At 36.3% G+C, this 54,146-nt stretch overlaps 5 protein-coding genes across 6 annotated transcripts; all 5 read right to left on the bottom strand.

Annotated features, from left to right (window-relative positions):
• Positions 1-3,490: 3,490 nt before the first annotated feature.
• On the bottom strand, positions 3,491-11,663 carry LOC132618017 (histone-lysine N-methyltransferase ATXR2). Of its 2 annotated transcripts, none has more exons than XM_060333085.1 (15): positions 11,491-11,663; positions 11,295-11,370; positions 10,234-10,319; positions 9,769-10,118; positions 8,666-8,778; positions 8,526-8,557; positions 8,168-8,310; positions 6,914-6,998; positions 6,000-6,048; positions 5,847-5,901; positions 5,359-5,428; positions 5,206-5,275; positions 4,414-4,490; positions 3,856-3,912; positions 3,491-3,756 (listed from the first exon to the last, which is right to left on the bottom strand). In XM_060333085.1, exons 1-15 carry the CDS (start codon positions 11,566-11,568, stop codon positions 3,649-3,651), a joined length of 1,449 nt encoding a protein of 482 aa, XP_060189068.1. In that variant the 5' UTR covers positions 11,569-11,663; the 3' UTR covers positions 3,491-3,648. The 2 variants fall into 2 exon arrangements, with proteins under 2 accessions (XP_060189068.1, XP_060189067.1); XM_060333084.1 differs by having other exon boundaries at positions 11,485-11,659.
• Positions 11,664-13,550: 1,887 nt separating this feature from the next.
• On the bottom strand, positions 13,551-16,095 carry LOC132618214 (pentatricopeptide repeat-containing protein At1g71460, chloroplastic). Its single transcript, XM_060333274.1, has one exon. The coding sequence runs from the start codon at positions 15,977-15,979 to the stop codon at positions 13,955-13,957; it is 2,025 nt and encodes a 674-aa protein (XP_060189257.1). The 5' UTR covers positions 15,980-16,095; the 3' UTR covers positions 13,551-13,954.
• Positions 16,096-17,332: 1,237 nt separating this feature from the next.
• LOC132617126 (peroxisome biogenesis protein 22-like) lies at positions 17,333-27,360 on the bottom strand. Its single transcript, XM_060332047.1, has 8 exons — positions 27,051-27,360; positions 23,755-23,988; positions 23,624-23,671; positions 20,665-20,721; positions 20,488-20,589; positions 19,479-19,544; positions 19,193-19,294; positions 17,333-17,739 (listed from the first exon to the last, which is right to left on the bottom strand). The coding sequence occupies exons 1-8, from the start codon at positions 27,141-27,143 to the stop codon at positions 17,635-17,637; spliced, it is 807 nt and encodes a 268-aa protein (XP_060188030.1). The 5' UTR covers positions 27,144-27,360; the 3' UTR covers positions 17,333-17,634.
• A 6,582-nt stretch (positions 27,361-33,942) lies between these two features.
• LOC132619509 (uncharacterized) lies at positions 33,943-34,633 on the bottom strand. The gene is made up of 2 exons (XM_060334396.1): positions 34,316-34,633; positions 33,943-34,242 (listed from the first exon to the last, which is right to left on the bottom strand). Exons 1-2 carry the CDS (start codon positions 34,631-34,633, stop codon positions 33,943-33,945), a joined length of 618 nt encoding a protein of 205 aa, XP_060190379.1.
• Positions 34,634-38,913: 4,280 nt separating this feature from the next.
• Positions 38,914-40,473, bottom strand: LOC132617428 (cyclin-U1-1). Its single transcript, XM_060332429.1, has 2 exons — positions 39,962-40,473; positions 38,914-39,523 (listed from the first exon to the last, which is right to left on the bottom strand). The coding sequence occupies exons 1-2, from the start codon at positions 40,387-40,389 to the stop codon at positions 39,235-39,237; spliced, it is 717 nt and encodes a 238-aa protein (XP_060188412.1). The 5' UTR covers positions 40,390-40,473; the 3' UTR covers positions 38,914-39,234.
• Positions 40,474-54,146: the final 13,673 nt, after the last annotated feature.

Genomic DNA, 54,146 nt, shown 5'->3' with positions numbered 1-54,146 from the left:
AGTTTTCTTGTATTGAACGAAAAAAAAAAGGCAAGTGTTTATGAGTAAGTTACAGTTTGGTCCCTTATTTTCGTTGGGCTGCAATTTTATCCCAACCATTTATCCAATTTGGTCACCCAATTTTTTTTGTAACACAAAGTTTACTCAACTAAAGGTAATTATTACGTGAGTCACTCAACTTTGTTTTGTAACAGAAAACTCAATCAATTATTATCATTTCACCTATAAAGTTACTCAACTAATTCAGGGGATATTTCCTATAGATATTGCTAATGTGGATAAATTTTAAGTCAAAATTTTAAAACATAAAAGTGATTCATTCCGATAAAATAAAAAGCGGGTCAACTTAATGGTTAATTAAAAATATAGCTTTTTATTTCTTTAAAATTTTTGCTTCAAACATGTCCACCTCAGCAATATCTACTGAAAGCACTACCTGAATTGGTTGAGTGACTTCATAGGTGAAATAATAATAGTTAAATGACTTCATAGGTGAAATAACAATAGTTGAGTGACTTCGTAGGTGAAATGACAACACTTGAGTGACTTTTTTTTTATTACAAAACAAAGTTAATTGACATTCTAAAATAATTACAATTAGTTGAGTGACTTTTACGTTACAAATAAAATTGACTTTCTGAAATAAAAGTTGTTAGTTGATCGACCGTCTGAGAATTAAACTGAGATGGAGTTGTGCTTATCTATGTCACGCCCCGAATCATGGCCTGGGCGTAACACGACACTCAGTGCCTGACTGCATGTGACCGAGCGAACCACATGGCTTGCTGAATCATCACGAGGCATACATGAGCGGAAATATAACGTGAAGTGCATGATGAGCTTCTATAAAACATAGTAAGTCATAATATTAAATATAAGTACTTGATTAAGTCATGAATGCTGACAATATCACAAATGAGCCAAACCGGCTAACCAACTCTGGAAGTCTAATATGACACTTGTCTTGTCTATGAAACCTCTAACATGAATCCGAAATACGTAACGTACTTACTGGGACAAGGCCCCCAGCATACCTTTAGATGCAAAACTAAATAAAGAAAGACAATGCTAAACCCCGAATGAGATGGGGCTCACCAATAAGCTGGTACGTGCAGATCCTAATGAGCAAAGACGTCGTCCTGTAAATCCGTATCTGCATCGTGAAATGCAGGCCCCGGGGCAATAAAAGGGACGTCAGCACATTAAATGTACTGGCATGTAAAGCAACTGAAAGAAATAACATGATAAGAACTGAAACTAAAAACCTGGACATGAACATGAGCATGAGCATGGGTATATATATATATATATATATATATATATATATATATATATATATATATAACATAAGTAAAACATAATAAGTAGGGAGAGCATTTCAAAAACCGACAACATGATATCACCACGTGGATACGTGAGTCTGGTACCTCGCCGGCCCAGCAGAGCCCCCATACCTTGCCAGGGTATAAGGTGGTAGCATGCCTGATGGATCCATTCAGTGTAAATTAAGGAATCGTCCTAACTGGGCGGAGCGATCCTTGTCCTACGGTGGTTACGTAGTTTCAGGCTATCTGAGCCTTCTCGGTAATTCGTGCAACTCCAAAAAATATGAACATGATATAGAGCCTGTTTGGATGGGCTTAAAATAAGCAGCTTATAAGCTGGAAACAACTTATAAGCCAAAAAAAAAAAAAGTTGGGGTAGGCTAACTTTTTTTTTTGGCTTATAAGTTGCTTTAGACAAGCTAAGCCAAATGGGTCCAATTATTTTTTTTGGGCTTATTTTATGCACAAAATGACTTTAAGCTGACCAGCCAAACACTCAAAAAAGCTGAAAACAGCTTATAAGCAACTTATAAGCCAATCCAAACGGGCTCATAATTGGCTAAGAAGCCCATGATTTTCGTGAATTAACTTGTACTTGACTTGTAATCATGATTTCACGAAATAACTTGTAAACATGATTTCATGAAATAGCTTGTATTTAGCATGTATGTATCTTGTATCATGACATGAAAGTAATTATATAATATAGTTGCATGAAAACTTGTAGACATGTAGGATATTCATAAAATAATCATTCTTAGTTAAAAACATGCATGCAAGAACCCATGAAATACAAGATATGGGTTTTCATGGATTACGTACTGATTCTCAATAATCATATGGAGTTATTAAGAACACAATGATAGCATAATAGCAATTCATACATAATATAATCATGGACATGGACCTAGGGTTGTCATGAACATGGTGTAGAAACCCTAGTTTTAGTAGAGAATCCTAATTTATGGATCATGAGGCGTGGGGAAGAACAATGATGTTCCCACACGTAGATAGTAACTCTACATACCTGGTAATGCTCCAAACTTGAATTAAAGATTTTAACTTTGAAGAAGATTTCCAAAATTTTGAATTCTTGAACCTTGAGATGGGTTTTTTTTGAAAACCCTAGTTTAGGAACAATGATTTCTTGCTTAGATTATTAGAGTATATGTTAGAATTGAGTTGGAAGGGTTTGGATTGACTTACCTTGATGGTTTGGATTGTTGCTAGAGCTTGGAATTGTGAATAATGAAATAAAAGAACTGAAGGCTTGAATTTATACAAAAGTGAGGCGGAAGTTATATGGACATACTATACGGTCCGTATAATATGATCATATTTTATCATGGCTGAAAACAGAACGTCGATTTGAAGCTTCATGAAGTACGGACGAGTTATACGATCCGTATAAAATTATATGGGCCGTATAACAAGTTCGTATAACATGATCAGTGAACGGACTGCGCTGTAATGCTTCAGTAAAATGGTCATAACTTTTTGTACATATATCCTCTTGACCCCCATAATATACCGTTGGAAAGGTATTTCAAAGGGCTACAACTTTCATTTTTGAAAGTTTTCCCAAATTCCTAATTAATAAAGAGGTTATGATCGTTGGAAGTAAGACCTTCTACAAACTAACTTACAAACATGCCCCGTAAAATGGCTTCCAACTTTGCTTTGTCCAAAGACATTTCTTATGACTTGATTAGTTTTCAAAACACTTCCTATAACCCTCATATTGGTTCCATTATATTATCATCTTATGAATCAAACCTTCGCCCGAAGCTACGAGGTGTTACAATCTAGCTACCCACATCCAACAAAACCGCCAAACGTTTTTCCTTTTCTTATCATCAAATTCATTACCTTTGCACAACTTTATAACCAACTCATGTAATCACAACAACAAGATGATACCCAGTGAAATTTTCCTTTTCTTATCATCGAATTCATTACCTTTGCACAACTTTATAACCAACTCATGTAATCACAACAAGAAGATGATACCCAGTGAAATTTCATAAAGTGGGGTCTGGGGAGGATAGAGTAACCTTACCCCTACCTTGGAAGGTAGAGAGGTTATTTCCGGTAGACCCTCAGAACTCATGTTAATCACCCCGTTAATAATTGACGAACTCATGATGCGCATAAAAAAGAAGAAATAAAAAGAAAAATGAAGCCTGAAAGCAAGCAGCTCTATTAATTGTTCTAGTTGCAGACACACCAGAGATGAAGAGAATAAAATTATGGGCTATAAATTTCGCAGGTATATGATCCAAAAATTGTGGCCATTCTCTCAACAAAGTTGCCTCTAATCTTATTAAGCTTCCTCTAGACATTTGGAGCATCCACATCTGAAACCATAGTCTGCGAGTGATGCTTGTCTCTCTTCAAAAGGAAGGTCCTCATCTATATATGATATAGTTATCTGCATTTATCAACACATTAGATTATAAAGAAGTGAATTCACAAGTAAATTCTCATAAGCATTTTAAAAGATGGTACTATAAACACAAGTTAGAGCTACCTCTTCTCCTTTTGCAATTGGTCGGAGAGCAATAATGGTTGCTTGGCCATCCCGATCCTAATAATGCAATATCAAACATTCACAATCGTCGCATAAATATGTTTCACAATTTATCAAGAACATATTACTAAGCTAGATTAAGTGTTCAGGGTTAAGAACTTGAAGCTTGTTTAAGCATAGCTTATAAAGATTCAGCCAGATTTCACAAAATAAAAGAGAAATTTAAGGTTTCTTCAAAGTATTATATGTAAGAATAACTCTCCGCCCAGTGCTCTTTGCTTCGGATATGCGTCCAGATAATGATTTGTCCAAAGGTTTTCTACTTTCAAGAAAGTCAGAAACAACACTGAAACTGGAGCAAGCAGGCCCCAACCAAGTTGCAACTGCACTGCCTGCTTGCAGAAAATTAAATTCACTAATCCTTCATCTAGTTAACGGGTTTATTTCTTTGCATGTAATCAACTTCCCTTTTGTACTTCTAGTTCTTTCTTCCTATTTGAAGAGGTTATTACACTGAGAGAAAAGAATAAGGCACAAGTTGCAGATAGCGGAACAAACCTCTTCTCGCTTAAAGGCTTTTGCATTAGGTCTGCATGAATGGTTCATACAGCTTTGCAGGGGGAAAAATGCAGTACCTGTTATCCAAGATCGATTGTGATTATGATTCAGATAAATACACATAAAACTAGGTGGAGCCAAAACTAGAAAAGTAAAGAGCGGACATGGTAAGGAAAATAACTGACACCATTTAGACACATAACTTTTAAAAACAATTTCCAGCAGCAGCTTACATCCTTACCAAAACCAATTATTCTAAATAAAGCAATGAATATGTATAAATACTTCCAAATTGATAAAATTGAGAAAATTGGGTTTCATATTCTCTATCACTCAGAAGGTAGCAAAGATGTGCCATTTTACTAATCATGCCTTGACGACTTCTGCATCAATTGAAATGCTGGCAGCAAAAGTTTACCCCTTCTGCCAGACGACTTCCAAGATTGCCTATGGTATATAAAGGAGATCTGTCTCTTGCAGAATTCGAAAACAATGCACTACTCAACAACCAATGATGTTCAGAGAAAATGCACCCTATCAGCTAAGTGGTTGCCACAGAATGCAAGAGCCAGATGCAAAGTTCTCAGCCATGATGTCTCCTTTTTAAATAGAACTCAGAAATTTTAAGCTTGTAATCACATTTATTTCTAATTGTAAATTGTCTCCACCCCTGACACCATATATTTACTGCCAACTACAACTTTATCTTGAGAAAACCTTAGACCTCGTGATGGTGTGTGTGTGGAGGAGTTTAGATCATCCTTGATATTCACGTCACACATCATAGCATACCTTCGCAACAAATTGAATAGTCATCACCAAGAGCATCCAGGATAGGCTTTGTAGTTTGCTCAGCCTCTCCCTGACAATTTATCATAAAAGTAATGCTGTTAATTTTCTGCGTGCTAATAAGCTTCACAAGCACATAGAGGAATTGGTTTTAACCTTTTCAGAGAGAGGAAGATCATCAATGCATAGAAAGTAATCCTCCACTGGTGACTCTACCACCAAATCACTATTAACAAAGCAGAGGCTTTAAGAAGTAAGTTCACAACTTATAAATTTAAAAATAAACCAAGAACAGAATAAAATAGAGTACAAATATGCAGTGCGCCAGAGGAAATGTACAAGTCAAAAATCAAATGCGCCAAGCTCATCATCCGTTATTTAGGTTATTCCAAAATAATATCCACCTTCTGAGAAGAAGCAAATTATCTATAAACTTCTCACCGCTGCTTTTAACTATTCTAGCCCTTATAATTTTAAAGAATATGTTGTGCAACATAGATTAGCCAAGTCAAATTAGGACATTCAATTTAGAAAGAGGTAAAACTTTATTTTGTATGTGATTTGCAGAAAAGGGAAACAATCATCAGATTTATTGCATGCATGCTGGAAATAATATGAAGATAGTTTATCTATCATGAACTTACAGGTTATTCAGCTCAAACATGCCAATAATATTGCCATATATTTCAAGGGAGAATACTGTTAAGAGTCAAGGATTCCATATTGAACCACATAAATACAGAAATAAAAGTAAAGATAAGAGGAGCAGTCAATTGATTCAAAAGTAATCAGGATACATGGCTTGCATTCCACGTCAAAGATAGCCGCCTTAAGGAGCTGCAGAGACTGGAAAATACAAACTGATAAATCAAATTTCAGTTAAGAGAGCCAAGAAGCATGACTAATGAAATGCAGATAAATATAAAACAAAATACGCAGGTGCAGAGGTTCATGTATAAAGCAGCAAGACACCACAGAATTTTGACAAATGCACCTTAACTAAACTCCTAAGCAGGACTTATACAACAAAGTTTTTTCTTCCAATTGTATCGCTACATTAAGACCATAGTGTTAGTAAATCTTTGGAAAGCAATTGAGTAGTAGTTTCTGTCAAAGCTAGCGCTCAGATTAGGCGATGACACAGTTTACACCAGGCAACATCAGAACAGTCTTGATTCTTAGGAGAAAACTGATGATGCATGAGATAATGAAAATGGAAATTCATTAATGTGGTTTTAGCAATGATTGTTAATACTTTGTATTTTGCACATTTATTTCATATGAGGTTGGTAGTATGCAGCTTTCATATCAATTGTTAGGAATAGTAAGCTCCATTATCTTCTGGAAGAAAAAACCAGTTTATTCTTGAAATGTAAATAAAAATTGGGAAACGGGTTTTTCCTGCTCGAAACTGGTCCCTGAAGTCAAAAGATGGAAGAGACCTTATAAAAGAGGAGAGTTGCGACGCATTCATCTATTTCAGCCAAAATAAGAGAAGCAGGCCTTTTTTTTTTGGTCTACAAATAGAGTCAACTTCCACCCAAGGAGGGTAATTTTACAATTTTAACAGATGATTGATGACAGGTCACAGGTGAAAAAATTACTCCGACACAGCTGAAGCTGACAAATTAGAGATACTTCAGCACATTATCAGCAGATTGAAGTGATGGTTAAAAATACAAGCAGGTTATATCGGACCAAGGAGGATTACCGTGAATGCCAGCTCCTTTATTTGCCTTCTAAATGACGCTTCATCGGAATCAACATCGTCTGGCAAAGCAATGCAATCCCACCACCTATACAAAAGAAGTTGCTTCACACTGTGAGAGAAACTTTACTTGTAGTTTTTCACGAGTAACTTGGTCAACCATGCTCACATTAGGGAGGCACGAGGTAAACCTCTATGCTCTACCTCAGAAGATTCAATAAGCATAAAAATATTGAATTGTGTGACACCTCTAAAAGTTTAAACTTAAGAGAGAGAACACAATTATTTATTTATCTTAGGTCTACAACATCCCTCTCACATGCTGGTATGATTTTTATTTTTGGGTCAAGCACATGGAAAAATTTATGGGTAGTAATTAGACTTGAACCCAGGACTTTTCTCCTTTGATAATATATTGAATTGTGATTCAGATAACCCAATCCATAAGTGACACCGTCCGCTTTGGGCTTAGACCCTCATGCTTTAAAACCCATGAGTGGGTCTTAAGGCTTGTTTCCTTATATACTAAAACATTTTTCCCCGTTTTTCCAATATTTGCTTATAGTGTTACATATGCCTCCAAGTTTCTGCTAAGGGTTGTCCCACCATCATCTTAGGTTACACGTGAAGTGGCTCTAATATCTTATTAAAATGTACAACCACCTCATGTACACGCTTAACTATTAGAGAGGAAAATCTTTAACTTATTTATCTTAGGTCTGCAACAAGAAGTAATATTGCTTCTTTATTCAAGATGACATAATATTTTGTAGGATTGATAAACAAAACTTAAGCAATATAGAGATGTGTCAAGTTTGTAAATTAAGATAATAACTAAGATATGGAAACAACACAAACTTGAATGCCAAGACGAATAAAAGAGCCAATGGTTTCATTACCAAATATGATGAATCCCTCAAAAGACTAGGCAAAACTTTGAGCTATTTTAATTTTCAATATTTACCGACTTCAATTTTACCATCAACAATGAGAATACTTTTGTTCACCACTACGTTGCAACAGATGAATATGAATCAATTTTTGAACAAAAGTGGTCCATAAAGTGGATTGAGATATCTACAAGTTCTGCAGTCATGCAGTTAGCCATCAACACGCGGATGTAGTTCAGGAAAGCCAATATAAGATATAGTAATTGGGAAAGGATATGCTCTTTCTCGTGAGAGCATAAGTTTTGCTTCAACGGGCTAAGCTTCAGTTATAGCAACTTGTGACGAGTAACAAAAACGTTTTAAGTACCTTCTTTTGTATCCCATGGCCACGGGCTTCCATGCCTCCCCCAGTAAAGAAAAATCAATGCTTTCTGAAATAACCTGCTTCCCTTTTCCCTCATGACGACTTTCTTTCAACTTCCTATATCTTAAGACGGTGAAAGAAATCACCTATAACACAAAAATATGTTTGCAAGGAACTGCTTAAGCAGGTTTCCAACCAGTAGTAAGACATACAAACACAGAGGCCTATGTCTTCACATAAGCACCTCACTTTCCCAAAGAAGAATTGCAGTTTGACGTGAAAAATTAACAACAGCAAAGAGATGCAAGACATGAGAAAATAGGAAAGAGGCAAGTTGCACCAAGAAAAGGAAAGGACTTACCTTTGCTGCAAGAAGGAAAATGTCATTTGTATCTGGCAGAAGAAACCAGAAAAAGAAATAGCTTGAACAACAAGATAAATGAGTAGGCAAGTTATGAACTAAGACTACTATAATAGCTAGCAGCCACATTAGAACCTTACCATTAGCATGTTCTATAAATTTCTGAAGCGCCTTTGTGCTTAATGACTTTGACCCCTCCCCCGTACACAGCAAAGAATGAAAAGACTCCCAATCAGCCTCGGCACAAGAATTGCTGCCAAAAAGTTTAAAAAGGTTAGTAAATTAGTCGTAGTGATGGTCAAGTAAATTCACAACAAGTGTTAGGTGGTACTATGAGAAGCAAACATTGTTAAAAACAAGTTCATCTCATGGGGGAGCTGTCCAATACCTAAAGCTATTTAACAGTTTGAATAGCAGAAGGATACAACCAGAGAAAATGTACCACCAGGATTTGTTCATCTGTTTTCTCATTTAGAGTTAATAGTTCGATATTCTAATTTTAGCAGCTGAGGCAGTGACCTCAGAAATACATGTTTATACGGCTTGCCAGCTACCTCATGAACTTTCTGAATAGCTGCAACAAAAAAAAGGTACCTCGAAGAAGGCTTTTAGCCTTTATGTCTACTCCTAGTCCTAGATGGTAGAAATGCGGTTCAGGCAGCTGAAACCGTGCAACAATGATTCTCATATAGCAAAATGTGAGGTGTTCCTCCATGTGCGATGAAATGGATAAGATTCAAACCAGGGGCGGAGCCAGGATTTTCAGCAAGGGTGTTCATATTTTAGGACAGGGGATGTGTGAGGGGGAAAAAAAAACAACGCATGAAAAACACAATGCCTCTAATGCAAAAATAAAAAAATTGTGCCACAGCTGGGATTCGAACTCGCGTCCTGAGCAAGAGTTTGCACACCCTTAGCCGCTGGACTATCCTTTGTTTCTATATCAAGGTTGTTCATTACTAGTAAATATCCACAAAGTTCTATATTTGACATAGGCATCCGACAATTTTTTCCGACGAAGCTTTGAGTAGCTGTGGCTCCGCCACTGATTCAAACACAATGAAGATAGAAAACCCCTTCAATTGGCACGAGATGACCGAATTATGTGCCAAAAGCTGCTTATGTCATGTCATGCGGTCTCATTTGCTTGTTACTGTTAATTATGGTAGAAAATAATTTTTTTGATGCTTTGCATTATAAAATGTTTTCTTTATGCAAACTATGGAAAGGGCAGAATGTTTACCTGCAATAGTAGTTCTCTTTACATCCACCAGGACAAGGAACAACTGGAGGCAATGAGAACTTCTCGGAATATGGTAGTTGCATCTCACCATTAAACAATGACTCGACCATATCCTTAGGGAGAGGAATTTTATCTTTTGAAGGGCTAGAAGAACATTCTCCAGAGACTTGCTGATCTTCTACATCAGAATCATCTTCACCAATAGATGAATCAGAATTATAACAATCTTTTTGCATGTGACACTCATTGTTAGGGGAGACACCCAGCTGTTCTAAATAAAGCTTCCTCCCAATTTGAAGTTCTATTGACCCAATAAAGCAGAAACAGTAACTACATACCAAACAGTCTACCTGCCACATGCAAAAGATCAAGGTGAAGGATGTCACCCAAGAGAGAAGTGAAAAATACAAAAATGTTGGATGATTATTTGAAATGATACTGTGCCGCTAGTTCAATCAGCAATACCTTATTTGAAGAATGTTGGGCGCCAGCAAGCATTTGATCCTTCAATACAAGGTCCTCTTCTTTGAATTCCGTCTCAGCATAAACCCCTGCGATCTCACAAGTCTCAATATAGTGTTGATTGATTAATAAAACCCGTAAAAGAACTGAACTTTAGTAACTATTACAGACATGCTACTAGTAGATTAGACCAGCAAAAACAAACAAAAAAAAGTAGTACAATTCCGTTCTTGGTAGGCAAAGAAAACCACATTTCAAAATTCCTTAACAAATGGTTAGGCGAACCACCGCGTTGAAATTCCTCATCTAGTGATTAACTTTTAGTTGCATATCAGACATTGGACAATGTCAATCAAATACGCCACAATAGAAAACTAGTTGGGGCGTCTATACAATGCTCATTGATTAATAATACCCACGAAAGTACTGAACTTTAGTAACTATTACATACATGCTCCTAGCAGATTCGACCAGCAGAAACCAAAAAATCGTACAATTTCATTCTGCTTAAGCAAACCCCCATTTTGAAATTCCTCTTCAAGGGATTAACTTTAGTCGCATATCAGACATTAGACAATCAATCAATCAAATACGCGTCAATATAAAACTAGTTGGTGCAGCTATATGAACCCTCTATATCCATTGTGCTCTTTTCGTGCCCATGGACAAACAAGGAAACAAAATCAGCACTCATTCACAAACACACATTAAAATATGCAACACAAAAACTGCATTAAACACTAAACATCTAGAAGCGAAAAAAGAGCAAAAATTACATATAAAAAAGCTGCACCAAACTCTAGAAATAAATAAAAAAATATCAAAAATTACAAAAAGTATACCTCTATATGTGAGTTCTCACTAATTTTTTTTTTTTTTTGCTTTTTTCGATAGAGTTTGATAAATATTTAACGAAAACTAAAAATGTCAATTTTTGACAAACTTAAAAGACCAAAACTGTTCAATACATACTTAAAGGGCTATTTGGAACTTACCATGGGATCATTTTTGTGTTGATATAAAATTGAAGTAACAATAATGAAAGAAAAAAGAGAATTAATTACCCTTTCCATAATGTGGAGTTGGTTTAACTTTGAGGCTGTGGCATTGTCTGGTAGCTAATAGTTCTTCAAAATACTTCTGTAAACATTTTATCAAACAGTTAACAGACTAAAAACACAATTGTACTTAGCCATAACTTCAACAAACAAAAAAGAAAGTGAAAAAAAAAAAAAAAGAGAAAAGAGTTTATGCCTGCACTTGATGAGTAGGTGGTGGGTTGACAAGTGTGGCAATTTGGTCAGAGAAGTGTACGTCGATTGGGCAAATTATTTCCATTGGTTGGAGTTTTTACAATTTTGCAGCGGCGTTTCTCCCCGTTTCCTATTTTATGAACTGTACACTGTGTTTCCCCACTTAATTGAACAAACAAGATAGCCTCTCATGTTTTTTTTTTTTTTTTTTCCTTCTATTTTTTCAGTTTTATTATTATTCTCTAACGTTTGGAAGTTACGGTTGGTTCGGTTTTGGGTTAAAATTAAAATTAAAATTAAAATCAAAATTAAATTAATGTAGTCGGTTTTTAAAAAATTTAAAATTAAAGTAAACCAAATATAATATATATTTATTGGTTTGGTCATAGTCGATTTTTCGATTTTTAAGAAAACTAACGATATTTCTCTTTTTCATGTCTTTTTCCTATAATTAGGAGAGAATTTTACTATCATTTTCTAACTTATAATTCGTTATTACCCTTTCATTATGGTAGCTATAGTTTTCTTTCATTATGGAAAAAATTGTCTTAAGATTTATGATTTGAATTAAGTGGATAAAGTTTATCAAAATATAAATCTAGGTAACTCTCATAGTTGTTTCTCTGAATAAATGAGTTGAATTCATGAATTTCTTTCTACGAATGGCTTAAGGTATAGAGTTCATTAGGCTATTAGAGATAAATAAAATTTGCTTAAAAGGTATATAAATTATTTAAAAGTGTTTATAAAAAATTAACATATTGTGTGTGTATATTTATCGGTTCGGTTTTTCCTTCGGTTTGCTTTTAGTAAAACCAAAACCAAACCAAATATTATCGATTTTTAAAAATTTAAAACCAAACCAAACCCAACTCAAGTAAATATAGGTTTATTTAAGTGGTTTGGTTCGGTTTTCAGTTTGGATCAGTTTTTAACCATACTGTGAACTTCTAATTTCGGTTTGGATCGGTTTTTAACCATACTGTGAACTTCTAATTTAAATATTACTCCCTCTAGATCAAAAAGAGTGTTTACTTAGTCTTTTTTTCTTGAGTAAAAAAAGTATCCACTTATCAAATCAAGAAAGAATTAACTTTATTTTTTCAAATTTGTCCCTATAAAGTGTTATGTAATCAAATCCCCATACCTATTTAATTAGGGGCAGTTTAGTCAAATTACCTATTTTTTTCTAGAAGGTAGTATTTTCTTAAGGGTGTGAAAATGGCTAAGTGAACACTCTTTTTTATCCGGAGGGAGTATTTTTTTTGGTCAATATATCCAGTTATTGTAAAAAAAAAAATTCTATTTCTAATAGTAGGTATTATCATTTTACTATTTAAGTGCATTTATATATTTGTAGTTATCTTGGAACTATTATGAAAATTAAAAGGAGTACTTTAGTAATCTTTGCCGCGTTGCTCCTTCAAAAAGAAATACTGCAGCACTTTCAGAACGTCTAACCAAAAAAAGATTGCTCTCTTCGTCCTAATTATGCGAAGGTGTTTGACTTGATGCGGAGTTTAAGAGAAAAATGAAAGCTTTTGAAACTTGTGATCTAGAAGCATAAAATGAGAATTTGAAGTTAAACAAAATATAAAAATATGCCACTCTTTTTTAGGCTGACTAAAAAGAAAGTGTCACATAAATTGTGACGGACGGAGTAATACTTAACAATACAAAAGTTGTGCATTTTGAAAATTCTCAGTATCATAGAAATAAGCACCGCCAGAATGACTGGATTTATGAAAAATTATTCATGAATGAATGACAGAAGTGTCCCTCCCAGTTTTATACGTGACAAATGCATCTTATGGTTTGAAATGCATAAGATGCATTTGAAACCTCATATAACCTCTTTTCACAGCAAAATGAGTATATGATCATGGTGCTACCGTGCTATGGTTTTTCTTAACTGAAAGACCAATAAAGGTACAGCCTTAAGCCAATAAGCATCAATCAATAAGTGGCTTAAAATTTGGAAGCTGACAGTAGAATAACGATAAGCAAAAACAGCACAGTAAAACCATAAGGCAATTGGGAAGGGGGAATCTCCACGAAAACAATTAGTTGGATAGTAATTCCAAGGACCTTTTTATATCATTTGCTGCAAAATAAATGCTTCATTCAGCTTCCTCATTGAGGAAACTTGTTGATCTACCATACCAAATATTGGAGCCTATACAGATTTATATAACAAAGCTATTACAGCAAGAATTGCTAGAGTGGCGCTATGGAAGGGTAAGACCAGTCCTAGTTGAATCTGTATTAGCATCTTCAGGCTAGACATCATCTCATTTTGAAGGTCCTTCCTCATGCTCCTTATGTGTAACGTAACCTTTCAGCATGAGGAATTATTACTCTTCCGACCAATGTTGATTGAAAAACCATAGCAAAATCTACTGCAAGCCACTGGTGTGTGTCCGAATGTATAACCATGTCCAACCAACATGCAATACGGCCAATCTTTTTCCTCATGCCAAGGATTGCTTGAGAAGCACAAACTTTTCAGCCTCCTCAATGCGACCAACATGATGTAGAAGGTTAATGATGCTAGTATAATGGTCTTCAGATGCCTTTATCTTATACTTTCGTGTCATCATGGTGAAGAATTGACAAGCCTCATCAGCAAATCCAGCTTTCTCACAAATAGAAAAAACAACTTTAAAAGTAAAATGGTTGGGATCAAAACCCGTTGATATCATCTGCTTAAACTCATTTATTGCTTCTCCATATTGGCCACTTAATCCGTAAGCCTCAATAATAGCAGTCCATGTTAGAGATCCTTTGACAGGTATTGCATCAAAGCAAAACCTCGATTTATCAATTGCACCACAGCTCCCGTACATCTTCACAACTTCTGCAGAAACAAAAGGTACAGATGCTATATCTTTTTTCAGAATCTGACCATGTATTTCTCTCCCGAGTTTCAAAAGTCTCAATTTCCCACAAACACTTAAAATCCTTCCTATTGCAACAGAGTCTGCCCGGTGCTTTGACAACTGCATTGACCGGAAAACACCAAGTGCTTCCTCAAGACACCCAGAGTCAATATATGAATCCATCATAGCTGTCCATGATATAACATTCCTCTTCTCCATGCTATCAAAAACTCTAGACGAATATCGAAGCAAACCGCACTTTGAGTACATCATCATCAGGCACGTACTTACAGATGCATTAGGCAAAAAACCATTTTTCACTGCATAAGCATGAATCTCTTTCCCTTGCTTTAATACTTTCAGCTTCCCACAAACAGGGAGAACAGTAGCAACAGTTACAAGATCAGGCTTAAAGCCTTCTTGTTGCATCCACACAATTGATCTCAACGCCTGCTCAAGTCTCCCATTTAAAATGTAACCCGAAATTAGAGCAGTCCAAGAAATCGCATTCCTCTCTTTTGAACCATAAAACACCTTTCTTCCTGATACAATATCTCCACACTTGGAATACATATCAACTAAACCAGATTGAATAAACAACTGCTTCGAATATTCCTTTGTCTTGATCACATAAGCATGTGCCTCCTTGCCAAGTTTTCTTGCCCGTGCTTCTCCTATAACCGGAAGAATAGTAGTTAAAACAACAGAATTCACCTCTAGTCCCTCCTTTATCATCAATCTTGCATACTCCAACGCTTCTCTTTGCAACTTATTATGAGCAAAACCAGCTATCATTGCACCCCACATAACTACATCCCTCTCCTCAACTTCCTCAAACACGCGATAAGCAAGCTTAACTTTACCACATTTGAAATACATATCAATCAAACTAGTCCTAACTATATCACTTCCTAAAAAACCATTCTTGATCAAAAGCCCATGTGTTTTCAAACCTTGAAAAAGCGCGCTAGCACCCGCGAAACTCTTGATCAAACAAGAAAAACTATACACATTCAACTCCACCCCTAATCCCCTCATATCCGAAAACGTACCCAAAACATCACGATATTTACGTCCACCCAACACCACATTTCCCCTAAGCAACGCGTTCCACGGGTAAACACTTCTCACAGGCATTTCATCAAACACCTTCTTCGCATCATCAATCGACCCACAAGCAGTAAACATATTAACAACCTTAGTTTGTATAAACTCATTATTTTCAAGTCCATTAATTATTATATGTGTATGCACGATTTTAGCAGCACTTAATGATTTCAAACGAACACAAGCAGCTATAAGTGAAGCAAATGTGGTTGAATTTACAGGAATGCCACGATGGTCTAAATAATCAAGAATGGTAAGTGCTTCTTTAAGTTTGTTTTGGTGAGCAAATCTTTGAATATCTTTGTAAATGGCACGTGGGTTTTTTGTATGGACTGATAATAAGTTGGGTAAAGTGTTGTGTTTTGGGTGTTTTTGTGGTTCTTTAATGTTATGGGAAAAACGTAGATTGTGTACATGATTGTTTGTACGGGAAGTACGAGGATGTTGGGTGTTTGGATGAGGCTTTAGGTTGGTTTTTGAAGGGAGAGGAATAAGGTTGCAGCTTATCATTGATTCAGTGAAGTAAACAAAGAGTTGGGAATTCAGTTGGTTGTTACAGTTTGGAGATGTGTGGAACTCTGAAGTGAGGATAAGTTTTTATATACAGTGAAAAAATGATTATGTCATCGTTTTGGTGGCTAGTGGTACATACGGATGTTGCTATAGTTTTGAATTAAGCTAAAAAATGGGACAAAATTATCCCGGTATTATAATCCAAGATTATAATTCTGGGATTAATTTATTTCATTTAAAAGGTGGGATAAAATAATCCCAAAGTTAATGAGATAAGGTGAATATTTCATCTTTAACTATGAGCTTCATTTTATACTTTGTTTGGAAGAAGGTATAAATTTATCTTGAATAATTTTATACCTTCTATCAAATATGTTAAAAACTAATTCCAAAGTTAATGCTGAGATATCTCACCTTATACCGTGTACCAAACGACCCCTTAGGCTTTAGCCAACAATTTGTCCAATGTCAGGTAGTAACTATACTCCACACACTGTATTTGGCCATGAGAACTTTTCACCTTTTTCCGGAAACTTTTTTTGCTTTATTTGAAATCAGCATTTTGTATTTAGAATTTGAAAAACACTTAAAACTCTCCTTTTTACTTTCAATATATTCAAACAATAAAATATTTTTTGCAAAAATTATAATCAAACTCAACTGTATCTTCAACTCCAACTTTAAAATTCCAAATAAAGTGAAAAATATTTGAAGTTCAATGATTTCTAACTGATAAGTACTTTTTTGCTTCAATTTTATGGCATGATTTCTGAACATGAAGTTTAGGAAAAAAATTCAAATTTGGGATCTTAAATACATCACAACATTTATATAATCGTAACACTTGTAGTTTTAAATATGTAATGACATTTATTTAATCGTAACACTTGTACTCTTACATATGTCATACATATTTATATGACTATAAAAACTTGTTATTAAAAGTAAAATTGAGCACATTGTTGCCGAACTTTAAAAAGTGTTTCCTTTTCCAGTACTCTTTGCAGATACTAACAGTTCCAGTCCCTGGATTATTTCCTTATGTCAGTTTTGTTCCATGCATAATTTACTAAATACATTTTCTGAAATAATTTAGAAGTATAGATTCAGCTCCTAAAACTAACGAAACTAAAACATTTAATGGAATCATTATTCAAAATTGAGAACTTACAAAAAAAATGAAGTTGTAGAAGTGGAGCTACGCTTAGCAAAAAGTTTAGGCTCCTCTCCTATACTCTCTTCCTTTGAGTTTGCTTCATGCAAAACTGTTGAAGAGGATGACAAAACGGTATACAGAGCTCGAGAGCAACGTAGGCTTGAGAGTTCAGAATATTGTAGAACGAAAACCAGTAGTAGCAACTTATAATGACATTCACATCTATGATTCAAAAGAGGTCGATACACAGCAACAGAGATAGATTTGTTTCGACAATACCAGTGTTACAATTAGTGCGCCTTAATCCCACACTATGAAGCAGCAGGAAGCAAGAAAAGCAAATAAAAATAGAAGTCAAAACATATGAGGATTTTCACATGCCGAATCGATTTGAGAGGAGAAGAAAAGGGAAAACAACAACAAAAAAGATGGAAAAAAGAAGAAGAAGAAAAAACCTAAAATAAACGAAATTTGCTAGAGCTCTTGTTGATTGCATCTAAACACTTCCAAAGAACTGCTCCAATGTTGTTGAGTTGAAGACATTGATTGCTGTTCTTTCCGGCTTGTTAGGTGAAACATGTAACTGATATTTGATGAATCTCTGCAACAACATAAAGATTTAAACATTATTTGATATAATAAAACAGAAGACGCATTTGATCATCAGAAAGAATCACATCCTATTAAAAGGTTTACCACAAAAGAATGACCCCGAAAGATCAATTTTTACAGTAAGACAATTATACTTGCAAACGCATATTGTAACAGAGCAAGGAACAAGTAAATTCTTACACACGAGGCATTCACATTGTTACAGAATAGTTTGTGAGAGTAAAAAACAGAAAAGACCTATATGTTTTTGATGAAAAGACGTAGGAGCCGTTTGGACATGGTTTGAAACCATGTTCGGACATGTAATTTGGATATCTTAAGTTGTATGTTCTCTTATAGACATAAAAACCCCACAAGTTGTGAAAACTATCAAAACATTCTCAATTCTTATACAATCTTACCAAATGAGCAAGTCATAGTTCATAACAAAATTAATACACTAACTAGAAGGCTTTACTAAAAAATACAACATCAATTGATCAAACTTTAGTTCAATAAAAATAAAAATTTAACATGAATAGTAATGTAAGTACTCTTTAATTTAATCCTCCCACATGGTAGACATAAATAAAGGTTGGTGGAAGTTAATGAGGTTGGTAAATGGTTGGTGGGAGTAATTGTTAAAAATATTTACCAAATTATGGGTCTTTTTTTATAAAGTATAAACTTATGGGTCAAGTTTTATATTTAAAATTTTTGAAACCATTATTTCAAACCGCATGTCCAAATGCCTACTTATATGTTTTCAACCTTAACAGCTTCTCTGCCCCGCTGATGTATTAGAAATGACAAACAAATTGCTTTTGCTCCACGAACACCAGTTCTATTTTAGGCATTCACGTTGTCAGACAGCTGGTTAGCCATGCGGTCTTGAAAAAGGAAGATACTTAAATGCGAAAACCACTTAACTATCCCTCTCATCTAGTCCCAACCTCTCCTTCGTTATGGCTTCTTCATTTACAATGAGCAACAACCACTGCTTTAATCTCAAACTAGCTGGCATCAACTCTATATATCCTATATAAATTCCATTCTATTCAGACCATTTCATCCCAGTATTCAATCTAATTATCCTTTAAGACAAATCAGAGGTTCGCTAAATCTTACACTTACCTCTGTATTGACATTCTTTATTTAATCTCAAAACTAGCTAGGATCTATTATATAAATCCTGTACATCCCTTCCATTCTATTTGAACTATTTACTTCCAATAATCAATAATATAAATCCTGTACATCCCTTCCATTCTATTTGAACTATTTACTTCCAATAATCAATAAATTCCTTTCAGAAGAAAAGTAAAAGATCAATGGTTGTATTTATCATCTGAAGTAATCACATTTTTCAGCTTATGGATTACTTTTATTTATTGAAAGAAAGAACAATTAACATGATGATGAGCTCATTGATCATGTTCTTAGTCAAAGGAAATGACGAGTACCGCTAGCTGAAAAGTGATTTCCGGATTTGTATCTATGTGCCAATCAGGTTCTAGCTGTCGAACAAAGGATGTGCGTCCAATCTCAGTGCTGCAAAAGAGAACCTGCATTTGCCGTCTTATCAGTAACATATAATACATAAAGCTGGACAGAAAATAATCACTCCAGCATTCTCTAAAGCTAGGAAAAAGAAACAAGTCGATCTTTTCGCAGAAGAAAAACCAAAAGGTTAACAATATTATTGATGGTTTACTTCTTACAGATTGTAAAAAGCTGTTTAGCTAGTACCTTGTCTTTGACCAGGCCTCCAGATGTAAACACTCCAGCATTCTCTAAAGCCAGGAGGACCTTTTTCTGCACATATTAGTTCATGCGATGAATATGCATCGAAATAAACAATGTAAGTGTTGATATACACATGCAGCTTCATATACACAGCATTTACACATCCTAAAGTATCGCCCCCATGTTTAAGAATTTGTGGCTGTTAAGAAATGACAAGGTAGCTAGCAAGCATAATAGATATACAACCCAAGATGAATGTAAAAGAGTAATGCTTTTGCCTGGGGAAATACTAAAAGAGGAACATAAATCTTAAAATCCCAATTTGGGAGATAATGCAAGTCCCACAAAGCAAAATACTGAAAATCACAACCTATTATACCTATTAATTGGAAAAAATAAGGATTCCCCAAATTGGAATTCGAGTGCTGGTCCTCCTTTTAGGATTCTCTGCGATTCGTTCTTAAGAATTTGGTGCAGGTTACGAACTCCGAGCAGATTTAGAAAAGTTGCATGACCAGGAATTTACAAAAGAGAAATTGCAAAAGAAAGCCAAATACTATATCATCTCAGAGTCAATTGGCTCTTACTCCAATTTTGCATGGTGTTTGCTCTCAAGTTTGAGCTCTACAAAAGAAGTCTATGAAAGGTAACAAAGATTAACAGGTGAAGATTTTGCCACTATAAAGGCATGACGGGATGATTTTTAGGTTGATCTAGACTATTGTTGAATTGTAGTCCTTTTTCGCCTTACTCAAACACACTAATTGCATATCTTCAGATTTTTCAATTTACGATAAGTTTAGAGAGCTAATTTACTGGGTGCAGAAAGCTAACGAATCATGCCCACAAAAGTAGGTACATTTCCCATTTCTTCAAAAAAGGGCATCGGGCGTCATCCATAATGCAACATAACATTATTCTTCCCGAACCAGGTAACCAGGATAACATGGGTCCGCACCAGTAAAAATCACAAATTAACAAATAGAATATATAAAAGAAAGAGAGAACTAACTTCACTTTCATCATCGAGAACTCTTTCCATGAGATAAAGGTCACAAAATTTGGTTATTTCGAGCAATACTTCGAGTACAGAGGATCGCACGGTTGCTTGTTGCTGCCAAGACAAAGTATAAACAATGTCAACAGCATTTAAACACCGGTCCATATCAGAGCCTGCAATAATAATTACCTGAAGCTCCTCTGGGCTAGTTTCCTCCAGTATCACTCCAAGCAACCTACATGTCACCTGTAATTAAAAACCATATCCAAATCACGTATCTTATTTGTGCTATCATTACCAGAAAGCAAAAACAATCCACTATTACCAAACAGATTATAAAGAAGGATTTTGTATCTACTTAAGCTTGTAGAGAAGTCCCGCATTGATCCTTTCTCCAAAATTTGGTCGAATAAGATATGGCTCTCTTCAAATTGAGGTACAGACCACCATTACCCAACCACATACTTCCAGATGAAGCAAACAATAGATTCGCTAATGATATAAAGATTCTTATCTATATTCCTTTAAGGCCACAAATAAAGGATAACACGGAACAGTCCATAATGCAAATTTGCACATGCTATAGCTAGGGTAAACTTTCATGTTCAAAATAAACAATCAGGTATGCTCATATAAGACCCATGGAATTTCTTAAATAGTAGTAAGTTTATAAAATAAGAACCGGTTAATACTTGAAGCAAAGTCTACCATCTATCTAGGTGAGCTTGTCACACAATAAATACAACTGTCCAAGTAAATCAGCAAACCAACATATAGTTTCGTAGTAATAAACTATTTTCCGCAAGACAAATCAGTTAGAGATTTAAAGTCTATCATTGAATTCCTTCTGTAATAGGAAGAGAGCTTCAAAGATGAAAATGCTCAATTCATTTATTTATTTACTTTCGTTACGTAAACCTCACACAGGACCCCCTTTATCCAGGAGGCAGGACACTGACGGTGGATTTTTCCACTTTGCTCTCATGGTGACTCTAACTCCCACTGAGGAGAGCCCTTACAACTAGCCTACCATCCCTCGTTAAAAATAAGATGCACATTTGATTCTATAAAGTGTGTGTATGCTCATTGCTCGCCTATCAAAAATTAAATATAGGGAGAAGGACCAAAAAATGGAACAATTACAAGAAACAAAAGCAATTACTAAGACTATTTGTTGGCCCAGTTGTTGGCTCTGTTTAACACTAGAAAAGATCGAAAATCGTTAAGCAGAAGAGTAATCAGACTCGCTAAGATCCAAAACCACCACTTTGTTACAGCGCCAGTGGCCCAAATCAATGACGTCTCTGGCGATCCAAAGATCTACACCCCTTTCCTCCTCTCCCCTTCAACGTCTCTTAACCTTCAAAGACAGGTCCCCACACACCCCCCTGCCACCCCCAAACAAAAAAAAAAAAATGCCACCACCGTCACCCCACTCTTACCACCCATACCCACTCCTCCCCCCTCAGTTCCTTCACTTTCTCCTCCTTCCTCTCCTTTGACTTCAACTCCACCCGCACTCTCCTCGGGGTCTACTTCCTATCGTATCGAGACTTCTCCCCTGCTCAATCTATTTCTTTACGTATTTCTCTCAAAACGCCAAATCAGTTTCTGATTTGGTTCATGCAGTTTCAGGTCCAGCTTTCTAGTGGCATCTTAAGGCCCTGATTTGGGTGCTATTGCTTTTTCTTAAACTGGCGGTGAACCCCCTCCAGGTTTTTAAAGGGTTTGGATATGGAGTTATTATTGCGCGTATGGAAGTGAGCTGGTTGTGGAGATCATGGTGGCATAAGAGGACTTCGTGACAGAGCTGATGGTTGAGGATACAGAGCTGGTTTCCATTTTTGGTAAGAGCGGCTAATTTTGAATTGATTACAGTGAGTATCTTTGGTGAGTTTTGACGAAGAGAAAACAATTATTTTCCAACTCATGCAAAGGAACTATTTAATGGAAACTTGGACAACTTATAACAATGTTTGTCTCGCATATCACTAGGAAGAACAGGATCTTTACAAAGGGCTTTATAAAGCTTTCGTGTCAATTACATTTAGCTGGAACAATCTACGTTTGTGATCTCGTTCTTTTAAATGCTCAGCTGAACAGTGCATCCTTCATTGTATGTGGCATCACCCATTATAGCCCAACCATCTGGAGATTCCTTACCACAAGCGAGAGACTACTTGACAATGCAAAAAGTGGTAGCGAATTCTTGCACATGAACACCAACTGATCACCGTAGTCCTCCTCTTTCACAAGTTTTTAGCTGTCAGAATCACTCTCCTCGCTGCCAACCAAGTGAAGAAGCACGTTCTTGACGCCTAGGATCCAAACGGATAAATGTGGTGAGATCGATTCCTCCTGGATCGAGAGCTTATTGTAATAGGAATTCACTAAAAACAACCCATCATTCTCCACCCTTCCCCCAACTTCCAAAAATCCTGGTTATCATGAGGGAACTTTTTTTTTTTTATGAAGCATGCGGAAACTTTATTGATTCAGCAAGTCAACAACATATTGGAATTCCGCTACTTCTCAGTCTTGATGGCTCCTGTTAAACCTTAAGTCTCACTGAACTTCCTCTCCTTCGTAACCTCTGAGACTCTTAGAATGTCATCCAGTTATATAGATGATCGTAAACATAAGTCTAAATGCATTTTCCCCAAAAATTGACCCTGTTTCCTTCCTTTATCTTGACAGTGATGTCACAACTAAGCTCTTACTATACCTTCAAAAAACTCCTCTATCGGCCACACCCGAACCCTAAGGGGAGTGATGTTTCTAGTCCTTTAGCCCTGCCCCCTCCACAATCCCACTGTTTGTTTTTGCTATAACTTAAGAGCATGCCCCTTAATCCCAAATCTCTCTTGTACTATTTTTTATGACGTTTTTTTTAATGAAGATCTATCTTTAATTAATATAATGTATGTTACATGAAATCCATCATCACCAATCCTCCATAAGCACACAAAATCTGGATTTCCTAGAATAATGTATTCTCCCCTATACACTAGCTGAAAGAGCTGGCTGCATTAAATAATTTCAAATACATTTTCTTTTTAGTTGTGGATGCAAAAGAAGGTATGCAATACAAGGACTCCAAGACCTCAATTACTTAATACATAACAATAGACGAAGTGAAGAAATATACCTTCCTCCCTTCACTCAGCCGTTGCCTAACAATCTGTCCAAGTGTTGGCTGCAAAGGAACTATGAAAAGTTAATCATACACCAATTACATTTCGCTAATTCTACCTCAAGCGGAGAAGGATTTCTATCTACCTTTACTGGCTGGAAGAACTCATCAATAACATTTTGAGCATTTGAATCCTCAGAAGAAGGGATAACTCCTGAAGTTGCAACATTTGCACTTGGATGATTGCTTACGCCAGAACTACTAGATGTAGCACCCTGTCTCTTAGGAAGCCTCCGTTGTGGACTAGGTGATCTCCACACTCTCCAGGTAAAAACTATTGCAAATGCAAGACCTGCTATGGCACCCACAGATCTTGAATCCTGCATTTACCGAATAGCTGTTACCATCAAATTATAGAAAAAAGCAGTACAATGTTTTGATAGATCCTTCATAGATGAATTACCTTGAAAGTTATATAACAACTTATACGAGAAAAAGTCTTTATTTGCAAAGTTAGAGACAAAACAGATTATTGGACTTCATCAAAAAATAACAGTTCATTGGATAGTGGATAACACAAATTGCTAAGTTAACACCCACTGCCTTCCGTAACTCTGCAAGTGGTGTGAATGATTAGGCCACTCACATTTTAGAAATGTTGCTTTATAGCCTATAATACATGCACTGCCTTCCGGAATGCTGCAAGATGTATCAATGATCAGGTGAGTCACACCTTTAAAAGTGTATCATTCTAGCGATCCTAGACCAAGGACTATTACGGGTGTCTGCTTAGAGGTAGACTCTTCATAACATTTGATCGGTGACTTGATTATTTTTCCCTTCAATATCTATCATTTTTCTTTCATTTCTGATTATGTTTGCAAAAGAATGCACTTAACAGGAAACCACGACCCAGAAGAAAAGGACAATTGGCAAGGTCCGGAAAAAAAATCAGGAAAAATAAACAGGGGGCCACCCAAATTGGCCCAAACCAATATTTCAAACAACGGAACTGAACCTATACTTCTTCAATTGAAAATGGAAAATCAAAATTAACCGAGCAGACTAGACAGTTCTCCTTGAGTGGCATCATCCTGTTGATGACCTTCACGATATGGGTTTTAATAGATAACGGAAACTAAAAGTTCTTCTTGCAATCTGAGTATGAACAAACAAAGCTATATTAAGTATCATAGTCAAAAAAATAATTGGCATTGTCTCTTATGGCCTGTTTAGCCAAGCTTCTCCAAGGCTAAAAGTGCCCTTTTTTCAAAGTTGAGGTGTTTCGCCAAGCTTTTAGAATAAGAAGATGCTATTGATTAGAAGCTGAAAAAAGTAGTTTCTTCCCAAAAGTACTTTCTTGAAAAGCACTTGTGAGAAAATACACTTAGAAGCACTTTTTAAAAGCTTGGCAAAACACTTTTGAGCATCAAAAGTATTTTCCAAATTGATTAGCCATAAACTGCTTTTTCCCAAAAGCACTTTTCAAAATAAGTTGATTTTAGAAACCCTCAGGGGTTGGCCTGGTGGTAATTGGCTTGAGCCTTGGGGTGCTCCCTTTCAAGGTCTCAAGTTCGAAACCCACTGGGTGCAAACAATTTCTGAGGGCCATCGGACTGGGGTAAAACCCTGAATTAACCGTGGTGCACTTGCGGGAAACTCCTTGCCGAGGGCCTGTGCGCCCCCGGGATTAGTCGGGGCTCAAAGAGACCCGGACACCCGGTGCTTAATCAAAAAAAAAAATAAGTTGATTTTAGAAGCTTGGCCAAACAGGCTATCAATTTGTAGGACTCGACTCTAAATGAGCGATGTTATCAGATAAGCTCGTGTTTCTCATTTTTTTTTATTTTTTTTTATAACTGAGAAATTCCTGATGACCAGTGGCTCACGGTTTGAAATCAGTGTTTCTGAACTTCTTCCCCTCACTTCTTTTCTCCTCCACCCTCAGCTCTCTTACAAGTTAAAACCTGTTCTCGACAGCTTAAACTGCTTTCACTGGCTACTAGAATCTCAGTCTTCGCCTCCAGATCAGCCCCTCTTCTAGTTTCACCACAATAAGGGTCAGCATAGGGGTCACTGTGGTAGGCTAATAAAATTACCAGGACGAGAGTAGTGGAGAGGTTATGCGTAGGGCTACAGTGTGGGTAAAGAGAGAACAGATTTGGCATTTGAAAGAACCGCTTAAACATGAGAACGTGAGAAGATGACCAAGAATAGTAATATAAGCAAGCAAGAGAACACGAACTGGAGGAAGAAAGACAATGGAGAGACCAACAGTGACAAGAGAAGAAACACATTTAAAGAAAACCAAATACCTATTAAATAATTAATATCTTCAAAATGAAAAAAGTCGCGAAAAATTCTATTGGAACTACAACCAGAAATCGTAACTTGGCAGTAAGAATAAAAAGCAGTATTAGTACCAACTACCAAGCATTGTTTGGGAACAACTTTTGACTAGACATTCAAGCTTAAAACATTTAGAAACCTGAGGATTAAGTTTAACCAAGATTTCAACAAAACTTTTGCTGCAAACACCATAATTTTGAAGAAACAAGCGATCAATTGCAACTATATAATTCATAATATTACTCCTACGACATGTGAGCTACCATTGTTATAGATATTTGATCAGAATCATCTCTTCATCATTAGAAATTAATCCCTTGATAATTTGAATTCCCCAATTCGAGAGTCTCTTAACTCATAGATTCAGTCAGACACACTATGACACTGGTCCTACATGCCACTTCTCATCCAACAAAAGGCAAAGACCTTGAGGAAACTATAATTTCAACGACCTATCTAGCACATTCCACCAGGAATTTTCATGTCAAGTATTCAAACCTTACTTTTTGTCTAACCGAAATGTGTCTCCTAAAAATATAAACAATGTGATTAAAGCAACCTAAGTACAATAAGCAGCCAGAGGGCGAATTTATGTGTAAATTTTACGGCACGTGAACCCATGGTCTTTCCGCAAAAAACTAGATATTTTATGTAGTACATATTTTCTAGAATTGATGTAATATTACCTGATGACACTCATGCTACGAAAAGGCGTAATGGCGCACTTTGGTTAAAAGCTTAGTTACTTACCAAGAGGAACAAGGATCAATCCAATTAATGCATTCTTTTTTTTTTCTCCTTTCTTCAGTAGTGTACCCATGTTCTAGAGATCCTAGATTCGTCTCAGCAAGCAGCTAATTCAGTAATAACATGTAGCGTCAATTTGCAAGTTAACTAATATTCAATCCCCTTGTAAGAAATTGTGCTTAATCATGTGAGGTAATATTAATATGCATAACCCTTACTAACTACAGCTCAAACTTCAACTCGATTTTATATTTTTTTCATCGTAAAGATGATTTATGAATTAAAAGTGTTCAGTGCTTAATTAACAAATACTAGCAAAAGATGTTAAAATTAGAAAGAGGAATACCAGTGTGCCGAAGAGATTAGAAATCTTGACGGTTAAGAAAGCGCCAAATCGCTTGATTAGCTGAAGGAAATCGTCCTTGGAGTAATCACCCATCTTATTTCCACTGCCAATTATGTAATTAATTCAGTAAAATTGGTTCTTCTTCGTTGCCGTTTTGAGTGAGACTTTGTGTAGTCCAAGTTTTGATCGAAATAAAAGAGAATATGAAATTGACAAATCACACTCTTTCCAGGAAAATAAAGGGCCAAAAAAGGAAAGACAGATAGACGCAGCTTTCGAGAAGGTGATATATGCTCCCTCCGTTCACTTTAGCATTTAGGAGTAGCATATTCTCCTTTTAACTTTCTTTTTGTTTTTATTTTCCCTCAGAATTAAAAGAAAATAGATAAAAAGTGCTTATTATTTAATCAAATTTGCTCGTACACTACTCTCGAATTGAATAATATTACTTTCACTAAATTTTTTGCCAAATACTTCATGTTCATATGGTTAGGAAAAAGTTTTGTCGCCCTTGATCTCTGAAAAATGTTCAACTTAAAAATAATTTACAAAGATAATCAAAACTTGAAAGGTAAATCATAAAAAATTAAGGGCAAAGGCGCAAATATACCCCCCTCAACCATTGTTTTAAAAGGCAGTGTCAAGACTCGCCCCGAAGCTCGCCTCGGGGAAGGGCAGTGACAAAACGCCCTGGGGCTAACGTGCGGGGCTTAGTTCCTATGAGGCTTACGCCCTAAGCGCCCAACCGTACGCCCTAAACACGCCTAACGCCCAATGCTCAGGGCTCGCCTAACAGTTCTTACACAAATTATATTTTAAATTACTTAATCAAAATCATTGACCCTCATAATTGTTTAACAAAATAATGATACTTAATAGTTTTTCATCTATAGAAATAGAAGATTGGGTGTAACTCATATAACAAGTCGTAGTATTGGATATTTACTATTTGAGAACGTCGTGAGGGTGAATATCACTTAATTTTTAAAAAAAAAAAACATATAGCGGAATTGTACATTTTCACTTGTCATTGGTCATAAGTCCTATGTATCAGAATTATCATATAATTTTATTTTTTGTTCATGAAGAAGTTATGTTTTAATTGTAATATTGATAAATCTTATTGATTATTTGCTTATAGGGAGATAAAATGAATAGTATGATAGTAATAGTGTTTTAAGAAACTGTGTTTTTTTCCGTGTTTGAAAGTTAAAATGTTAGAATTGTTTTGCATTTCATAATAGCTTTAATTTCATTGTATTGTTTATACTTATAAAATTATGTTATATATAATTACAAGTTATAAGCGGTGTATAATGGATTGCTTTGATCCTTTTTTTGTAAGGATCAAGAGCGCGCGTGCGCGTGCTCACACACACACACACACACATATACATATACATACATACATACATATATATATATATATATATATATATATATATATATATATATATATATATATATATATATATATATTCATTTATTTACAGTTTTCTTTTATTTTTTTATGTAATTTTACCTATTTAAAAATAGGTGTTGTAATTATATTATTTTAAGAAATACTAAAAATTAAATACCCATGGGGCTTACGCCCCGTGCCTTGAGGCTTACGCCTCGTCAAGGCGTATGTAAAACGCCCCGCCTTACGCCCCCGCCTTTTAAAACACTGCCCTCAACTTTGCGATTTAGAGCAGATATACCCCTTGTTACAAAAGTAGTATATATATACTCATGCTGTTACCAAATGGTGCAAATATATGTCTGCCGTTACAAAAAGGTGCAAATATATTTTTTTCACTTGTTGACACCCAATTTCGTCCCTCCTTTATTTCATTTTAATTATCCTTGGGCTTCTAAATTTATTAACAATCTAAATACTTTATTTTCACAACTATTTTTTATTGCTACTACTATTAATATTGTTATCCTCTTATTACTTTCATCCTCACTATTTTACTATCAACATTACTAGCATTATTTTATCACAATTTTTAATGGTTCGTCATCATTTCATTTTCGGATTTGTACTCGTTAAATTAATTATAAGTCAATACTTTGGTAAGTCTTTTACCTTCTACATATTAATTTCACATAATATATATTGTACTAGTTATTAAGTTAGAAGCCCAAAAATAATTAAAATGAAGGAGAAAAACCAATATTTCAACCAATTAATGGCCCAAACAACAAATATAATGTGCTCCAACATTTTAGCCCAAACGGCCATCAACCCACTAACATTATTTCGGACCAGCCCATTTGTCAACAACCCACTATCCATCTACCCGACCCGGCCCACACCTTCACATTTCACTACCTAAACCTAAGGAAAACAGATCTGCCACACCTTGTCGTTTTCTCCTCTCTCTCCCTCTCCATTTCCAGCAAAAACCTAATTCCCTTTAGCCATGACCAGGCTTGTCTATCCATTTTCATACAAGAAAACCTTGTCCCTACGTCCGCTTACATGTGCGTTCTGGCGTTGACAGGGAAAATCTCCATTTCTTGTTTCAAGGCGCGGATTGATCTTCAAAGACCAGGGGTGGTCGAACCATTTTCGGTAATACCCAAGCCAAATCACGTGAAGATCTGTTTGGATTTCAACGGATCCATTGTTGATTCGTTTTTTTTTAAACCCTAGACCAGAAATCCCGCCCAGTTTCGGATCCCAGCAAACCCTACAATTCTCCTATAAATACTCGTTTCTTGACCCATTTAAAGGGGGTTCTTTTTTAGCCGCCTCAATTCTCTGAAAAATATCAATCAGTCTCATTGTTTCTTGACATCGATTTGAAATACCAAGCATTTTTATTCTCTTTTGTTCTGTTATTGTTTCGAATCCGAGTACATGCAAACTCGGAGATATTAATATTCGAGTGTGGATCCACGACCCCGCACCCTGGTTCACTGCACCCGAAAAAGGTGATTTCCCTTCCTTCTAGTTTATTTTGGTATTTTACCTACTTGAAGGTTATGTGTGCCAAATTACTAGTGTATTCATGTTTGTGTTAATTGCTCTTCCTGTTTAGTCAGATTTATGTGTTTAATTACTAGTTTAGGCATATTTATGCATGTTTTAATTCTTGTTTAACCATATCAAGGTGCTGGTTGTTGGTTTAGTTCTTGTTTAGTTTAAGTTTAGTATACTTCTGCTGTTTAGTGGATAATTTGATCCTCATTATGTTGTTTGAATAATATTAGTATGGACATGAGTGTCTTGTTTGAATCTAAAACTTGGTTATTATATAAGTTATTTTGGTTAACATTGTCTAATTCAAAGTTGGAAAACCTGTCAGAACTCTTTGATTGAAGTTTTGACTAGTGGTTTAGTTGAATTAGATGGGTGTCTTTATGAGCTTACTTCAATTTTTCCTGAAGCATAAGTTGCTATGCATACTCATGATAATCTGGAATCCCACAATATTAACTTAGCTAGGACTAGTTCATGGATTGCCTTAAAAAGTTGAATTTATGCTGCGTAATGCCTCTATAAAGCTTGATGTGATATTAAAGTTGTGGTGATCTGTTCAGTTGTTTCAATGGGTTCCATGATGGACTTTTGTTGTGTGATCACTATCTAATTGGAAGCTCTGTACTATTTTAGAGAGCCTAGAGTGTGATCTGTAATCTTTTTTACCTATTCCTGTTGCTTGCTACATCATAGGGTGACTATAAATGTGGTTCAAAATCTAAAAAAAATGCTCATTCAAATTGAGTGAATGAATCCTAGTGTGTTGAGAGCTTAATTAGGCATCAATCTAAATATGCATTTCTTTATAGAGTTCCTGAGTTCAAGTCTTAAGATGTAGCTAAAACTTACAAGTTTACCCCTCCTCTTTAGAATTTAGCAGTCACTTGACCTTGGCTCTGTTTGGTTTGAGTTTGGAAGAGGAGGATGTTATTTTTCTATTGTTTTCGAATGGATTCAGGTTTAAAATGAGTGGTTGTAGGATCAACTTTCTGTGAGAATTCTAACCTGATCCAGACATGCTAATAAATTATTTCCATTATATGTGAATCTTAAGTTTTGCATCTGTTTAGTCTCAATAATATCTTTATGGCTAAGGTATCAGAATAGTCTTGCATCTGTTTATTCCCCTATGTTTAGTTGATTTCCCTGAATGGTCTTAATGTTTGTTGTATGGATTTAGTTCGATAGAATGTTTTGAATTTGGATTCACTAATCTCAAATAATCAAATTCTGCTTCCTGCTTACAAATGATGGTTGTAAGGTCCTTATTCGAGTTTCTTGGTCTTTGTTTATTAATGAAGTGCTAAAGATTGGTTAAAAGAAGAAACTTTTTTTTTTTTTTTTGGTAAAGTAATAAAATTCATTAGTAAAACATCAAGAAGATGCAAGGTTACATATGGGAAAAGCTGGCAAGCTTGGCAAAACCTGTAGAACAATCTAAAGATATCCTATCTCTACTGAACTAGAGAAAAGGAGCTGATAAAATCTAGAAAGTTACCCACATTGTTTACAGGGGCAAAAAAATGCCAACTAAAAAGACTAACTAAACACCTAGACTTTAGAGAGCAAATAGGAGTTGAGATTCCTTCAAAGCATCTGTTGTTTCTCTCCTTCCATAGGGTCCAAAAAATTACTGCTGGGATCATTTCCCCAAATTATTTTAATGGATTTGTCAACTCTCCAGAGTATCCAGCTAGCATATGCATCTTTGATGTTGGAGGGCATTACCCATTGTAGACCAAGCATAGAGTAGAAGAAAAACCAGAGGCTAGCTGCTGCAGGGCAGTGCAAAAATAGATGGTTGACACTTTCATTGGTCTGCTTGCACATGGTACACATGTTAACAACTATTACACCTCTCCTTCTAAGATTGTCTTGTGTTAGGCATGCTTCGTTCAGTGCAGTCCAAGTGAAGCAAGTAACTCTGAGAGGCTGTCTGGTTCTCCATACAAGCTTCCAAGGCCAAACCTCCAAAAGGCTATTTTGAGAGCACCAGTTGTTGTAACATTCCTTCACAGTGAAAATCTTTTCCTTAGAATTTCCCCAGAGTATTCTGTCTTGAAAATCTTCCACCAAAGTACTTTGTCCCAAACTTTCTAATAGAGAAAGAAAATCATCAACTTCCTAATCCTGTAAGTTTCTCCTTAAAATTGGTGTTCAACAGTTGTTAACTCTATATTGAGCTAATGTTGCTTCTTTGTTAGAAGCTATCAGAAATAGTGAGGGAAATAAATCTTTTACTAAAGTGTCCCCAAGCCATTTGTCCTGCCAAAATCTGATCTTGAGCCCATTTCCAGCCTTGAATGAGACAGCCTGGAAGAATTCCTCTTGGAGACTACTGATGTGTTTCCATACTCCAACACCATGTGGTTCATTGCTTTTCTTTGTAGTCCAGTGGTCTTGAATACCATATTTAGCTTTGATGATTTCCTTCCAGTACCCTGCCTCATTTTGACCATATCTCCAAAGCCACTTCATGAGTAGGCTGTTGTTATGAAACTTAAGATTTCTAATCCCCAGCCCCCCTTGGCCTTTGGGTTGAATAACTGATTGCCATTTGACCAAAGAGAATTTATAAGTAACACTGTTACCTTCCCATAGGAATTTCCTTCTAAGCCTGTCAATTTGCTTTAGAACTGAGCTTGGCATAGGGAAGAGTGACATAAAGTAAGTGGGAATGCTGTCTAGGACACTTTTGATGAGGGTGAGCCTGCCACCCAATGAGAGATATTGCATCTTCCAAGTGGCTAGTCTTTTCTCCATTCTTTCAATGACCCCACTCCATATCCCAGATGATTTGAATTTAGCACCCAAAGGAAGTCCCAAATAGGTGGTGGGAAAGGAGTCTGTTTTGCAGCTAAGAATATCAGCAAAAGCTTCTAGGTTGGTCACTTCATTCACTGGATATATAGTGCTCTTAAGCATGTTGATATGAAGTCCAGAGATGGCCTCAAAGATCATGAGGGTGGTGTTGAGATTAGAGACCTGCTGACAATCAGCTCCACAAAATATAAGGGTTTCATCTGCATAGAGTAGATGAGAGACTGAGACTGAGGTGGAAGGATTTCTGCCCACTTGGAACCCTTGAATCCACTGAAGTTCTTTGACCTTTGCTAACAGCTGAGATAATCCTTCCATCGCAATGATAAAGAGGAATGGGGACAATGGATCCCCCTGCCTGAGTCCCTTTTGAGAAGAGAAAAACCCAACTGGACTTCTGTTCACCAGAATTGAAAAGTTCACTGTCGAAATACAGAAATAAATCCACCTTATCCACCTTTCCCCGAAACCCATTTGCTTCAAAATGTTGACTAAATAAGCCCAGTTAAGCTGATCAAAAGCTTTCTCAATATCTAATTTGCATAGGATCCCAGTCTCACCACTTTTAATTTTCCAGTCTAGCACTTCATTGGCAATCATAGATGCATCAGTGATCTGTCTATTCTTCAGAAAAGCACTCTGCTGTCCAGAAACTAAGGAATCCACCACTTTTCCGAGCCTCTTAGCTAAAATTTTGGCCAGCAATTTGTAGACACTGCCTATAAGACTTATAGGCCTATAATCTCTAAGCTCTGCGACCCCTTTCTTCTTTGGGATAAGAGCAATGAAAGAGGCATTGCATGATCTCACCATTTGGCAGTTCTGATGAAAGAAATTAAAAGCTGCTAGTAGGTCTGCTTTGATGAAGTTCCATGATTTTTGAAAGAAAGCCATAGTGAAACCATCAGGGCCTGGAGCTTTGTCAGGGGCACAAGTCATGAGAGCTTCTAAAATCTCCATTTCGGTGAAAGGAAGTTCAAGGTCCTCTTTATCCACTGTGTTGAGACTTGACAGACCTTCAAAGACAGCTAAGGGTCTCCAAGATTCAATTTCTTTGTAAATTTGTTGATAGTACTCCAGAATACCATCCTTGATCCTTCATTTGTCTTCAATTACTTCATTCCCTATTTTGAGTCTGTCAATGGTATTGCCCTTTCTATGAGAGTTGGCCATTCTTTGGAAAAACTTTGTATTCTTATCCCCCTCTTTCAACCATAAACATCTTGATTTTTGTCTCCATGAGATCTCTTCAGCGGTTGCTATTTGCTGAAGTTCAAGTTTGAGATTCAATGTCTGACCTTTCTCTTCTGTAGAGAGAGCTCTGAGCTCAGCTAACTGGTCCAACTTCCAAAGTTCTTTGAGTGCCTTGTTCCTTTGAGTCTCGATTGTTCCATAGGCCTACCTATTTAGTAATGTCTTTCTTGAGATTTCTTAGTTTCTGCATTAGCACAAAGTCTGGGGTGCCTAATACAGTGTAAGAAATCCACCATCCTTCTATCATGTCCATGAAACCCTCAGCTTGAAGCCACATGTTTTCAAATTTGAAATAAGAAGGTGTGGTCTCCCAATCTCCACTTTCCAGGATAATTGGTTTATGATCAGAAAAAACTCTAGGCAAGGGGTACTGTTTGATAGTATTGAACATCTCGCTCCATTCTGTTGAGATAAGGAACCTGTCAATTCTAGAGGCTTGGAAAGACTCCTCCCCTCTTGACCAGGTAAATTGTGCTCCCTGAAGTTGAGGGTCAATCAAATCCAGGTCTAGAATAGTGTTGGAGAAGCCCAGCATCGCCCTTGATCTTCTAAAGCAGTTCAATCTTTCCCCCACAAATCTGCACACATTGAAATCCCCTCCTATGACCCATAGGTCAGACCACAATCCCCTGATAGATGCTAACTCGAGCCAAAAAAAAAGAAACTAATTTTAACTTGTTGGTTGTCTTCGTCCATTTAAGCATGTTAAGGCTTTATGGTATCTAAATCAGATTCGAATTTCTGAGGCCGTAACTCTAAGGCTGCCTAAGTTTCTGAACTTAACATATTGGATTTCTTCGAATCTAGCTACCGAAACCTATGTGATTGATCACCATGCTGTCATTTTCTTGCTCTTAAAAAAATGATGTTGTGTTAAATAAGGGTTGTTTCTCTATTGAGTTTGTTGTTTGCTTATTTGATTACTCTTGCCCTCCACCCTTCGTTAAAATTGTGCTGTTGTTCCTCTACTTTGATTGATCTCTATATTTGGTCATGTCTAGTTAGACAGTGGTAGATTTGCTTGATTTATCTATGCCTATTATGTGACTACCTTGAAGGACTACTGTTGTGTGTGTACTAGTGATCTAGTCCAGCACACATTTTGCACATGTATATTTTCAAATTCCTTGAGTTTTGATATAACCGTGACCTGTTTTTTAAAAGGGACTTTCTTACAATCTCTTTGCCTCACCATGAAATGGATCACATGCTCCCTTAGTTTGCCTTCTATTTTGAGTGAACATATGGATTGATAGTATTATGAAAATGAGTTAAGTATGTCTTTCAGATCTAAGGCTGTGTGGTTTAACCTTTATGAGAACCTGACCTGTTATGAGTTAGCATTTAAGAAATTTGATCTTAAGCTGTACGAAAAGCACACAAGTTTATCTCCCAACTTAGAGTATTACTTAAAAAACCTCACTGTTAGCAGGAGTTAAATTCTGATAATTATGGCTATCATGACATTTATCAAGTATTTGTTTGCAAAATTGTGAGTTTCCCCTCTTATTTTAATATTCGCTAAGAATCCTGTCATTATTCTAATCCTATTTTTCTTTTCCTTAGCATGAACACCGGAGCCGAAGAGTTTCATTTTGAGACTCAACGACACCACTTACGGAAGCCCGCACATCATTCACTATCTTCTCTCTTACACTCTTGAGCGAAAAATTGCAGAACATTGTCATCTTACGAAAGCCAAAAATGGTGTTTATCATTTACATCGCTTGGCCTACTCATTACAGTGTTTAAATTTCCTCTGTGACTAATCCTTTATTCTGTTTTTTGATTGATTGTTAAGATCTGCGATAATCTATCATTTATAATTAAGTTTCCTTTAAGGTTTCACTTTAGCTAATAATAGACTAATTAGTTCTTACATGTGATATGTCATTAGATGTAAGGGACTTGAAACCAGTAATCAGTTTATGTCTATCTAGCAATATTTGGACCATAGGCAAATCATATTTTTCAAGATCTGGACATAAAACAGGAGTCTAAAACTTTTTCTAGTTCTTTTCTATTTAGGTTCGCTTCAAATTGTTCTAGTTATGAATTTGGTCTTTGGGAATTTGAAACAGTTGCATCGTCTTGTCATATACTCTTTAAAAATAAACAAATCATTTTCCTTCGGCTTTTGGTCGTTTAGTTACAATTACCTACAAATCAACTTTTGCAAACTCAAAGGATTTGACCTTTTACAAAATTTCTTTTAGTAGTGTCTTAGCTGCTTTACACTTTAAATTTATTTTTTTAAAAGTCTAATTAATTAACATAAGTCCGGTCGGTTAACCATTGTTAATGGATCTTAAAGGATGCCTAATACCTTCCTTTTAGATTAGTTGAACCCTTACCTAGATTTTTTGGTTTCGTAGACTTTAAAATAGAGTTAACTTTAGAAAATAACTTTAATTAACCTTAGGTGCCCTAATTCACCATAAATAATTAGGTGGCGACTCCCTAATTTTAATTAACCCCGGAATTACCGGAATGTTGTAAATCATTTTGACTCCGGTTAAAATGAGGTATAACATCACTAACGGGATTTAAAAAAAAAAATAAGTCTACCCATTTTTTAAAACGAACCAGACCCGATCCACCAGAAAAAAATTACTACATGGCTTTAGAAAAGTATGTATAATAAAAAAAATGGTTAGACTTTTTTTTTAGAGTCCCGTGGCAATTTTTTTAATTAAAAAATAACCTAATGATTTTTTTAAAAAAATCCCGTCAGTGAAAAGGGTGTATTTGCACCATTTTGTAACGGTAGGGGTATACATACATCACTTTTGTAACGAGGGGTATATCTGCTCTAAATCGCAAAGTTAAGGGGTATATTTACATCTTTTCATAAAAATTAAAGATATGTGGAGCCCACCATTCCAATCATTACACATAGGACGCTCAATCGGCGTATTCTTTTTTGTTTTACGCCCAGTAACTCTTCCACAGCCAGGTTTGGGCAAAATAGCAAATCAAATATTAGTAGCATAACAAAAAAGCCTTCCTCTTGATTAATATCTTTGCTCGCGGCAATTGTGACCTCTTCGGAGAATCGATAATTACATCAAAGATAGAGTGCTGGTACATCTAAGTCTTTTTAATTGGCTAGTTGTAAACAACCCAAGGGCTATGCGAGCTTTGTTAATTGCAAGGGAAAATAGGAGACAATTCGCTAATGATAAAAGTATGAATTGATCAAAAGAGTAGATCAAAAATACAAGACTAGCAACGGAAGTGGGATAGCAAAATTAACTAATACGCCTTTTGAATAAGACTGTTATAAAGAGTAATTTTACAAAAAAATGTATAGTTATACATATTGTTGGATATTGTTGTTGTTATAGGCAAAAAAAAAAAAAATGAGAAAAGATATCATTTGACCCTTGAACTTGGCACGAAAACTCAGTTTGACAACTAAACTTAACTTGTATTTATTTACCTCCTTTAACAACTTTCATCTTAATTAAATACAACCCCAAATGCTGATGTGTAAAAAAAAAAGTAAAAAAAAATTAAGAGAGTGAAAAATATAAAAAGGTGGGCCGCTGATATATATATATATATATATATATATATATATATATATATATATATATATATATTTATATAATTAAAAATAAAATAAAAATAATATATAATTAAAAAATAAAATCAAAATGCACCTTCTTCTTCACTAAACAACCCCGCCCCCACCACCATCTTCTTCTTCCCAACCCCCCACCCCACCCCACATCCCCGCGCCCTCTTCTTCACTCTACCGCCCCGCCCCCACCACCTTCGTCTTCACAACCCCCACGCCACGCCACAGCCCCCCCCCCCCACCACCTTCCCCCTCCTTCTTCTTCTTCACAAATTCCTCTTTCTCTCTATATTCTCATCATTCTTTTCTTACCATTTTCACCATTTTTTGGTTTCTTGATTTTGATTTTTGTTTTCTTTCAAAAATGGGGTTGCTAATAATAATAATAATAATAATAGCCAACAATAACAACCAAAATAACCAATTTAGACGAAATTGAGAAGGAATGGGATGAAATTTGGTGGGGTGATGGTGGGTGTGGGTTAAAGATGTGGGTGTTGTTCTTATGGGTGGTTATGGTAGGATGAGGAGAAAGAAGAAGAAAGAGAAGAATAAAAAATGAAGGGTTGGTAATTTTTGACATGGCAATAACGTGGTGAGGATGACGAACTGTGGATTGTTCAATCATGGCGGCGTCGGCGGCGGTGGTAGCGGGGGGGTTGAGGAGAAAGAAGAAGAAAGAGAAAAGGGGGAAAGAAGAAGAAAGAGAAAAAAATAATAAAAGAAAAACAAAAAATAAAGGGTTAGTAATTTTTGACATGGCAATGACGTGGCAACAATGTGGCAATGACGTGGCGCGAGTGTAATGCACCTCCCATTGTGAGAGTGGTATTATTTTTTCAGGGTGGTAAATAATTGAAATGAAAGTTGTTAAGGGGGGTAAATAAATACAAGTTAAGTTTAGTTGCCAAACTGAATTTTCGTGCCAAGTTCAAGGGTCAAATGATGTCTTTTCTCAAAAAAGAAATTAAATAGAGGGGTAAAATATAACATAAAAAATTAGTTTTAAAGAAAACTCAATAATTATAATGAAATGTCGTTATAGCAAGGGATTGTTATAGTCTTATAGAAGAAGTTTGACCGTAATTGTGATGTCTAAGGTGGTAGGTGCAAACGAAAGAATAGTGGCCGGACAAAATAATCCCATTAATAAAATCGGCTACTTCAACCAAAAAACAAACAATAAGGCTGTTTTGCTGGTGTAATATCTTTTAATTAATCAGAAACAATATTGATAACCAAATCAAACAAGCAACATAATCGAACCCTATCTGTGCAATTAATAATAAGCAATGGTATGAACTTTTCTTCTCTCTTTGTAACTTGTATGTCCAATTACATGAATCACTCGTGTTATGGTACAATAGATTTGTCCTAATGCACAAAAACTCATATCCTTTGAAGTGTGTGATAAGTTACACAAATATAGAAAGAGTAACACAGGGGCAAGGTTATATGGTCCGAAGGATTAATTGAATTCCAAGTAGACATTTTTGCATTTTACTGAATCATCTCGTTAGAAGTTATAGCTCTGTCACTGATCGGTGAATAATTCAATCTAGTATTTGGGATTGGGATGGTGAAGAAATGTCAGCATCTTCAACTGAAATTTCAGTAGCATCATCAACAGTACTAGCACTGCTATTAATAGCTAGCCTTTCAATCTTGAGGTCTGGTCCATTGCTCAACATTTCCTTTTCCAGATACTGGCAATAACTCTCGAAAATTCGTGAACTCACATTAACTCCAAAATCTAGTAAGAAAAGTAGCTCCAACTCTAGCTTGTTTAATTCTGCATTGCTTATTCCTCCAATTCGGGCATAGAATGCATTGTCGTAGTGTCTGAAATACATTTTAACAACAAAAATATTAGGATATCATAAATGGCTTCAACACCGAGGCGGATTCAGGATTTGAAGTTTATGAGTTTGTGCGCCAGTTTCAAGTTATTATACAATAGCTAGTAATTGATATTACTATTTTCTTATTAGTCCATTCAAAAAAGAATAAAATTATTCTTATATTTCTTTATGAAAACTTTTTAAGCCACATAAATTCTGTAGACTGTTTAAGATAACAATTTTAATTTTTTTTTATAATTACATATATTATGACATATTTAAGAATACAAGTAAAACAAAGGGTGCATCAATTGTAATGCTTATCAAGAAATTTACCTATATTCAACTGTAATTTGATCTTATTGTATAAAAATGGGTGTATATAATTTAAACTCATTACTTATTGGCATGTTTAGAGAGAGCAAATTAAAGAACTTACGCATCATCGAGCATTTTGGAAGCAACCATGACACTGGTGACAATCAGCCTATGCACATTCAAAGAAACGAGGAGTGAATCAGGATACTTATGCCCCAATCTGTCAATATACACATACCCCACCACAAAACAAGACGGGCTACAATTCGTATACTTGTATAATCTCTCCAAATACTTTGGTATACTTATACTCGGAGCTCGAACCCCATGAAACGCATTAAAATTCTTCCCTAGTACCCGTCTTGGGCCGCCTTCCCCGTTGCTGATAATTCCATTATCAGCACCGCGGCGGCCCAACACTAGCAACTGGTTGTTTCGCGCCACTAGCTTTTCGAGCACATAGGATAAGATGGTTAGGACCCGAGGAGTGGCGGTGCTCGGCTCGGGCCGGCGGTGGAACTCATTGTCGATGGCGCCCTCGTTTAGCATTTAAGGAAACTACTGTTGTGTTGAGGAAATGTTGAGTATAGTTTGGTAGTTTATTTTGGAAGTCGATTGCTTGGTACCGGTCGCACGTTATCTCGTTGAGTTGTTTTCCATCGTGGGGTGTTGGACACGTGTCACTGAACAAGACAATACTTATATGTTGGTTTTTTGAAAGAAAAAATAAAAAATTCTACAATTAAAGGGGCAAGGAACAGTTATTGGAATGCTTCTTATATCCTCATCTTTATCAGTGAACGGTCAAAATAAAAAAAAATGGAATTTCGGTTTGGTTTCAATTTAGCCAACCTTATCCACCCTCAATGAGCCAAATAATCCTTTCATTCCAAAATAAATGATTTTTTGGGGGTGCAACACACCTCTTGAAAAAAGTTAACTAAAGACATTAATTAAAGAGTAACCCGAGAAAGACATTGTAACGACCCGTTTGGTCGTTTAGCACCTGTGAACTCGTTTTCGCTAAAATACCCTTTTTTGGTTTAAAGGGTATTTTTGACTTGCAGGGATTTGTGGCACGGTGATTTAATTGACGGATACTTTTTGAAATATCTTTTTATTTAATATGTGTGAATAGTTTATTTATAGGAATATAAGTTTCACACATATAAGGTCTAAGTTGGTAATTAAAGTATTTGGCGGAAGGACTATATTTCTACAGGTGGTTAAGTGAATAAGTAAATTGTAGAAATTAATGGGAATAATATTTGCACAAATATATAAGGCATGAGGTGAGAGTATTTATTTTATTTTACTTTATTTGGCTAATATGCTAATGGGTTGGTGGACTAAAACGCAATTGTTTGGTTATTAAATAAATGATAAAAGAAGTGGGTCAAGCTCATTGCCTATTTTGGCTGAAACCATGTTATAGTGGTGGTGGGAATAAAATACCTAGGGAATTAAAAAAAAACTACTGGGCATAACAATAGACAGAAAACGAGTGGAGGAAATATATTTTCTTGGAACAATTTTTAGGGGTACATCAGCGTGGGCATCAGGTATGATAATACTTGGTTTAAGTTTTATTTGGTTACTAAAAGAAGGTAGAGGAATCCTTGTATAGTGGTGAGTAATAATGACAGAACGAATGAGGATTTGGTGAGAATTGAAAAAATAATAATAGAGCGAATGTTGTTGTATACAATTTTGTGTGTACAATTTGGGTTCTACTATTTGGACTTTACGGAGGGAGTAATAAATTTGTTAGGTAGGTAGTAATGATGAGGATAAAGGAAAGTTACAGGTTAAAAGTTTTGCTACAATTCTAGTTTCACTGTTTCGTTCCATTCTTTCTTTTTATTCGAATGTTGACTAGATTTATTATTAATAATTATGGTAGTGGTTAGGATCAGTAATGATGATGGCAATCATGAGTCCAATAGTATTCTTTTTGAGAGTTATATTAGGCTATTAGAAGCCACTGTTTCATCCTTTTCTTCGTTTATTGTTGGGATATTTTACTTTGGAACTAGAATGTTAAGATATTGGTAAATACCAATTGAATATTTAGTTATGGGTAAAACGAATTTACACTAAAATTCAAGTTTTTCCCTTGTGGGCCTGAAGTCACTTTTCGGGATGCGTTTTGAGTGTCGAATATAAACATAGAAATATGGGTGTCCTTAGATTCGTATTCTAACGTAGATTTCATATTTGATAGACTTCGATCGTTCAGAGGCTCTACGCAAAGGGAAGGCATTGGCTTGATCGTTCGTGGCACCCACTCGGCATTGAGGTAGGTTACGGTCTACTTTAGTTAGACTCTAATTAGAGAATCGTATGTAGTTGTAGAAAGTGACGGGGATAGCATGATAGGCCTTCGGGCATGAAGTGGAGGTGAATTCCAATTAGGCTGGTTTTGTCAGCTGTTATGTGGGCTTGTCGCCAAATGTGTTATTTCTGTGATTATCACTTGGTTGTATCTCCGTCACATACTAGTTCACTCATCACATGAAAAGGAATGGTAATATTGATAATTGAACAGTGGACAGTAATATGACTTGTACTTGTTGATTTATATTGGTGATATTGTTGAGACTAATATCATGGCATGTTTTCCATATTAGTGTTGTGAGGATTGGTGACGTGAGTGATTGAGAGACTCCGAGGTCTTTGCCGGAGATGGAGAGTGATTAATAGCCTCCGAGGTTTCTGCCGGAGAGCACGAGTGGTACATGGACTTCGCGGGTCCCCCATGGGTCATGGCTTTGAGGCACTGCCCTTAGCATGTGTGTACGAGAGTGGAGTGAGAGAGGTGACTGATGCATTGCATTGCATTCATCCACTCATATATCTGACTGATCATTTGGTGAATTATATCTGCCTTAGTTGATTTCATGATTCCTTTAAACTTTACTTGTATGTGATACGTGACCATACCTGTTTGCTCTATATGCTACTTGTTGGTTTCAACTTCTTCATGCATTATCTAATCATTGTCGGCCTATGATGTTTACCGGTACAAGTGTGTACTGATACTACTCTTGCTGCACTTTTGTTGAGTGCAGAGTACGGTCCAGGTTCCAGTTCTACACCCCGTGGCTGATACGCGAGGGTGACATCTTTCAGTCATTCAGGGTGAGCTACTTGGTCATCCGTGGCCCCTGAAGGGCCTCCTCTATTTATTTCTGCTTTTTGTATTTGACAGACAATATGTAGCCTTCGGGTATTTTCAGACTTATATTCCGTACTATGTTAGCGCTCTTGTACCCTCTGACCAAATTTTGGGGTTGTCGTGACATTTTTAGTTATGATAAGTATTTAAGACTCGATAACTTATTTTTATTGAATTTTTCGCTTATTTAACTTGTTATTAGTAATGTGGTTCGCCTACTCGGAGGGATAGTGTAGGTGCCACCACGACTCGCGAATTGGGTCGTGACAGACATACTTGTACATTCACCATACATAAAATTGTTGGGTTTAATTGATAGGTTGAATGAGAAATGGAGGGAAAAGAAGTGGAGGGAAAACTGAGTTGTTCCCTCTTGCTTTATGAAATAAGCATTTGTCTCTCATAGGTGGTGGAAAAAAAAGTTCTTCTATTTAAAAGTAGGAGCACTCCTTCGTGTTGCTAAAGGGTCAAGAAGAGGGTCTCCCCTCGCGCCGTCGTCGCTCGGCTCGGCTTCGGCTTTGATTGATAATCTTTTTGGACCAAATTTCCTTTAATTTTAATTATTTAATTAATTAAAGATCCTGACCCGCGACCCGACCCGTTTTCTTTCTTTCTCGGATTAATTTAAAACATTTCCCTCAGTTTTTTTTCCAACGGAATTTTTCTGAAAGGTTGCAAACTTTTCTGAAAAGTTGCAAACCTTTTCCCAAACAGGCTATATATTTCTGTTGATCCTCAGAATTTTTACTTACGAAATTTTCTGATATTCATCTTCTTCTTTTCTGCACTTCTTAGAACTCTCGTGTGATATACTACCTTCGAGTGGTTCGCAGTCACCTTAATTTGCTGTACCGCTATTTTGGTGAGTAAATCGTTCTATCCTGGGAGGAAAGATTCCAAAACCTCGGGTACATTGAGGAGAATAATTTCCTTAAGGACACACTGTGAATTCAGTGGGCTCGATTTGGTTTTCCATATGCTGTTCAAATTATTTTCCAGTTTCTGTTAATTTCATTTTCTACAGTTTTGCAGAATCTGTCCAGTTTCTGTTTTCTGTTTTCAGAAATTATTTTTTACTGTTTAAACGATTTTGCAATACAGTTTGAAGAACAATCTTAAGGAAATTATTGCTTATATATTTTAATATGTATTCTGTTTTGGAGACTAAAACCTTCTGGTTTTCTACTCCGTTGAAATTTTTCTAGTCCAACTTGAAGAACATAAAAACTTCGTTGGATTATTAAAGTTCATAACAATGACGCGATTTGAAGAACATAAAAACTTCATCGTGAAATAGATTCTGGAAAAAGAAAAAAAAATAATAAAAAAAAAATAAATAAATATATATATATATATATATATATATATATATATATATATATATATATATATCTTCTCTGTTAACTGTTCTGTTTCATTTGCCATTTATTAAACAGTTTGTCAATTATTGACAGTGAAGAATAGAAACAGAAAGTGATGTTAATGCCCCTAATGGAACTGCAACCGTTGGTGCGACTGCTGGTACTACTGTTGGTAATGTTGTTGGCGTGACTGTTGGGCCGACAAATGTTGCATCGTCAAGCCGTCCAACTGCTGCATTCGCGATGGCACCGGCAGAGAAACCAGGGAAGTTTTCTGGTATCAACTTCAAAGGATGGCAACAAAGAATGTTCTTCTGGCTGACTAGTCTAGGCATGCAGAAGTTCACAAATGAAAATCCTCCTGCTACTGAAGAAGGAATGCCTGAAAACCAGCGCTTTATGATTACTGAGGCTTGGAAGCATGCAAATTTTTTGTGCAAAGGATACATCCTTAGTGCACTAGATGATGATCTGTATAATGTCTACAGTTCTGCCAAAACTTCAAAAGAATTATGGCTTGCACTCGAAAAGAAGTATAAAACTGAAGATGCATGCTTGAAAAAATTAGTGGTTGCAAAGTTTCTTGACTACAAGATGACAGACAGTAAAACTGTTGGAACCCAAGTTCAAGAACTCCAAGTCCTTATCCATGACCTTATTACTGAAGGTATGGTGATCAACGAGGCATTTCAAGTGGTTGCTGTGATTGAGAAGTTGCCTCCTTCATGGAGAGACTTCAAGAACTATCTGAAACACAAGCGTAGGGAAATGTCGCTGGAAGATCTTGTGATTCGCTTGAAGATTGAGGAAGATAATAAAGTTGCTGAAAAGAAGTCGCGTGGAAATTCAACGATTATGGGAGCAAACATCGTTGAAGAAGCTGCTCCAAAGAATAAGAAAAGGAAGAAACCTTTTGGAAAGAGTAAGGAGCAGAACAAGAAAACATTCAAGGGCAATTGCTATAATCGTGGGAAAACTGGCCACAAAGCCCCAGATTGTCGTCTCCCGAAAAAGGACAAAGGAAAGGGACAAGCCAATATGGTGGAGAAGAATGATGACATGGATGATCTGTGTGCAATGCTATCGGATTGCAATTTGGTTGGAAACCCAAAGGAGTGGTGGCTTGATTCTGGTGCCACTCGACATGTTTGCGCTGTAAAAGAAGCATTTGCAACCTATGCTCCCGCTGGACCTGAAGAGGAACTTTTTATGGGAAATACTGCAACAACAAGGTTGAAGGATATGGGAAGATACTTCTGAAGATGACTTCCGGCAAGGTGCTGACTCTCAACAACGTTCTGCACGTTCCAACAATTAGGAAGAATTTAGTTTCAGCCGGCCTACTCGTCAAAAACGGGTTTAAGTGCGTGCTGGTTAGTGAGAAAATTGTAATAAGTAAGAATGATATGTTCATAGGAAAGGGCTACCTCACCGAGGGCCTTTTCAAACTCAATGTAATGGTTGTTGACAGTATTAATAAGAATTCAGCTTCGTCTTACTTATTGGAGTCAAATGATTTATGGCATGTTCGTTTAGGACATGTCAACTACAAAACCTTGCGAAAATTGATTAATTTAGAAGTATTGCCTAAATTCAAGTGTAACAAATCAAAATGTGAAATCTGTGTTGAATCTAAGTTTGTTAAACATCCATATAAGTCTATTGCTAGGAGTTCAAATCCTTTAGACTTAATCCACACAGATATATGTGATATGAAGTCATTACCATCACGCGGTGGGAAAAAGTATTTTATAACTTTTATTGACGATTGCACTCGATATTGTTATGTGTGTTTGCTTAATAATAAGGATGAAACAATTGATGCATTTAAGCAATACAAGAACGAAGTGGAAAATCAATTGAATAAAAAGATAAAAATGATTAGAGGTGATAGAGGTGGAGAATACGAATCTCCTTTTGCAGAGATATGTTTAGAATATGGAATTATTCATCAAACTACTGCCCCCTACACACCACAATCAAATGGAATTGCGGAAAGGAAAAACCAAACATTAAATGAAATGATGAATGCTTTATTGATAAGTTCCGGTTTACCGCAGAACTTGTGGGGGGAAGCTATCCTTACAGCTAATCGAATACTCAACAGGGTGCCCCACAGCAAAACACAATCTATTCCATATGAACTATGGAAAGGAAGAAAACCCAACTTGAAATATTTCAAAGTGTGGGGGTGTTTAGCAAAGGTCCAAGTTCCTTTGCCCAAAAGGGTAAAAATCGGATAAAAAACTGTGGATTGTGTTTTTATTGGCTATGCTACAAATAGCAAAGCTTGTCGATTTTTGGTTCACAAATCGGACAATCCCAAAATTCATGTTAATACGGTAATTGAATCAGATAATGCTGAATTCTTTGAAACCATTTATCCGTATAAACTGAATGTGAGTCGTCAAGTGAAAGATCTAAACGACCGCGAGAAGAACCAAAGGAAAGTAAACCAAGTGAAGAGGATCCAAGGCGTAGCAAACGTTAGAGGATATCTACTTCCTTTGGACCAGATTTTGTGACATTCTTGCTTGAAATGAGCCTCAAACATTTAAAGCAGCAATGTCTTCTTCTGATTCAGCATTTTGGAAAGAGGCAGTCAATAGTGAGATTGAATCAATTTTGAACAACCATACATGGGAATTGGTTGATCTTCCTCCTGGAAATAAACCTTTAGGATCAAAATGGATTTTTAAAAGGAAAATGAAAGCTGATGGCACTATTGACAAATATAAGGCAAGACTTGTGGTCAAAGGTTATAGACAAAAAGAAGGCCTTGATTACTTTGACACATATTCGCCGGTAACAAGGATAACATCTATTCGGGTGTTAGTGGCACTGGCAGCCGTATATGGTCTTGAAATCCATCAAATGGATGTCAAGACAGCTTTCTTAAATGGAGAATTGGAGGAAGAAATTTACATAGAACAACTTGAGGGGTTTGTGGTTCCTGGTAAAGAAAGGAAAGTGTGCAAACTTGTTAAGTCACTTTATGGACTTAAACAAGCACCTAAACAATGACATGAGAAATTTGACCAAACAATGTTGGCAAATGGATTTAAGATTAATGAGTGTGACAAATGTGTTTACATTAAAAATACTCCAAATCATGAAGTCATTGTTTGTTTATATGTTGATGACATGTTGATAATGAGTAGTGATATTGCCGATGTAAATGCTACGAAGCGTATGCTCGCTAGCAAATTTGACATGAAAGACTTAGGGGTTGCTGATTTGATCTTAGGAATTAGGATCCATAAAACTCCACAAGGTCTAGCATTATCACAATCACATTATATTGAAAAAGGTACTTGACAAGTTCAAGTATTTAAATTTCAATGTTGCAAAGACTCCAATTGATGTAAGTTTTGCACTTCAAAAGAATGAAGGTGAAAGTGACTCACAATTGGACTATGCACGAATTTTGGGAAGTTTGATGTATATTATGAATTGTACACAACCAGATATAGCATGTGCTATTAGCAAGCTGAGTCGATTCACGAGTAATCCCAATCAAACTCATTGGATGGCAATGAAACGAGTCTTGGGGTATTTGAAACACACCCAAAACTATGCTTTGCATTATAATAACTATCCCGCAGTAATTGAGGGATATAGTGATGCAAACTGGATCACCGGATCATCTGAAGTTAAATCCACGAGTGGATATGTTTTCACCGTTGGTGGAGGAGCAGTGTCTTGGAAATCATCAAAACAGACATGCATCGCCCGCTCTACAATGGAATCTGAATTTATAGCTTTAGACAAGGCCGGTGAAGAAGCTGAATGGCTCCGAAATTTCTTGGAAGATATTCCATTTTGGCCCAAACCTTTGGCACCTATATGTATACATTGTGATAGCCAAGCGGCAATAGGTAGGGCAGGGAGCGTCATGTATAATGGAAAATCGCGCCACATTCGACGGCGACACAATACCGTTAGACAACTACTCTCTAGTGGTGTTATCACTATTGACTACGTAAAGTCAAGAGATAACGTATCAGATCTGCTAACAAAAGGCCTATCTAGAGAGGCTGTTGAAAGATCATCGAGGGGAATGGGGTTAAGGCCTAGGACAAGTCATCATGGCGGTAACTCTATCTAGTAGATTGGAGATCCCAAGAACTAGGTTCAAAGAGATCAAACAAAGTTATGAATGTCGGTTCAACATTGTCAAATAACTTAACCCATTCTCGTGATAATGACAATGTTCAGAAACAAGGATAAAACCTTAAGGCTTTTTAATGAGTTAATAAAGCATTAAATTTTTTTAATGATTATCTAAGTCTGGCAGAACATGACCAGATAGTGTGTCTATAGGACTACACGTTTAGAAATCACCTATGTGAGTGTTAAGTATAAGTCGCTTCAAGGGGAATGATGGTAAAGGCCCATTCTCTATGCATTCACGAAACCAGGCGGTGTTCATGGCTGAAACGAACACAACCGTGAGAACCATAGATAGTTGAGGGTTAATTGTGTGACTTATGTTGTCTAGTTATACAACAAAGTTCGACGGTTCAAAGATATCACATTTACCGATTGATCGAGTATATCCGATATAAGTTCACTACGGAAAGTTCAAAGGGAAACCTACTTATCCAGATGCAATTAATCTTCGCTTGTATATCACACACTTGTCTGTGCATTCCTTTATCTTATATCCATTCCCCATTCATGTGGGGGATTGTTGGGTTTAATTGATAGGTTGAATGGGAAATGGAGGGAAAATAAGTGGAGGGAAAAATGAGTTGTTCCCTCTTGCTTTATAAAAATAAGCATTTGTCCCTCATAGGTGGTGGAAAGAAAAGTTCTCCTACTTAAAAGTAGGAGCACTCCTTCGTGTTGCTAAAGGGTCAAGAAGAGGGTCTCCCCTCGCGCCGTCATCGTCGCTCGGCTCGGCTTCGGCTTCGGCTTCGAATTCGGTCAAATGATCTGATTGATTGATAATCTTTTTGGACCAAATTTCCTTTAATTTTAATTATTTAATTAATTTAATTAATTATTAATTAAATAATTAATTAATGATCTTGACCCGCGACCCGACCCGTTTTCTTTCTTTCCCGGATTAATTTAAAACATTTCCCTCCGTTTTTTTTCCAACGGAATTTTTCTGAAAGGTTGCAAACTTTTCTGAAAAGTTGCAAACCTTTTCCCAAACAGGCTATATATTTCTGTTGATCCTCAGAATTTTTACTTACGAAATTTTCTGATATTCAACTTCTTCTTTTCTGCACTTCTTAGAACTCTCGTGTGATATACTACCTTCGAGTGGTTCGCAGTCACCTTAATTTGCTGTACCGCTATTTTGGTGAGTAAATCGTTCTATCCTGGGAGGAAAGATTCCAAAACCTCGGGTACATTGAGGAGAATAATTTCCTTAAGGACACACTGTGAATTCAGTGGGCTCGATTTGGTTTTCCATATGCTGTTCAAATTATTTTCCAGTTTCTATTAATTTCGTTTTCTACAGTTTTGCAAAATCTGTCCAGTTTCTGTTTTCTGTTTTCATAAATTATTTTTTACTGTTTAAACGTTTTTGCAATACAGTTTGAAGAACAAAAAGAACACAATAGTTTGAGTTCTTAGTGTTGCCAAGAGAGGTTATTTCATGTGAATCATGATTCTTCCTTGAATTGACATTTCTCTATTATCATGTCATATTTTATGACTTGCCGGTTTGTTAAGCAAATAAGATATGCTTCAGATAAGGCCAGGGCGGACACCAGGAGACTAGTTAAAGGTAGATTTGTTAAGGCTAGAGAATCTTTTGATTATGATCCATTAACAACAAGGTTCTTCTCAGCTAATACAACCAATTTTTGCCTCTTCTGCTTTGCTAAAACATGCCTAAGTATCAAGGTAGAAGAAATATTACGAGAGCTAAATAATTTTTGAAGTAGTCTGTCTTTCATTCTGGCCTGGTCGGGAAGGTGAACCTCAATGATATATATATGCACCATCTTAGTAAACTGTAAACTGCAACAATTCACTCGGGTAAATATTTTTCAGTAGCTAAGTTAGCTTCGGAATTAGAACAGAGACCATAGCATATCTTAGTATATATAATCTGATGGAGCTATGTGCACGAAAAATTACAAATACTTTTAGATTGTTTAGCCAATTTACTTGAGAGATAAACATTCCTCTTCAAGCATTATTTATTCTTTTCCCCCTTAATTCGTGTAATCCGACCTGCTAGAGTGGCATCTACAACCAAAATTTGTTTTATTCTTCAATAACTATTTCTTAGTTCAATGGCAAGTCAAATCCAACTACGTCTCGACTACAAATCAATTCGTGTTGGGTAATAACTTCTCTATATCCATTCCACGCTATTCATTAAATCTTTATTAGTTATTGTATTTTTCTCAAGTTCTCTTTTGACAGTCAGTAGTCTATAGAAAAAGCTATTCGTAGAAGTTGCTTCTGTATTTAGGACAACTTATCAAAATCAGCTAGCTGGCGATGTATTTTTAAATTTTTTTTTTTTTTGCTAGCAATGTAGAACATGAGGAGTAAATTTCTAATATTGCCTCTAGATTGCTCATTTTGTGGATAAGATAGAATGTTAAAGTAATGAACTATCGCCGGGTCTTTAAAAACTACGCAGAATGGAAATAAGCAGACTCTTCAAAGATTATTTCAATTTGATAACATGACACAGTTACCAGATATGCAGAATGATGATTTCTGAACTGCTGAGATTCTGACTAATTTCTGTGTAAGCAGGATTGCAGTGCGCAAATTTAGCAACAATCGATAGTTATCATGATTCTTGATGGCCTTAACCATTTCTACGTGATCAGTGTTTTCTCATGGATAAATTAGCTGACATGTTTTCTTCTCAATATCCATTTTTACAATTTTCATTCTGATTTCCCTCTTGATTTTGTAGGTACACCAGCCAAATGATTCTCAGCTGTAACTTTTTCATTTTTACTTCGGCAACGTCCTAGCAGAATGTGTCACCCTACAGTCTTGTGTGAAACAAACATTTCGATTGTAAGTAAATTCTGATACCAGAGGTGCCTAAAGTATTTGAGTTTCCAATAGGCTTCAACTTGTTGCACTTGGTTCATGGTTTTCTCTTGTTTTATTCTCATTTATTCACCAATTTTTATTAAACCATCTTCTATAATTCCTTTTTGGTCCAGAGATAGCTGATTTTTGGAATTATCATCTCATGGGAATTGTCTATAGGAACTATTTTTCATGATCTGAAGGAAAGGATGGTTGTAGGATTTGATGATAGATTAATCTGGTCATTATCTGAATAAAAAATACTGCACTTGAATACATGCTTCCTCAGTTTGCATTCTTTGGTTCCATATGCTTAAATGCTTCATTTTCCATATGCTTAGATGATCACACTTAACATGCACTAGATCTACTGAAGCAGCAACGTTATTCTAACATTCTTACAGTTGTTGGATCATAAGTTCTGCATGATATTTCCACAAGCTGATAGATAACATCTGCTGGAAGTTGCAATGGCCAACACTTGCAAAATGGATTTCAATGTGCTCCTAAATGAATAATATCATTAACACAATAGTCCTACGGTTCAAGCAACTTCTGATGTATTTAATGCTGATAACCTTTCAAAGTAAGCTGGAAGCTGCAGATATGCAAATTAAAGTATTATCTTTATGCAAAGGTAGGCCGAGAAACTGTCAATTCATTCAAGTACAAACCTGTGACAGTTTTATGCAGCATCAGAAACTGGGTCTCCAGAGGGGTTAAGTCACTGTCCAGAGAAGCTGTGCACAGGGAGTAAAAATTTAATGGTGTATGTATGTGGCTCAGGGCTGTGGCTACTGATGAAGGGATAATTGCACTAGCGAGAACGAATTCTATTAGCATGGAAACGGACAGTGCAAACACTTGAATGGTTTCAAGATGAGGAAATCAAAGCATTAGGATATGTTAGCGGAATCGTAAAAGAAAGAACACAAGATTTAACGTGATTCGGATCAAAATGATCCTACGTCCACCAGAGAACAGTTGCCTTTTTATTATTAACAAAGAAAGGGGAGATTTCCCAATTATACTTAAGAGAATTGCTCTCTCAACTCTCTACTCACTACAAAGGATTGTATGAATTTTGGGATGATGAACAAATAAGAATTGCCTCTCATTTTATAGGCATAAAATGACTTGGGCTCCAAGTGTGCTACATGGCATTTCAATTCTCCTCCACATCTTTGGTTCCAAGCAATGCATCCTTTGGCTCCAAGTAAATCATCCTTTGGCTCCAAGTAATAGAAATCATCCAACTAAAATTGTCACATGGATTTTCTATCACAAGACAAAAAACCAACTCTTTCAATCTCCACCTTGGTTTGCTTCACGAGCATGCATATGAACAACTCCGGCCAAAAATTCTAAGCTTACCGAGAAACCTTGTTGTAAGAAATAAGAAGAATCAAACCATTGTTGAACATACCACCTCTACCTAACAACTGTTCTCTCGGAGTTGCATCAGTTGATGTGTACTCCCGCTAAGTCCTTGCAGTGTGCAAACTTAGCGAGCGACACTATCTTGATCAACATGTCTGCAGCGTTATCGTCTGTGATAACCTTCACGAACTTGATAGTTTCCTCTTCAACAACATCTCGAATAAAATGAAATCTGACATCAACGTGTTTAGTGCGCTCATGAAATCTCTGATTTTTTATCAGATGAATAGCACTCTGACTATCACATCTAAGGATTGATTCTTGCTGAACCAAACCCAATTCCGCCACCACTTTCAACCAGATAGCTTATTTCACCGCCTCTGTTACACCCCTCGTGTTCGTAGTGGTAGAACCTATGGTTTTCTAGTCGAGTATGCCCTTGGAATAGAGACCCGAGCCCGAGTTTGGAGGTAGAAAATGTCTTACCCCGTGTACAATGGTACCAGCAGATATTCCTAGCAATTTATAGAGTTAAAAGTTGAGCGAATCGAATCGACGCGAACTGAACTGAATCAGAAAAATCTGCAGAACACCAGTCAACGTCGACGGGTCGTCGACATGCTCGACGGGCGATCGATGTGCTGCGTCGACAGGATCTAGCAGCCTTGCATCTGCAGGCGCAGGTCGACGGAGCAAGTCGACGGGCCGTCGACATGTCGACCCGCTCGTCGAACCGGACGTTGTAGCCTTTTTGGCTTCCAAGTATAAATATGTGGTCCACGACACTATTCCATATTTTCCTCCCAAAATCAGAAAAACCCTAAGATATTCTCTCCTAATATTTTCCATCATATTAGTGAAGATTTGACAAGACCCGGACTCCGTATACCCGAGATGGTGAAGAGAAAGGTTGCTTCTAAGGTTTCTTCAAGGTTGTGAAGTTGGGGAGTTGAAGTTGGAGTGAATCTTGTGATTCTTGACCCCTCAAGGTATGTACATGACTTCTACCCCTATATTTAAGTTGGTTATCAAGAGTTTAGTGATGTTAAGTAAAGAGAGGATAGTGGTGGAAGTGGTAAGTGGATGAAAGACAAGATAGTGACTTAGGATTATTTTAAGAGATGATTGGGAAGGGATTTGAATATATTTTTGATATATATATGTGTGTGTGTGTGTGTATGTGTGTGTGTGTGTGTGTGTTTTCATTGTTAATGTGAGTGTTGTAGTTGATGTGGGATCGAATGAGAAGTTGGAGAGTTGTAAGCTTACAAGGACATTATTGTCTATAGTTCGTTGAGCTTTATACGCATTTGAGGATAGTTAGTAAGCGAAGTAAATAGCCTAATTAAGCCCTATGCTAT

Source organism: Lycium barbarum, chromosome 11, assembly GCF_019175385.1.
Source record: "Lycium barbarum isolate Lr01 chromosome 11, ASM1917538v2, whole genome shotgun sequence".
Classification (NCBI taxonomy): Eukaryota; Viridiplantae; Streptophyta; class Magnoliopsida; order Solanales; family Solanaceae; genus Lycium; species Lycium barbarum.
This window is presented reverse-complemented; position numbering and strand designations above follow the sequence as displayed.

What these genes read in the sequence shown, in the direction of transcription:
- LOC132619509 (XM_060334396.1), bottom strand. Translation starts at nt 34,633, where the DNA reads ATGCTGGGCTTCTCCAACACTATTCTAGACCTGGATTTGATTGACCCT. An exon ending in GATGGTGGATTTCTTACACT is followed by an intron (nt 34,243 to 34,315) that starts GTATTAGGCACC and finishes CTAAATAGGTAG; the next exon opens with GCCTATGGAACAATCGAGAC.
- LOC132618017 (XM_060333084.1), bottom strand. Translation starts at nt 11,568, where the DNA reads ATGGAAATAATTTGCCCAATCGACGTACACTTCTCTGACCAAATTGCC. An exon ending in AAAGAGAACTACTATTGCAG is followed by an intron (nt 8,779 to 9,768) that starts GTAAACATTCTG and finishes ACTTTTTGGCAG; the next exon opens with CAATTCTTGTGCCGAGGCTG. An exon ending in CAATTGCAAAAGGAGAAGAG is followed by an intron (nt 3,757 to 3,855) that starts GTAGCTCTAACT and finishes TGATAAATGCAG; the next exon opens with ATAACTATATCATATATAGA.
- LOC132617126 (XM_060332047.1), bottom strand. Translation starts at nt 27,143, where the DNA reads ATGGGTGATTACTCCAAGGACGATTTCCTTCAGCTAATCAAGCGATTT. An exon ending in AGTTCTTCCAGCCAGTAAAG is followed by an intron (nt 23,672 to 23,754) that starts GTAGATAGAAAT and finishes GTTCCTTTGCAG; the next exon opens with CCAACACTTGGACAGATTGT. An exon ending in GGCTGAGTGAAGGGAGGAAG is followed by an intron (nt 20,722 to 23,623) that starts GTATATTTCTTC and finishes TTTTAATTACAG; the next exon opens with GTGACATGTAGGTTGCTTGG.
- LOC132618214 (XM_060333274.1), bottom strand. Translation starts at nt 15,979, where the DNA reads ATGATAAGCTGCAACCTTATTCCTCTCCCTTCAAAAACCAACCTAAAG.
- LOC132617428 (XM_060332429.1), bottom strand. Translation starts at nt 40,389, where the DNA reads ATGCTAAACGAGGGCGCCATCGACAATGAGTTCCACCGCCGGCCCGAG. An exon ending in TCCAAAATGCTCGATGATGC is followed by an intron (nt 39,524 to 39,961) that starts GTAAGTTCTTTA and finishes AATGTATTTCAG; the next exon opens with ACACTACGACAATGCATTCT.